Here is a 72,089-nt window from a genome sequence, read left to right as displayed (position 1 = left end):
GAAACAGGAAAATCTAATTAATTAATTACGTAATAAGTTTCTTTAACAGAGTAAAAGTAAGAGGTGCAGTGCAGGGCATTAACCTTGGCGGTTTTCTCCGGAAGGAGAATACCGGCGGTGGTTTTCGTCGGCGGAGTGATCTTCTCGATCAAAACACGGTTGAAAAGTGGGATCAAACGCTTTGCCATTTGCCTTTCTGAAGATCGAGCAAGCAGAATGACAAGTGAAGAGAGCTGGAACTAGGGTTTAGTTTGGTGAGGAACTGCTAGCCAAAGGGTTTAAGAAATGGGAAAACCCTTTTCAATCCGGTATTTCAAATTACTGTATTACCCCCTGTTGTTTTGTTTCACAAGTCATCTTTTTCTCCCCATTTTATTTTATTTATAAATAAATAACTCGCATATTATTCACTATTCAGAAGAAGAAGAAAATTCTTGTTGTTGGAAAATTGTCAAACTATCCCTAATTTCGAGCTCTAGAAAAGTTTTGAGAATATTTACCCTCACCACCAGAAAAAAGAAAAAAAATTATCGAACGAAAAGAATATAAGTTTACTTATTGTATTTTCAATTTTTTTATCCCTCCTTTAAATTGATATTGGAGTTTGAAGCTTCACAAAAAACTCCTGTGAAATCGATTTTATGGTGAAACCGGCTTCACAATGATACTACTTCAACATACAAATGATATTTTATCATTTTAAAGTGTCATTTGTATGTTAAAATAGTATAATTGTGAAGCTGATTTCATCATAAAATCGGTTTCACAGTAGACCACATGTGAAGTTTGTATGTATTTCAGGAGTGAGAATTATTAAAGGTTGAAGAATTTAGTGGATATCAACCATTGTTGAGAATGTGTTATAAAGTTTACATGAACTTCCAAATCGAAATAACTAAACAAAGAATTTAGTGGATATCCTTTTTAAGATTACATGGGTAAAAACGCCATTGTGTGTAATGAACCGGAAATCGAGATGAAAATCCTTGTAGGGCGATTACTTGCTAAATTGAAGCCCGTTTCTATAAGAGAAAGTGTAGCCCGTTTAAAGTGGGCCGAATTGCTACGAGACCAATATTCATCTTGCACATACAACAAGCTCCCTACTCCCAAGCCCAACTTACAAGATATTATTAAATCAAGAAGTCCCGTGCTATATAAGTTTGGGGTAATCTCAAATCTTTCAGATAGGATAATCTCAAATTTTAATCTTATTTAAATAGAAATACTGTTTGATTATTGCATATGAACACGAGTTTATCCAATGTGCTACGAGTACCCATGAACGAAAAAAAGATTGAAATGAGATACACTTAATTAATTTTATTAAAATCGGTGTCGTCTCCCCCTAGATTTTTTTTTTATGGACGGAGTAAGTATTATTTTTTATCGATCTGTGCATTACTTTTGTCACACATGGAGTTTTGCCTAATAAGATAGTTATTTCGAATAGGGGTAGGATTGCAATTCGTTTTGAAACTTTGCAAACTAGGGCTTCCATATAGATTTTATACGCCTGCCCCAACATGTAAGAAATCGAGACAATCTATGATTTATTTTCGTAAACCCTAAGTTTTTAATTTAGAAAATAAAAAGTTTGAATTTGCTTTAGTAGTACACTAGTACTAATGGATTGGAATGGAAACGGCTAAACCACAAAAAGTCGAAGATCATTTCATATCTTTCATTGGAGGAGGAAGAGGTAAAAGAAACAAGAACTTCCTTAAAGCTCTTTGGATTGGGACTGTTTGGCTGATCTGGAAGTATAGGAATGAGAGTAGGTTTGAGAACAAGAATTGGGAGGTGTCCAATCTTGTTAATGAGGTCAAAGGGAGGCTTTGGAGCTGGAACAAAATCTTCCATATTGTCGAGTTCAATGTTTCTTTTACCTTGTGGTGCTCTAACGAGTTCGCACCACTTGTTTGATGTTTTTGGTACTCCTAGTACCACCCCAGTTTTTTAATGAATTTTTTATTGATCAAAAAAAAAAGTACACTAGTACTAATAATGAAGGGTGGCCACCGGCCCACCCAAAGAGTTGAAGACCATATAATGTGAAATTTATACTATTGTATAGTAATAATTAGTTGATGATCCAATGATGCCAAAACCATGAGTTTGACCAAATTGAAAGGAAAATGAAAAAAAAAAGTTGTAGAAAAGAAAAAAAAAAGAATTAAACGATAATTAAAAAGAAAAATAAAGGACAAGGCTGAGTCGCTTGTAGAGCAATATTGATTTTCCTTTACTTTAATGATGCTGTCTGTTTTCCCCTTTTAACTAATAGCTTTAGGGTTCTTGCTGTTTCTGCTAGCTAGTTGCCAGCCATTGTTGTTTGCCTCTCAACAAACATTTTTTTTTTGGATAAATCTATACGGATCAATTTGATCCGGATCAGTAGGGGTATAAAAGTCCCAAAAAAATGACTGAAAATGTGTTTTACCTTAAATGCCCCTTATAAAAGTTTATTATTTTAAAATACTAAATTTAATATATTGTGAATATAAATTGAATGTCTTTTCAATTTTCTAGGCCATAAATTAAGTTCATGAACATATGCACTTAAATCAATACATTGAACATATATAGGATACATAAAATTCGGTGCTATGTAAAATTGAACATTTCATTTAATTTTTTTTTATAAAAAATTAAACATTTAATAATTCGTAGCATTTTTTATTTAAGAAAATAATTAGTTTGGTATATATAAATAACTTGTTTTTTAATATGTTTTTATGTTTTATCTGACTTTTTTGTTTTTGTAACATTTTTTTATTTAAACACCCCCGATCACTATAAAAAGTATTTCAATTTAAAAATTTAAATATTTATATATTATTATTATTATTATTATTATTATTATTATTATTATTATTATGTTGGATAATATATCTAAATTAAATTTCTTTACATAAATCATTAATGAGTATTGTACTAACATTTTTTTTATTATTATTTATCAAGTTTGTCACATTATTTATCAAGATTATAAAAGTTTGTAACATTTTTTATTTAAGGGTAAATATCATATTAAACCTTGAACTATACCCGTTTTATCAAAAATACCCTGAAACTTTTGAAATGCTCTCTAAACCCTCAAAGTATCAGAGTTTTATCAAATATATCCCACATCTCTTTTCCGGCCATCAGAAATGTGACGTGGCTCGCCGGATGCCACAGTGTAATTTAAAATTAATTTTTTTAAATGAGGTCATTTAATAATATGCCACAGTGGAGCCCTAATTCAAAATTTGGCATCTCCCTTTCTCACCTCTTCCACCCAGCCGCCCACCTCCCTCAACCAACTTCACCACCTCCGTTCACCACTCCCGTCACGCTCACCGCCGCCAGCCATCCTCGCCGCCGGACGTTGTCAGCCTCTCTGCCGCTGCACCACACAGAGCGGCCTTAATCCAGCCAGCGAGCGGCCTCCTTTCCTCTAAACCACCCGTCGCGCCACGCACACCACCGCCGTCCTCCGCCTGCTGTGTCGCGTCGCCTTGCGTCGTCAGACGCCGTTCACACCGCCGCCTTCTCCAGAACTCACTGCTGCCGCCGTCCTTTTCCACCTTCAGAGCGCGCTGGTCACGTCCGCCTGAGTCGCGCGGTCATTCTTCTCCAGCAGCGCGCGGCCCTTTCTCCTTCAAGTGCCGCACCACCGCTCACGCCATTTCCGCCGCCCCCAGATCCAGACGCCGAGAACAGTTATTGGGGTGTATTATGAAGTGGTAGCTGTAAATCGCCACTTTTTTACTGTAGCGCGCCGCCAGATCCAGACGCCGAGATCCGTCAGCCGCCCCTGCACCAGTCCGCTTTTAAGCTCTTTCTCAGTCAGCCGCGCTGCCCGGCGTTCACCTTCCTCCGCCGTCAGTTCGCCGAGCCCAGCGCGTCGTCTTCGTTCAAACCTACTCCAAATTCCCTGCTTGAGGCAGTAGCTGCCTCTTCTCTCCGAGCTCAGCCGCACATCGCAAGCCCAATACACTCTTTTTTTGGCAGATTTTGAATTAGGGCTCCACTGTGGCAGATTATTAAATGACGTCATTTAAAAAAAATTAATTTTAAATTACACTGTGGCATCCGGCGAGCCACGTCACATTTCTGATGGCCGGAAAAGAGATGTGGGATATATTTGATAACACTATGATACTTTGAGGGTTTAGAAAGCATTTCGAAAGTTCCAGGGTATTTTTGATAAAATGAGTATAGTTCAAGGTTTAATATGATATTTACCCTTTATTTAAACACCCCCAATTATTATTATTATTATTATTATTATTATTATTATTATTATTATTATTATTATTATTATTTATCAAGTATTGTGTATTTTTCAACATCATCTTGATTTTAGTATTTTCCATGAGATCGTAATTATTCAAAACACAACCAAAAATATAAAAAGTCATAAAATGTAATATAATATATATTCTAATTTAATTTAGGATTGTATATATGTATATGTATATCACATACTTAATAAAATTAGAATATTTTGTACAAGTAATTATTTTTAGTATGAAAAAAAAAAATTGTGTGAGATTGAGCCTATTGTAATCTCCAATGAAATCATGAATAAATTACGAAGAATTTGAGTTTACTAATTTTAATGTGTGTGAGATTGAACCTATCGTAGATCTTGATGATCTAACGGGTGAAAATAGTTTATATTTTATATTCTAAAAAAATTGCACACAATTTTTTTTTCATACAAAAAATAATTACTTGTACAAAATATTCTAATTTATTAAGTATGTGATATACATATACATATAAATACACACACACACACACACACACACACACACATATATATATATAGGAGGGCTATCGTTAGAGCACCTCTTAAAATAAAAAATAACAACGAGAAATAATGTATGAATTTTATGTTGAACACATATCAATTCGCTGTATAAAGGTATGAATTGCGAAAAATAATTTTTGCTACTTTTGGGATTCGAACTCAGGACCATGAATTCATCCAACAGGATGTTGAATCAATCGTAGATCTTGATGATCTAAGGGCTGAAAATGATTCTTATTTTATATTTTAAGAAGTGTACTTATTTTAGCCCGCCCTATACATATATATATATATATATATATATATATATATATATATATATATATATGAAAGCTCAACCAATTACATAAATAGTAACATATTGCCTAAGTTTATAATATTATGAAAAAAATTCATATTGCGTAAATTAAATTATTAGTTAATTTTTTATCTTTTTAAAATTTATATTGGTAATATATATTATTAAAATAGACTTTAAATGAAATAATAATATATTTTTGTATTAAATGATCACACATGTTCAGTAAATGTAAATAAAATATTTAGTAAGTATATGTATTAGAGATTTAACAAATGGTGGTGTTAATGATTGTTATGCATCTATCGATCTCCTTTAGTGTACATTGGCATTGCTTAATGCATCTAAAGTTTCAATAATAGACATCATTTCAAATGGTGGTGTTAATGATTGTTATGCATCTATCGATCTCCTTTAGTGTACATTGGCATTGCTTAATGAATCTAAAGTTTCAATAATAGACATCATTTCAAACATTTACACGTCCTATTCTAACTATCATTTGCGATTGTTTTTATTTTGATATAACGAGTAATAATTGTTCCTACCCGTTTCTTGTATAACATAAAATTTTAACATTCATATAATATTATTTTCATAATTTAAATATAAAAAATACTTTAAAATAATATTTATTGTTAAATATAAAATGCTTCTCAAACAATCTTAAAGTCAGTGGATTGACTCATGTGTGCATATGTTTTTGAAATTTAAAAAAAATGTATATATGCAAGGACGATGTACGAAATTGTAAACCCTCTACCCTTGATAAAATATTGAACTCTTTGTTTATAGTTAATGACTATTAAAAATTATGAATTAATTATATTTAATAAAGTATAGTTTATTTTCGTCAAGTTACCATACTAAAAGCTACAAAACTAATACAATCACTGTAGTTAAGCCGTTTTTTCGTATATATTAAGCAATAATTTTTTAATGCATTAAGATATCCACCGAAAAAGAATGAAAAGTACACAATATATTTTTAAATTATGTTGGCGATCACTAAAGCTAAAGTTGTTATTCATATATATTTGTGAGCAAGAAAAATATATACTTCAATTGTAGCAATTGGACAAGAGGTGACAATTTCAATTACAAGTATTTATTTTTAAAATATAAAATTTTGACTCTTTATTTTTAGTTAATAAATATAAAAATTAATTATATTTCATACAATATATATAATTTATGAATTATGTGTATATTTAAATCACTTTACATGTTATCAATCAAATGCGTACGAAAACTTTAGCTTAAAATGTATCCATTGAATTTAATCTTTACATTTTCATGTTGTACATCGTCGAAATTCATAAGACTATCATCATCGCGTAATCCCAATAACTCGTGCATAACATGTCCAATATTATCCATGTCACCCTTGTTTACACAAGTCACAAAAGAAGTTGTTGTAAATATTTTGAGATTCAAAATGGAAATCAACAAATTAGAGAGATTATTAAGTTAGATTATAGATTCAATGAAATTATACAATTCTTTTCGCAAGAAACTTGAATACTCTCATTAAAACTTTGAAAATATTGACCACTAGCTTCATTTATGTTTTTAGTGACATGAAAGAGTGGTGACATTATTTAATTACCATCATATATAATTTCGGTTTTTGCAAACATATATGGATCAAATATGTAAGTTAAATTTTGGCTTTAAAATAAAATAAACTAAAGCATGTTAATTAACAAAAAAAAAAATAACAGATTCATGCATGTCATGAAAATAATAGATTCATGAACTTAATTTAATTTATACACTCAAAATGAATATTTTATGAAGATTTTAAGTTTTAACTAGGGGAATATAATTCTATCAAAAAAACTAGAGAACAATATTAATAGAGACGTATTTTTTTATTTTTTTTGGACATGGAATAGTACATACGTATTAATACAACTTTAGTATACTTACTTTGATATCTATGTTTTTATGTTTTGTTTCGTATTTTTGTTTTTGTAATATTTTTTATTTAAATAAAGGGTGTGTTTACAAAAAAGAAAAGCATACATAACAAAAATAAAAGTAAAGAAACACTTCAGGAACATAAAAGTAAAACATATTAACAAAAAAAATAAAAAACGTTAGATACATAAAGAATATCAAAGCATGATAACAAATGCATGATTGAGTAATTAAATACATTCATGTTGGTTTACAAAATATATTATAAATTAGTCAAACTTCTATTTGAAAATACAAACGTATTTATTGAAAACAATGTTCTCAATAATATATATACATATTTCATTAATATTAAAATGAAAAATACATAAAGGGTAAATATGTCTTTTTATGTTGAACATTAATTATTTTTTGGATTTGATCCGGATCAAATTGATCCAAATAGCAAGGTCCTTTTTTTTATGATATATTGTCGTATAGTATTATATTTAATCAAGTTGAACAAATATAATTGATTGCATTCATATTAATTCATTATATTCATCCATCTATAATTGATACTGCGGATTTTCCCTTTTGGCTTAATTAAGTGGTTCTTGATGATCTGTCTGATTCATATAATTCTTTTCCCCCTTAAAAAATTCATCTGTCTAAAATTGATAATTACCAAATCAACCAATTATATAAACATATATAGAGACTATAGGTTTTATTCTGATTAGTTCACATACGAAAATTAAGTTGACACCAGCTTGAGATTAACTTTAATTATAGCTTAACAACTGTAATTAGTTCTATTTTTTTGTACCCCAGCTAAATCTTGTTAGATAAAATAAGGATTGTTGGAGCTCGTTTAATTTAATGATTATCGATAAAGTAATAAACGTACTCATGTCTTTTTAATTCTTGGTGAACTTGTGTTGCTACAGAAAAATTCTCCAGCATGTTAAGAATAAATCTATATTATGATTAACTAGAAAAACATTGATTAATATCGATTTATTACTCATAATATCCAGCGTATGGTGATCGCATGTGATATAGCTATATAGACAGTGGTTAAATAGTAGCACTATGTATAATTCGCGTAAAAGTTATGAACTAAATTAAGTAGTATATATAATATGGATTTATTAATCATAAATATATATAAGACTAATTTTATCGTAAATTTGAAGAAATTTAGATGCAAAAAATTTATACTATATCAATATATATAAATATAACCCATATATATATATATATATATATATATATATATATATATATATATATATATAGGGGGCGGTTATTCAATAAACCACCCTTATTTTAAGAATTACGAACCAGCAAAAATGCATGAATTTTATGTATAACACGCATGAATAAACTGTATAAAGGCATGAATTGCGAAAAATAATTTTTTGCTACCTTTGGGATTCGAACTCAGAATCAACCGTAGATCTTGATGATCTAAGGGCTGAAAATGGTTCCTAATTTATATTTTAAGAAGCGTTCTTATTTTAGCCTTCCCCTATATATATATATATATATATATATAGATATAGGAATGGGATCATATAGATCTCAATGCTTATAATAGATCCGTAGATCCAAATCTAGACCACACATTTATGACATGTGGCGCATCAAGATACATAAAGGCATTTCAAGGCAAAATCTGGAGAGGGGTAAAATTGGAATGTAATTTTCGAAATTAAAAAAAAATAGATTTTCTCAAAATAGGTATATTTTAGATGCATAAAGTTTCATACGAGAATGCATGAACTTTCATATAAAAATGCATAAAGTTTCATATAAAAATGGAGTATAAGATTTCACCCCACCCCAACCCCACCCCCCACACCCCTGAACCCCACCCCCACCCACCCCCTACCCCCCCCACCCCCCATCCCCCCCACCAAATTTTTTTTTTCTCAAAAACTGATTTTCTGACCACTGACCCACCCACCCACCCCCCCAACCCATCCCAAAAAAAAAAAAAAATTGAAAAACTGATTTTTACATGCATAAAAAAATTACATGTTTTACATGCATATACTTTCGCACAGAAATGCATATACTTTCACACAAAAATGCATTACATTTTTTGAAAAAATATAATTTTTTTTGGGCTGGAGGGTGGGTGGGGGGTTAGCGGTCAGAAAATCAGTTTTTAAAAAAATAAAAAAAATTTTTTTTTTTGGGGAGGGGGGGTGGGGGGTCAGTGGTCAGAAAATCAGTTTTTTTAAAAAAATAAAAAAAAAATTGGGTGGGGGGTGGGGTGGGGGCTGGGGGTGGGGGGTGCGGCAGGGGTGGGGCAGGGGTGAGGTGGCGAAAATACCAGATTTATTAAAATGAAATGCATTTTTTGTATAATTTAATGCATTTTTATGTAAAATCTTTATGCACTTTTGTTTGATTTTATATGCATGTAAAACATGACTATTTTGGGGGGTGGTAATGGGGAGGGTTGGGGGGTGGTGTGGGGTGGGTTGGGGGGTGGTGCGGGGTGGGGTGGTGAAAATACCAAAACTGTAAAAATCAAATGCATTTTTCTGTTCAAAGTCATGCATTTCATGTGAAAACTTTATGCATCTTTGTGTGAAACTATATGCATCTAAAATATATCTATTTTGAGAAAATCTAAAAAAAATATTTTTTTTTAATTATTAAATCCGAAAATTACATTCCAATTTTACCCCTCTCCAGATTTTGCCTTGAAATGCTTGGAAACTCCTTGCCACGTGTCACCATCTTGATGCGCCACATGTCATAAATGTGTGGTCTAGATTTGGATCTACGGATCTATTATAAACATAGGGATCCACATGAACCCAACCCTATATATATATATATAGGGGGCCGCTCCAATGAGACCCCATAATTTTAATGAGATCTAGGGCACGATCTGGTGCGTTTATTTTATCAATCCTATGGCTGATATTGTATCTGGAGAGTGATTTTTTTTCGCAGAGTTCGAATCCTGGAGGGAGCAGAATATTTTAAATTTTGTTATTCATCAGTATATACTGCATTGTTCATCAGTATATACGACCATGTTCATCAGTATATATGTCTTATTCATTAAGAATTTTTTAAATTTTATTTTTCATCAATATATACATATTGTTCATTAGATATACGTTTTGTTCATTAGTATTATATATCTTATTCATTGTACTCATGTTATACGAAAAATAGGGGGTCTCACTGGAGCGCGCCCCTATATATATATATATAGGGGGCGGTTATTCAATAAACCACCTTTATTTTAAGAATTACGAACCAGCAAAAATGCATGAATTTTATGTATAACATGCATGAATAAATTGTATAAAGGCATGAATTGCGAAAAATATTTTTTTGCTACCTTTGAGATTCGAACTCAGGACCATGAATTTATCCAACAAGGTGATGAATCAACCGTAGATCTTGATGATCTAAGGGCTGAAAATGATTCCTAATTTATATTTTAAGAAGCGTTCTTATTTTAGCCTTCCCCTATATATATATATATAAGACTAATTTTATAGTAAATTTGAAGAAATTTAGATGCAAAAAATTTATACTATATAAATATATATAAATATAACCCATATATATATATATAGGGGAGCACTCCAATGAGACCCCCTATTTTTAGTGAGACCTGAGACACTATCTCGTGCGTTTATTTCATCAATCATATGACTGATATTATATCTAGAGGGAGATTTTTTTTTTCATGGTTTGAATCTTGGAGGGAGCGAAATATTTTAAATTCTGTTATTCATCAGTATATACTGCATTGTTCATTGGTATATACTGCCTTGTTCATTAGTTTATATGTCTTATTCATTACCAATTTTTTTAATTTCATTATTCATCAGTATATACTGATGTGTGACCCTTATTCATCAGTATATATATCTTATTCATTATCTTCAGTGTCTCACGAAAAATAGGGGGTCTCACTAGAGTGCGCCCCTATATATATATATATATATATATATATATATATATATATATATATAGAGAGAGAGAGAGAGAGAGAGAGAGAGAAGGGTTCAACAGAGAAGCTAAATATTGTGGAGAATAGAGAATTCGTAAAATAAAAACGAACAGATCTATAATTTTAATGAACAGATCAATGTACTGCATGAACAGCAATTTGCCCCGGGTTCGAATCTTGCTGGTGGCGAGTTTTTCTATATTTTTATTAAATACGTTTGTTCATTAGTTATGTTAATCTGTTCATAAAATATATAGATTTGTTCATGATGAATAAAAAGATAATTCTCTGTTGAACTCAACCCTATATATATATATTGCTCTTTCAGTCCCACAATACGATGGGGAGACTTCCAAGTATGGCAACAAATATTTTGAAAAGGAGTATCACTTTTTTGCAGCTCTATATATATTATTTCACATTTTGATACAAATGATTCAAACTAGTTGTGAGCAGAAATGTTTTGGCAGAGTTGCGAGTGTGGTATGGGCATTCATATATAGTTGGGTGCAACTTTTTTTTTTTTTTTTTTTTTTTTGTGTGTGGTTGAAAAAACAAACAAATAAATAAAATTGTGTCCACTGTTACTTTCTAGCATGGGAAAGGAAGTAGAGACAGTATCATTTGCACGAAGAAAGCGTTCACCATATTTAATTTTCTGATATTCCTATCCCATCTTTGTGGCCCCTCATTAAGCCCTTATTTGTCTTAGTCTTTTATCAAATGATTATATGGCCATACTTAATTTTGCAAAAGAAAAAAAAAACTTTATTTCACTATTGTAAATTTTCCTTTTGCTCACTTTGCTTCTCTAAGTCAATTACTTCAACCATTAAGACTGCGTTTATTTTGATGTGTAAATTTATTCATGGAAAAAAAAATAAAAATTTATGTCTTTAAATATTTATTTTCTTTTCCAACATTTGACACAAAAATATTTTTTATTCCTTATTTTCACTTCAATGATAGATAATATTATCCACTCAAAAATGAAAGGATAATATTATACATCATTGAAGTAAAAATAAGGAAGGAAAAATTGTGAACTTCTCTTTTGTGTCAAATATTAGAAAAGAAAGGAGATATCTAAAGACATAAATTTTTGTTATCCATCATTTTCCATGGATAAATTTATTCATCAAAGTAAACGCAGCCTAAGAGAAAAAGAAGGAAAATTAGGTATATGATTTTAAGTACCTTCGCATAATTGAGAAATTGCTATGTTGTTATGGAGTCCTATCTTGTCTATACAAATTGCGAATTAATTAAATCATATATACAATCAATTTGATACAACAACTGTTGAAAGTGTTGCATGCATAACAAACCGATATATACGTACATTGATCAATAATTATTTATGAAATATGAATGTGTATTTTGATGGTTAATTTGCATTTGGGGATATGATTAAGTTTAGTTAATGAAAATTGAATTGTGGATTAATGTTGAAGAATGATCAAATTTGATACCTCATAGTGAATTTCCAACAGATTTGATGCAGTGAACAGTGAGCAGGCCCTTATTCACTGAGAAAAATTTCAGGAAAATTGCTATCATCATTATTGCTATCATTAATGTTTAACAAAATTCTATTCATTCTTTTTTGACTAATTGATTGCAGTAGTTGTTAGACGACTACATTTATTGCACAATATTGAAAAAAATCATTTGCCTTTGGGCCTTGGCTATCATTTTTCTGAAATAGATAATTGACATAGTAAGATTTAATTTAAATGGAGTTATCAAAGAAATATAACTATATATGATATGTATATGTGTCATTTCCTTTCCCTTTATCATAATTATTTTACTTAAAACAACATCATAATGTAAGATATCTAAAACAAAATTGGCAAGAGCAATAGCACAAATACATACTTTATATATGATGATTAACACTTAATTAGTTTTATGTGTTCGTGGATGATAGTACTTTTTTTCAGTATGCTACATGTAAGTCTTTTAATTAATTACATATTAACTTTTTCCTTATTTATTGTTATATGAACTGAATATATATATATATATATATATATATATATATATATGCTAATTCACTATACATGTTCTTGCAAGCCCTATGTGCAAGCCTATTTATATATAGTATTTGAAAAAATAATTAATGAGTTTTTTTAATTGTGAAATTGATATATTTTGTACTGTTTGATGGAAAGCAAAAGAATTTCGCAATCGTGAGATTGAATTTAACTAATATTTAAACTAATCCTATCTGTGAACAAGGGAAGGGGCTTCTTGATATGACACCAACTGTTGGATTATTGAAGAAATTCAATGCTTTAAATTAAAAGTATTCTATTATGAGCAAAAGTATTCTATTATCAAATTATTATGTACTTAGGAAATGCAACAGTCCAAATGCATCAAGTTGCACCTTCCAGTTTGAATATAATTAAAGAAAAAAATAGATTTTGTATTTCTAAATCTATGTTTTCCGGATCTTTCTTTCTGATTTTATTTTGTCCTATACTATAATTAAGTCTCGAGGAATCAGAAATTCTCCTGTAATAATAAAAATAGATTTACTTTTTGCTAAAAAAAGTGATTTAATTCTACATGCGCTCATCACTCATGAATAATGCTATCCAAACGTCTCCAAATATAATTTCATGATGCAAAACAAAACATATAAATGGCATATCTATATATATAGATTTTTTTTTTCTTTCTAAAAAAGGCCCCTTGTTTCCAACACAAAATTATCAGAAGTTTTTAAGTAATATTGAAAACAATAGTATTTAAAAAACTTCCATGTATAGAAACTTCTCGCTACTTGATTTACAATTTTAGCATGTGGCACGGTATGCAAACACTTCTACAAATTACATCTCATTTATTAATATCTCAAAAGATCTTCTACAGTTAAAGATATTAAATTCATCACCATTTTAGCCCAAATTTCGAAACAGAAAGGAAAACAACTTTTTTCAGATGTCAAACTAATGAACTGCACCCAAAAATTAAATTATTTTTATATATTTTGCTGCCTTCCCAGAAATATATACACAAAAAAGTGAGTGGCAAAACTTTTTACACAGACATATAAGCCAATTCCACTAGGAAAAAAAAACCCTTTCCCCATCAAAACAAATAGTCTCTCTCCAACAAACCAAGAAAAAAAGCCAAGAAAATGATTGATCTCACATGACCCAATATAAGTAAACTTTGTGCGAAAACAAAACTAATTTTCCTTTCATTAAATTCTTTTTTTTTTTTTGGGATTGAGCTTTTCATTTTCATGTATGTCACCCCAGCGCCCCTTTTCTCACAGTTTTCTGTGTGTGAGTGTGTGTGGATTTGTGCATCAAAATTGGCTCTGAAATCAGCAAGAGTGAAAAGTTGCCTTCATCAGATAGAAATTTCTACTATTAGTAGGCTGCAAATTCCATGCAAATTTGTCCTTCTCTCCCCACCATTTTGACTTAACTCCACCACTTTATCCTTAGTTTCAGCTAAGTAAGAGGAGAGAGAAAACTTCAAGAGAGAAAGAGATGGGAAGTGGAAGAGAAGGATGGCTTCTTCTACTGCTGATGCTTTTACTGTTGGAGAATCCATGTTTTGCAGATGGGAGCAGCAGATTCAACCAAGGTAATAAAAAGGGTTTATCATCAACAACAACAACCACCTTAAATCCTGCAAGAATCCATCAGAATTACTACAAAGGAATGGTTGCAGAAGACAAGGATAATGTTGGAGATGAAGTCTTTGGAGCTGACAAGAGAAGAGTATACACTGGTCCAAATCCTCTACACAACAGATAAGTAGTTGTGGAAATTCCCCAAAAAATAAAAAAATATTTTCAGGTATAAATATTCTTGATTTTCTCATTCAAGAACATATATATTAGCATCTTCTTCTTCTTTAATTTTTTTTTTCCCTTTTCCTATTTGTTTTCTAGTTTGATTAAGGGTTTTGATGCTTTGCCTCAGTATAGAAGGATTAATATTTGTTTGGAAGAGAGAGATCAGCTATCAGCTTTGTATATGAAACTTATGTAATTCTCACATTTTGTTTAATTTTTTGTTTGGTTTAATTAAGAATAAATTAAACTCCACTTTATTTTTGAAGTGTTAAGAATAAATTCCACAAACAATTCATCAGATAATCTATTACCTTATAGTGTGACATCTCCTATAACATTGGTGAATACATAATATATGACAATATTAGAGTTTAGAATTTAGAGTTTTATTTTTTATTTTTTTAATGAAAGAAACTCCACTGTTTTTTTAAGCGTACGTTAACAATAAATTACACAAACCTGATATGTCTCATGCTTTATGTGTTTTTTTTTTTCCTGAATAATCAATGGCATTAATGTTTGGTTGTTGGTGTAATGAAGGAAAATGTCTATGTCTCCATGCCCATAACATTTTTCTATGATATAGTATGAGAAGGAATATTATTTGAAGAAATCCACATTTGTTTGTTCTCGTATATAGTCATTTCATTTTCAAATTATCACTTGAAGAATTACTGATGGAAGTGGAATTCTTGATGTTTTTGTACACACCCACAGATTTAGTGATTGTATAATTATTGACATATATTAAATACTCCATATATTATATGTGACCATATGATGATCAAACATACGAAATTTTTAATAAAATATAAATCACACGAAAATACATGAAAATGAGTACACATCATTTAGCTATTACTCGAGCGTGCGTCAACGTGTTTGAACAAATAATGAAAAGAAGAGAAAAATAAAATAAAAAGACAAGGTCCCTCATGCATACATGAAACCTCACTAACTTTTTTTTTCTTTTAAAAATATACATATAGTGAATATTAGTAGTAGTAATCTTTTATCCAAAATACCTGGGACCCACCACCGCATCAATCTCTTTCGGCCATAAATCAGTAGCTACTGCGGGTGATAAATTCTGTGTGTAAATATTTTTGAAATTTTTAAATGATTGTAACAGTAAAACTGTGAGAATGTAGACTTGAATTTACTAGTAATATCTAATTATTTACAAATATTTTTCGCCCACTGTCCATTTGTTTGTTTGTTTGTTTTCTAACCTCTTCTAAAATTATTATATACACGGCCCTTAAATTGGTAGATCATCTGTCGAAACAACAATCTAATCATACCAACTAAACTACTCTTCTTCAAGATTTTGAATTTAATTTCTTAGGCAAACCTAACTCTCATACGAGTTGAGGTTTGAATATTGATGTTTTATCGCGATTCATGGTATTAAATGGTGATTAATGTTGAAATATAATATAATTATGCAGGCGAAATATCTATAGACTTTTTTTAGAGAAAATCTTGTTGAAAAATTCAAAATATTGAATTAGTGTAGCTCTCCGTCTTTGGAATTATAAGAGTAGTTTGAAACTAATGGTATCTAATTAAAAAAGATGAAATGTACCTCATCAATAGGTCATGCTGCCATCACACGTAATTAACCCTTAAAATTGGGTGTTTATAGCTTCAATTTAGACAGTTTAGTTTGAAAATTAGTGATATGTTGACGTTGACGGTTGTTGCTTATATTTGATTATTTTCAATGTTTAGGTCCACTGTCAACAAATATTTATTTTAAAGAAATTTCTTGCTTTTCTGACCCTGCGCGCGGCCCTTTTAAAATAACACCAGATCATCGCCCCTTTATTATGCATAACTAGTATATGCCCGTTCGTGCGATGCACGACGAACATCGAAATTAAATGATACTCATATTTAAATAAATAAATATAAATAAAATTAAAATATAAATAAATACGAAACATGTTTTAAAAATAAAATAATCCGCATCAATTACTCAATAAAAGCTTGAATTTCAAAATGTAATTTTCAACTTTAAGTGTAATAAAAATAAGCATTACACATTATTATTATTGAGTATTATCATGATTGATGCGTCATAATAAATATTTTCATATATAAACATAAAAAATTATAAAATTTTAATAGAGAGAGAGAAAATAAAAAATTTTAAATTTTTTATAACTTATTCGTTTTGAATTCATTTTTGATATTTTTTATACTATAATAAATTTAAATTGTCTATTGAATATTTTTTCATGAATCAAATTTGACAATGTTTAAAAAAGAATTAAAATATAAAAAATAAAAAGAAAAAAATAGTAGAAAATTGGTAAAAATAAGAGAGAGAAAAAAACAGGGAAAATATGGAGGGAAAAACTCATCTTTTATATATTATATAGATATATTAATTATCACTTTCATTATATTACACAAAACTATTAATACTCTTATGACATGTTTATAATATGTATTACGCGTTAATGACATTTTCATCATTTACATCAACCATTAATTTCCCCTCTCGAAAAAAACATCAAACATTAATATAATACAGAGTTAGAAAAGGACATGTTTGGAACTTAACAGCACCAAAATTTGTATTTTTTGACGTGAGTAAATTTAGAAGTTACCATAAAACTTTCATTGCAAAAAATATGGATGCTGGTATAGTGGTATTTGGTTTTGTAAGGAAGACACATACAACAATATAGGGGCAAAATGTGAAAATGGTTAGAATGATAAAATTCAGAAAATACTAGTATTTTTTTTATATAAAATATATAAATTATATTCATTTTGGACCTTTTATCCTTATATCGAGCATTAGTATATTTTGCATTGATGCTCGATCACTGATGCTCAAATGTTAGATTCACAATGGTCGAGTATGTCGAGCATGTCGAGCAATGGTGTATTTACCACTAATATTCGACCATTGTGAGTCAAGCATTAGTGTATTTATTCAAAATACACTAATGCTTGACATACTCGACTCACAATGGTTGAGCATGTTGAGCATTAATTCTCAACTTGCATTGGTCGAGCAAAGTTCACGATTTTCAGTAAAATTTAAGATTTAAGTAAGGACAATTTTGTCCTTTCAAGCTTAAAACGAGTAATTTTTATAGTGTGTATTTTTTATTTTTTATCTTGAAAAATGGGTAAAAATAATCATTAACTCTAATATATATATATATATATATATATATATATATATATATAGGAGAATGTTCATGGAGAAGTAAATGTTTGCAAAGAAAGGAGAAGCAATCTCAGCCGTTGATCTTATCTAATCTAACGGTCAGAGTTCGTTGGTTTAACTTTCAACGAGAATTGTGTTGAACTTATACAGTGTTCGAACCCCCAAATCCCTAAACGTTCAACAAAATTATCGGTATATTCAACCGCTTTTATATATTGACATGTTCAATGTTTCTCCATTCTCTAATTATATATCATTCTCCATGAAATTTAATTAACCCTATATATATATATATATATATATATATATATATATATATATATAATGTGTTATTAAAAAAATTCTTTCTGCCTCAAATTGGGGTTTGCCTACTTATCAAAGTAGACAACTTGAAACATATCAAGATCTCCCTAATTATTATAGCTTTCATGATTATGTTAAAGCTTGGGATAATTTATTCATCTATGAAAATAAAAATAGAAAACATTCATGGTGGATCAAATTTGATCTTGAGGATGTTACTCAACACATTCCTCAATGGTTTTCCATATTTTTCTTTTCATGGGGGCTATCACCCATCATATTCCCTCGAAGAATTAAACTCATATGGAGAAAATTCCAAGAAGTTAATAAACTTGAAAGTTTTGAATCAACTTTGCAATTTGCAAACTATTATTCCATCCCATGGATTCTTAGATGGGATTACATTCTTCAAACTCAGAAAAGAGAAAAACCTGAGTTACAATTCTCTCCATCAATTTTGGTCCGAAGAATTTTCATTAAATGGTGGCCAAAAGAAGATTTCTTTGGAGAAGGAAGAACCTATGACAGAAGATGAATTCTCTCTATTAAAACATCATCCCAAATAATTGAGAGATTAAATTATCAGAATCCTTCAAAGAATTCTTTGCTTAAAGATCTTTTCCAATCTATGGATAAAGATTCAATTAATTCATTGTGGAAAGAAGTCTTTGGACAAGCAAATCCAGAAATGATCAAAGAAGGAAATTCTTCAATTCCTTCCTCATCAACGGTAGAAAATCTTATTGCCAATGATACAGAAATGCTGGATACTGAAGACTTTCAAGAAGCTCAAGATCCTTATAGTGATCTTAATAAATTCTTACTTGAAGATATTAGTCATGAATAGAATGGCAAAACAAATGCGTAATGACGCATGCCATGATGTAATTAGATTAGTACTATTTACTTTTTGACTTTTGTTGCTTTTGCTTTTTGAAAATTATGGCTTGTTGTCGGAAGCCTTTTGCTATAAATATGTAAGGTCCTCACTTGTTAGAGGCACCAAGTTTTAGAAGCATAAGTGTTTGTAATCATATGCTCCCTCTTCTTGTAAAAAATCCTCTCTTGTTCGTGTGTTCAAAGAAATATTGAAGAAATTCTTCATGTAAGTATTTGTTATGAATTATGAGTTTAAATCCTGTTGCATACAATAATCTTTTTTATGCTCCATATGATTATATTATATTAGATAGCAATCGTGCTAATTATTTCAAAAAATTAAAATAAAAAATAAAATGTATTAACAATTATATTAAATATCTTGAAAGAGTTTTGGAAACTCCAGGACTTAACGATTTTCATAGATTTGAAATCTTTAATTTCAAATTACAAAAAGCTAAACAAAGCTTAAAAGCCTTTGAATCTCAAGGCTCTTATTTATCTGCTGCATAATATTGTTTGCTTAAATTAAGCAAATATTAAGATTATACTCTGATAAAATCAATTCCTAATTAGGAATTTAAGATACCACGCCTAGTGGTATCAAAGCCAAATTGGTGATAATAGAGGGGAAGTAAAATCTTCATTTTTGATAAGAAGAGCAGAAATTATTTTGAGGCAATTCTCCTTGAAACAGGATCTGTTGAAATTCAACACAGTGATAGAGGTAGCGAATATCTTTTTACCAAAAATTGGTAAAATATCTTTATTAAGATGAGTTTGAGCCAATTGAAATGGAGATAGACCTTTTAGATCTTTTTCAATTGGGCAACAATTAATATATTCGGAATTCAGATATGGGTATCTAATTTCTTCTTTAGATCCCTTTTGAAGAAATATAGCATTTTGATATAATTGTATATCGTATGCCATATCGTCATCTTCAAATTCCTTATTAGGATCAAAATTTGTAAGACTAACTTCTTCTTCTTTGGTAGGCTTTTTAGCCAGAAGATTAGACTTTTTAGTCGTTTGATTGGGATTTGGATTCTTCCCCAAATTCGTCATTGGTCGTTTTCCCATAGCACGTTGTTTTACAACGGTTTTCCAGGCTTCTTCCCTGCAAAAATTCTCGGGTTAAAAAGTCTGGTAATGAATTTGATTTTCCAGATATGTGTTCAATATCAAAATCAAAACATGCTAATATGGATTGCCATCTAGCAAAAATTTGTTTTGATGCAATATTTTTGACATCTTTTAAAAGAATATCCTTAGCTGATTTACAATCAACTCTAATTAAGAATTTTTGGTTTAATATGTCACTCTCAAATTTAGCAACACATTTAACGATTGCAAGTAATTCTTTTTTAATGGTAGAATAATTCTTTTGAGAATCATTCCAAATTCCAGATGTAAATCTAATAAGTTCTTCTTTAGAACCATCGGAATTTCTTTGTTTAAGAATTCCTCCGTATCCGATTTCAGATGCATCAGATTCTATTATCTTAAATGCTTCAGGATTAGCAAGAGATAAACATGGGAGTTCTTTAACTCTGAGCTTAATTCTTTTAACAGCTTCTGTATGTTTATCAGACCAAGGTAAAGGATTTTTCTTTAACCTTTGGAATAATAACTTACAATCTTTTGCGAGATCTTGATAAAAATCACCTATATAATTTAGGCAACCAAGAAATCGTTGGAGTTGATTAAGATCTGTAATTTTATCGGGAAATTTATCCGCAAATAAAATTACCCTTTCAATAGGAACAATTATTTTGTTCTCAATATAATGTCCAAGAAATTTTATTTTTGTTTGAAAAAGTCTAACTTTCTTAATATTAATAGCTAAACCAGCCTTTTTGGTGGCTTGTATAAAAATATTAAGATGTTTAAAGTGTTGATCAATGTTTTCAGAAAAAATTAAAACATCATCAATATAGATAATTATAAAATCTATATTAAGATTATACTCTGATAAAATCAATTCCTAATTAGGAATTTAAGATACCACGCCTAGTGGTATCAGAGCCAAATTGGTGATAATAGAGGGGAAGTAAAATCTTCATTTTTGATAAGAAAATTTCTATCTAATTTATAAATTGAAAGTTGTTGATTGCTCTACACGAGCTTTGCTCCAAGTCAGGTACCGTAAAGCCTGTAAAGCCTAAAGGGTAAGGTAGGATAAATCCTTGACAGTATCAATCAAAACTCTTCAATGAATAAATTAGTAAGAAGTCTTTCAAAGAAGAAGTCCTCTTCAAACAATTCAAAGAATTACAAAAATAAAGAAATTGTTTTATCTGAAAATTTTGAGAGAAATTTACAAGATTGGAAATTACCAAAGGTCTCTCAAACAAAAATTTATAAACAAGGAACCTTCGAATTCCGAAGTGATTATATCGTAAAAACGATAGAACAATCAATCCCTCTCATAGGAGGATTTGATTCTTTTAAACTTCTTTCTAAAGATCTAATTGAAGATCATAAATCTCAAAATTATAAATTTCTACATCTAGGAATGGTTCAAATTGGGTTAAAACCATTAACTAGAGAAGGATTAAATGTCAGTGCCTTAATTATGGTCAGAGATCAAAGGCATCTTCAATTCGAAGATTCTTTATTAGGAATCGTTGAATCCTCACTTTGTGATGGTCCAATATATTTTAGTTGTTTCCCAAATTTTCCTGTGTCTTTATCTGATCCAACAATTATGGATACTCTTACTTTAAATATAAAGACTGATGGTTTTAAAATGAATTCCCGTACAGAAAATATTGTTCTTACTTATAGATAGGGGTGGTAAACCGGTCGGTTCGGTTATAACCGAACCGGTTTACCGGTTAACCGGAACCGGTTAAGGACAATCTTCCTAACCGAAAACCGAACCGGTTTTCTGATCGGTTAACCGATTAATCGGTCCGGTTAATCGGTTAACCGGCCAGAACCGATTAATTCATTGTTTCTCAATTTGGTTGAATTAACCGGATTAACCGAATTAACCGGTTAACCGAATTTAACCGATTTTTATTTTAAAAAATTCAACTTTGTAGAATGTGTGCAATAGGATTTGAACTCTTAACATTTGAAAGAAATAATGAAGTCTTATCCATTGCACCAATTCATAACTTGTGATAATTTAGAATTAAAAAAAATTATAGACACATGTAATTTATATTAAAAAAAATAGAAAATGCAAACAATGTTTTTAAAATATACAAATAATATTTTGCTATATTAAATTTGGCTGTAAACAATTGTAAGTCATCCTAAAATTAATCCAAGATTACCTTTGTGTCTTTGAGAAAGTTTCTGCAAACTACAATTGAAAATGTCACATATAGAGAAATACATAAATATATATATATATATATATATATATATATATATATATTACCTCGGGAATTCCAAACATTATGATTTATGGATGGCTAATGACATATTACCTTTTTGGTTATTAAGTATTAACACTCTCTCAGGCATCTATAAGCTAAATAGTGAGAACAGAACAGGAACAGCGGCTGGAACAGTTTGGGAAGTGGGAACAGCGGCTGGAACAGTTTGAATTAACTCTAAGGCTAAATGCCTAAACCCTAAATTAATAAATTAATTAATTTTAAAAAAAAACCGGTTAATCGGTTTAACCGGTTAACCGACCGGTTAAACCGATTAACCGATATACTGTGAGAGTGCTAACCGATAACCGAACCGAACCGGGAAAAACCGGTTATCGGTTAACCGAAAACCGGTTTTTTCGGTTCGGTTACGGTTTTAACCGAAAAACCGGCACCGGTTTACCACCCCTACTTATAGAATTTGCTATAAAGCAATGAACACCACTATTTCTAGATTTAATATTCAAACTGATCAAATAAGATCTAGAAATGGTGAAACGACTCTTTTTATTACTGATACTGCCAAAGGAAATTTAGCAGTACCAAAAACCATAAAATGGAATCAAGTGTCCCTTCCAGAAGTATGGAAACTTGAAAATATTTCACCACCTGTTAAAGAGGAAAAAAGAGAACTTGAAAGCATCGTTCAGTATGTTGACGGTGATGTAGAAATCAAATTCAAATCTAGAAGGTTTCGTCTTAAATTAGATGAAGAACTTTTAAGTACTTCTAGAGCTTCTACTTCTTCTGTTCCTCTATCTGATTTTGAAAGAGTCAGTATATCTGGGATTAATAAAACTCCAGAACAGGTTTCTCAACCTGAATACAAGGTTGAAGTCCCAGAGAGTAGAAATTATAGGAGAAATACTGGATCTCCTACACTCTCCGATATGGAATATAGCAGTAATGTCTTTATGATTAAAAATAATCTTTCCTTCTCTAAAAGAGTAGAGAAAAGTCTTAATAAGACTAAGAATAGTGAAAAGAGAAAATGGTTTCTTTATTCTCTTACTACAGGTCAAAAATCTCTTTATACAAAAAGATATGATGAGTGGAGTGAAACTCATGGATTAAAATTAGATTTTTTCTCTTGGCTTGAAAATCTTTATTTTCCACAGAGAGAAAAAGAATTTCCTGATTTTAATAATAAAAGTTTTTTATCAGTTTTAGAAAAGAAATATAAAATTTATTCTCATGAAACTGATGAAGCTGTTGAGGAAATTCATCCTCCATTTTCTACTCTTGTTCTTAAAACAGGAGAAAAGGAGATTTTTGCTACTCCTATTAAAACCGAATCTGGAAAAGGAGATTTTGATAATATCATTCAGCAAAATAATTTTACTAATCTTGCTTTACATTCTCTTGGTAATCAAACCAATAGAATAGAAGAAATGCTTTGTCCTAAAAAGGAAAAGTATACAGATACGCTTATGATTAAACCTCCTCCTAATCTTAAAAAAGAAAATTTTCTGTTAAGTTCTAAAAAAGATAATGATTTTTTAGATGGTCTAATTACTAGACTGCAAAAAATTAGTGTTACTGAGAAACATGATAAACCTGGAAGCAGTTATAATCATGTTTCGGTTATCACTAAAGAAGAAAATTCTTCTGATGACGATCTACAAGTTAATAAAATTATTAAAGTGGCTAATGTTAAACCTTTTTATACAAAAAATACTCCTATTGATCTTCAAATTGAAGACCATAAGGATTTTGCTCAATTCAGTGGTGAAGCCATTACTGAATGGAATATTGATGGAAAATCTGAATATCAGATTAAAACTATTGTTAAACAAATGCTTATTTATTCATCAGCAGCCAAAATCAAAGGCAATGAAGATTATCAAATTGCTCAAGCAATTATTACCGGTTTTACTGGTCAATTACAAGGCTGGTGGGATTTTTATATCTCAAAAGAAGCTAAGAATAAAATTCTTAGTGCCAGTATTACTAATCCCATCTCTAATAAAGAAGAATCTGATGTTGTTAATACTCTAATTTATACTATCCTGTCTAATTTTGTTGGAACTAATGAGTTACAACTAGACAGATCTCAGAAACAACTGATGAATCTTAGATGTGTCACTCTTTCTGACTTTAGATGGTATAAAGATGTTTTTATGTCTAAAGTTTTAACCCGAAATGATTGTGGTATGAATTTTTGGAAAGAAAAATTTATTTCTGGCCATCCTCCACTTTTTGCTGAAAGAGTTTCAAATAGACTAAAAACAAAATTTTCTAGTGGAAAAATAGAGTGGGAAAAACTCACTTATGGTGATCTATCTGCAGAAATTACTGCAGAAGGAATCGTTCTTTGTAATGATATCAAGCTAAAACGGCAGCTTGAATTACAAAAGAATGAGAATAGAAATATTATTGGAGATTTTTGTGAACAAATTGGATTACAATCTGAACAACAATTTTCTAAAAGAATAAAGAAAAAACATAAATTTAAAAATAAACAAAAATTTTATTCTAAAGAACCTTTAAAATCAAAACCTATTAAAAGAGGTTATCCTAAACGGATGAAAAAGGTTAAACAAAATGAAACCATTAAACCTGTTTGTTGGAAATGTGGAAAAATTGGCCACAAAGCTAATAAGTGTTTTGTTAAGAAAAAGATTAATAATCTCAATATTGATAGAGATTTAAAAGATGCTCTATGCAATATACTTCTTAATGAAGAAGAACAAGAAGATCTTTATGTCAATTTTATCAGAGAAAATTCCTCTGAATCTTCAGAATATGAATCTGAAGAAAATGAACAACAAAATTGCAATGAAGATTGTGATTGTGATGTATGTCTTATTAAATTTATGGGATTAGAAATCAATGTTATTTCTAATGAAGAAAACTTCATTCTTGATCTAATAGATCAAATAAAAGACCCTATAGAAAAAAGAAAAGCGATAGAACATTATCTTGTTCTAGCTTCAAGTTCTAATCAAGAACAAAAAATTACAAAACTTGAGAATCATATTTCTCAAGAAAGAGAATTATATTCTTATCAAAAAATATTAGAAAAGGCTAATCAAGTTGAAAGAGAGCCTACGATTTCTGAATTAAAAGCAGAAATTAATCAGATAAAATCTGAAGTTAAAAATCTTAATGAAAGATTTGATCTTATGAAATCAAATTGGAAAAGTGACTCTTCTTCATCAGACGAAGAAGATAACATTATTTCCAACAAAGAAGAAGATCAAAATATTAATCAAATAATTTTTAAAGATATAATCTGGATCAATAAAATTGATCAAATACGATCTCAAAAATGGTATTCCAAAGTTACTTTGATTATCAATAAAGAATTTACTATTACTATTAACGCTCTCCTTGATACAGGAGCAGATGTTAATTGTATTAGTGAAGGAATAATACCTTCGAAATATTATTCAAAGACTACTCAATTTATTACAGCAGCTAATAAGCAGCCTCTCATTGTAAATTACAAATTATCTGATGTTGCTATTTGTAATTCAGGAGTGTGTCTAAACACATCTTTTATTTTAATCAAAAATATTTCTACTCCTGTTATTTTAGGAACACCTTTTTTCCAAATGCTTTTTCCTATTAATAAAATTAATGAAAAAGGTTTATTTGCTAAAGTTAAAGGAAAAAATTTACATTTTCCTTTCACTTCTGTTCCCATTACAAAATCCATAAATATTATTCAAAAGGTTATTGATAATAAAAATTATTTTATAAATTCCCTTAAAGAAGAGATTAGATTTAAAAATATTAAGGAAAAAATCAATTCTGAAAAAATTCAAAATAAAATAAAACAAATTCTTGAAAAAATAAACAATGAAATTTGTGCTGAAGTTCCAAATGCTTTCTGGAATAGAAAAAAGCATGAAGTTAGTCTTCCATACATAGAAGGTTTTGATGAAGATAATATTTCTACTAAAGCAAGACCAATAGCCATGAATGAAAGACTATTAAAATATTGTAAAGAAGAAATTGATAGTCTTCTTAAAAAAGGGTTTAATAAGGCCCAGTAAAAGTCAATGGAGTTGCCCGGCATTTTATGTTGAAAATGCTGCAGAAATTGAAAGAGGAGCTCCTAGACTTGTTATAAATTATAAACCGCTTAATAAAGCTCTCAAATGGATAAAGCATCCATTACCAAATAAAAGAGATCTGTTAAATAGATTATATACTGGAAATATATTTTCCTCTTTTGACCTTAAGTCAGGATTTTATCAAATTCTTCTTAAAGAAGAAGATAAATATAAAACAGCTTTTACCGTTCCTTTTGGACATTTCGAATGGAATGTTATGCCATTTGGTTTAAAAAATGCTCCAATGGAATTTCAAAATATTATGAATCAAATTTTTAATCCTTATATATATATATAGGGGCGCGCTCCAGTAAGACCCCAAATTTTTCGTGTAACATGAGTACAATGAATAAGACATATAATACTAATGAACAAAACGTATATCTAATGAACAAGATGTATATACTGATGAAAAATAAAATTTAAAAAATTCGTAATGAATAAGACATATATACTGATGAATAGAGCCGTATATACTGATGAACAATGCTTTATATACTGATGAATAACAAAATTTAAAATATTATGCTCCTTCCAGGATTCGAACCCTGCGAAAAAAAATCACCCTCCAGATACAATATCAGCCATAGGATTGATAAAATAAACGCACCAGATCGTGCCCTAGATCTCACTAAAATTAAGGGCTCTCATTGGAACGGTCCCCTATATATATATATATATATGATTGTGATATCTCTGCATTTTAAAATATTTGAAATGCGCAAAGATAAAGGTTTCATGAACAACTCTATAAATTTCATGAACATAATACGGTAACGCAGACTTTTGTCTTCATCGGCGAATCAATCGTTGAAAATGGAGTTTACGCTCCATTTGGCATAGTGAAAGGGTGCATAAATAATAAATCATTTAATACTAATATGTGGATGGATGTGAAGAAATAATAAAACCTTCCATATATAGTTTTTTTTAAGACGAACCTTCCATATATAGTTAGTTATAATAAATCCCTTCCATAATTTTAAAATTACTTAACTAACCTTTTCTATATAAACTAGCGCGTCCTCCCTGTGCGATGCACGGTGAGCATTGAAATTGAACGATGTATTTAAATAAATAAATATAAATATTAAATATAATTAAAATGTAAGCAATTGCAATTTTTTAAAAATAAAATAGCCTACATCAAATACTCGATAAATAGTCCAAATCTAAACACATAAATTTTTTATTTTATATAAGATGTAATGGCAATTATAATTATTAAATAATTTAAATTATTTTATTATATGAATTATTATTATTATAAAATTACTTTCTAATGCTTTATTCGTTCTAAATTTTATTTGGATTATTTCTACACCAAACCAAATTAATGATCAAGTCATAATCTTTAATTTAAGATGTATACATAATATTTTTCATAAACCAAATTTGATGATTTTTAAATAAATAAATTATAAAACAACATATTTTGGGAGATGATCTAATTATATATAAATTTATATTTGCGTATATTTTAAATTAATAGTATAAAATAATTAAAAATAAATTTAAATGAATAATGCGTGATTATTTAATAATATTTAAAAAATTATCTCATCTTTCCCTCTCTCATACCCTTTCTATATTTTCGATTAATTTCCTTACTTATTCTCTCTTCTCTCTCCTCTCTCCTCTCTCTTCTCTCTTCACATTATAAGTGAAAAAAAAATTGAGTTTGAGATTTCTAACTTTTATAATATTTTTATTTGCAATTAAATTTTAATATAATATATATCAAATTAAAGCTCTTTTCGTGCTCTTTAATTTGATATGTATATTGAGTATTCATTTTATTAATCAAACTGCACAAATTTTGGAAATAAAATAAGAAATAAGAAAAGGAAAATAGATAAAAACTGAAGATATAACTTCATCGTTAAAATAGGAACCATTAGCGTGAAAAGGAAATAAACTAAATTTGCGTGAATTGTCATTTGGAAAAAAGAAAACTGAGTTTGCGCTAAAATTGAGCAGATAGTAGGAGTTTTGGTTATGAATAAAAAACTGAAAATTTAAAATATGGCGCTAAAAAGTATCCGTTAAAACTGATGTTTCATATAATATATGATTTGCCTTAATTATACTAAATATGTCTAAATTCATATCGTTGCTTTCAAGAAATAAATGACTATGATTTATTCTCGTACATTACTATACTCGCTCCGTCTGCGAAAAACTTGAACATTTTATCATTTTGGATCGTCTCTTAGAAAATATGCATTTTTTATTTTCTACCTCATCATAATCTCTTTATTATTTATCCTTATTTTCTATATTTATTCACAAAAAATCATTATGGTCCACCGTTACTTTTTATTAAAGTAATATAACACTATAAAAAATGGGGCTCATTCTTCACTCATAATACGTTCATGTAACATTTCTTAAAATCCGTGTTATTCACACCGCCGCATATTTTTCAAAGACGGATGGAGTATATTATAATTATGTGTTCATTGTTAATAATCATATATTGATTTTCAATTTTAATATATGGAAATATTGTGTAAGAAGAGTTCCACAATTTAAACCATGTATCAGTCTTTAGCGGTGATGAGGAGTGATATGTGCAGAATAGGGAAAGGATACAGATCAGAGGAATCGACCCTACCAGCGCGACAAGTATGGCAGAAGAAGTACACTTGTCAGAAGAATCATCCTCATCAGAGGAGTCATGCTAGTCAAAAGAATTATACTCACCAGAGGGATTTCATTTATTGGAGACATCTCACCCACCAGAAGAATGGCTTTTGCCAGAGGAATCATGTTAGCCAGAGAAGTCACCCTCGCCAGAGAAGTCGCCATCACCAAAGAAGTCACCCTCGCCAGAAAAAGTCACCCTCGCCAGAGAAATCATCTTCGTCAGAGGAGCTATCTTCATCAGCGGAATCACCAGAAACGCGGGAGAATCCCCGAGTGAAGATGAAATTCCCGATATGCCCTTCGATCACGTCAAAAGCATGCGCTAGCACCGATTTTACTATTTTACCCTTCCCTGTATTCTATAAATAGGCTTCGCACTCGTGTTTTGTAGTCACGCTATCATTCACTTTTGAATACAACAGTTATATTTTTCTCTCGTGCTCAATTCTCCGATCGTTACTTTGCTCTTTCCGATCATCCACACTAGGTATAGCTTACATTTTTCACTTGGTAGTTTAGGTGTTGGTTCCGTGAAATACCAACTGGCGCCGTCTGTGGGAAGGCTACTGAGTTAGGATGTGAGATCATGGTCGCCGGCGTACGCAGATCTGAAATTCCAATCGGATTTGCGGGCGTTGACACCGACTGAGCCGATAATTCGGACACCCAGCTGTTTTTGATTGGTTAATTGCGTTTTCTAGGTTAATATGTCGTTAATCTTCTACGATTTGTGTTGATCTATGTTTCTGATGCATGGGGAAAGGTGGTGACGGGCATAAGTCATGGATCGGGGAAATTTACGTTTATTTACCGTTGTTCGGGTTAAGTTGTCTACGGATGAAGGGTTTCCTTGTACGAATTGACGTTTTCTTCACTGATCTAATGTTTTGTATGGGGAAATTGTGGTGTGAGGCTCTGTTTTGATTATGTCGGGCGTTTTTTCCTTACGAATCTAGTGTTTTGCATCGATGAACGGCGGATTGACATTTTATCTCCGATATCCTGGGTTTATGCTCTTAGTGTACGGGTGTTTTACGTGTAAATGTGATAGTTGTGGATGATCTTCATGTTTTCTCCGATAATCTTAGAATTATGCTAGTGGACTGTTGAGTATTACTCTATTTTTGGGAGGATGTGGGGTTTTGCTGTTAATTTAGGGGCTTCGCACTGATGAAAGGTTGTTTAGCACTTTGTCTCTTTCTTCATGGACCTTTTTGCTGTTAATCCATGGGTTTTGCACCAATTAATATGTCGATTAATACTTTGTTGTTGTTGTGATGGGGTTTGTGTTGCTGATGGGTGGATAATTTCCACTTAAAAGGAATAATTACTGGTGTCCTTCATGCTTTCTTAGACTAACTTTCGTCCTATGCGCTGAATACTGCATTATGCCGCTAATCTTGCTGATTGCCATGATAATTCTGTCGTTTATAAGCTTTGTGGTTATTATAGTGTATGATCGTGTTAATTTAGGGTTATGATGTTCGTTTCCTTACATATCTCTTGTTTATCCATCACTTCTAATAAATTGCGCTGACAAGCCTTTTGATGGTTGTTTTGGTTTTCTTGGTGCTCTGTTTCTTCTGCCGGATCTTAGTATGAATTCACAAGGGAAATTTCTGTTATTCGGGCTCTGTTATTTCAATCTATGCCCTGGGTTTATTTCCCAGTGTATAGAGTTACCTCGAGGGGAATTTTTTAACGGCCTCTGTGCCGGTGTTCGGGATCTCTTATTGGATTTCTTATGTCGGGATTTCAATCAGTAACGGAGGATTTACTCATTCGTCGTTTAGACTTTTTCTCACTCTGTTTATGTGCAGGTACCATGGGATCTTCTGATGCTCACCGCACCTTGGAAAAGGAGTTCGACTCCGCTGCTCTCACTACTGAGGTGCCTACCTCACTGTTCAACAGCCTGCAGGGCAACACCACCTTCACTGCGCCACCAGGGTTTCCGGCTATCCCAGCCACTCCGCTGACAGGGTTGAATGGTAACTTCCAGAGATCTGCTCTGGTGACACCAGGTTCAGAGATGCCAAGCTTGGCCCCTACGTCTGGTGGGGGAACGCTCAACTTCGGGCTGGCAGGGCAGATGATGGCCCTGCTCCAATATTCTGCTATGTGTCAGACGCTGGGGACTCCCATGTTGTCTACCGTTCCCGCTGCAGCTCCATTGATAGGAGTGACCAATCCCCAGGGCACTGAGGCTCCACCTCCCGCTGCTCGGGAGGCCCACAATCCGATAATCAACAAACAGGCTGTGATGCTTGGGGAAGGGAAAATGCCGAAGGTCCCTGTTGACAGAGAATTGCAGAGAAGGCCAGAGGGGAGCCGAGTTCGGCTCAACAGCATTGTCAGAAATGAGGGAGTTGATGAGTCTGATAGTCAATCCATCTCCCCCGTGTTCGGGGAGGAGAGGCCGAGGGAAAAAGCGCGGCTGAAAGACCAAGTGTCGCAACTGAAACACCAGCTCAAGGATTTGGAAGATTCACTGCGGGAGAAATCCCAGAGGGACGACAGAGGGCAGAGGCCAGAGCAATCAAACAGGGCAGAGAGGTCATATCGGACAGAGAGATCCCGCCGCTCAGAGAAATCACATTACATAGAGAAGTCAGAGGGACGGGAGCCGGAGTATTCCTCTGGCAGGCCAGGGCACAAGGGGCACAAGCGCCACCATGACGCGCCGAAGGAAAGAAGGGAGCATGGGAGATATAAGGAAGATAAGAGGGCCAAGACATCAAGGTTCCACCCCATCAACAACCGCAGCCCGTTCTCCGACGATATTCTGGCAGATACTCTGCCGAGAAGCTATAAACCCATCTCCTTGGACTACGATGGTACCACTGACCCAGAGGTACACCTAAGCCGGTTTGAGGGTTTGGTTACTTTGCACATGTACACTGAGGGCATCAAGTGCCGGATTTTCTCCACCACGTTGACCGGCCCCGCTCAGCTGTGGTTTGGGAAGCTGGCCCCAAATTCCATCCGTTCATTTGAAGAGTTACAAGTGCGTTTTCTAAGACAGTTCGCGAGCTCGCGAAGGGTAGGGAAGTCAGCTCTTTCCTTAATGGACATCAAGCAGGACCAGAACGAAACATTACGGGAGTATACTGCCAGGTTCAATCTGGCTGCGCTGGATGTGCCAGAGGCGGAATCCCAGATCAAGAATTGTGCCTAGGTCAGAGGGCTTAAGCCGGGGCTCTTCTTCGATGAGCTACAAATCAGACCGGCCAGGGACTTCGACGACATCATGTCTAGACTACCGGGATACTTACAGCTGGAGGATGCCAGGATGGCAAGGAAAGCTGAAAACGACAAACACAAGACTAAAAAAGCCGAGGAAGCACCAGAGAGGCAGCAACACCAGGATAGGGCCCCTTTCAGAGGCTTACCCCCGAGGACACCTCCCACCCAGACAGAAGGACCACACCGCCAACAGCGCACTGTGAATGAAGTTACTCGTTTCGACGAGTACACCCCTTTGAACAAGACATCGGAGGAGATCTTCCATCTGATCAAGAATCAACCGTTTTTCAGGGCGCCTGGAATTACCGAGATGGGCAGCCCCAACTGGGACCTAACGACAAACTATGCGAGTATCACAATGCCTATGGGCATTTTACCAAACATTGCGGGCATCTGAAGCATCAGTTGGAGTTTTTGGTGCGGGCAGGTCACTTGGATCAATTTATAGTCCGAAGGAACGAAACCCAGGCACAGAGGCCAGAACAGAGGATTGTTACTTAGATGACACGATATTTTGTAGACCGAATACTCTTTTTCCCCGCAGGGGTTTTAACGAGGTTCGGGGCCATGATATCAATGAAATCGGATACGTGGTTCTAGGGAATTATCTGGTTTCGACTCTTTTACTTTATGCTATTTCTTTCCAAATACGTACTTCACTCCTTTACTTTATGCTATTTCTTTACAAATACGTACTTCACTCCTTCACTTTATGCTATATCAATAACATGTTCATGTAGAGCATTGCACATGTCACCAGAGGGGGGAGTAGGGTGTATACCCATAATCCACAATTTACAAATTCAAAATTGCTGCTCAGCAAGTAAAGGGGAAACAAATTAAAAATTGCTTCTTAGCAAGTCAAGGGAAAAATAAACAACTAGGGACAACGCTCGAACAAAAGGAAGAGCAGAGGGATCATACTGCCACCAGAGCAGAGGAATCATGCTCCCACCAGAGTAGAGGGATTATACTGCCACCAGAGCAGAGGAATCATGCTCCCACCAGAGTAGAGGGATCATGCTGCCACCAGAGCAGAGGGTTACACTTAACCATAAGCTACGAAAGTTGGTTGCACCCCCCGGGTCTTCCATGCTCCGTGCAGGGTATTATTATTGCTGTTCAACCGTAAGCCACGAAAGTTGGTTGCACCCTCCGGGTCTTCCATGCTCCGTGCAGGGTACTATTATTGCTGTTCAACCGTAAGCCACGAAAGTTGGTTGCACCCCCGGGTCTTCCATGCTCCGTGCAGGGTATTATTATTGCTGTTCAACCGTAAGCCACGAAAGTTGGTTGCACCCCCGGGTCTTCCATGCTCCGTGCAGGGTATTATTATTGCTGTTCAACCGTAAGCCACGAAAGTTGGTTGCACCTCCGGGTCTTCCATGCTCCGTGCAGGGTACTATTATTGCTGTTCAACCGTAAGCCACGAAAGTTGGTTGCACCCCCGGGTCTTCCATGCTCCGTGCAGGGTATTATTATTGTTGTTCAACCGTAAGCCACGAAAGTTGGTTGCACCCCCCGGGTCTTCCATGCTCCGTGCAGGGTACTATTATTGCTGTTCAACCGTAAGCCACGAAAGTTGGTTGCACCCCCGGGTCTTCCATGCTCCGTGCAGGGTACTATTATTGCTGTTCAACTGTAAGCCACGAAAGTTGGTTGCACCCCAGGATCTTCCATGCTCCGTGCAGGGTATTATTACTGTTGTTCAACCGTAAGCCGCGAAAGTTGGTTGCACCCCCCGGGTCTTCCATGCTCCGTGCAGGGTATTATTTCTGTTTAATCGTAAGCCGCGAAAGTTGGTTGCGCCATCCGGGCCCTCCATGCTCCGCGCAGAGTGTTCAAGCTTGGATGGGAAGCAGCAAAGGAATGCTTGGATGGGAAGCAAGCAGCAAAATCCTCGCCAGAGGAGTCAACAAAATCCTCGCCAGAGGAGTCACCAAAATCCTCGCCAGAGGAGTCAGCAAAATCCTCGCCAGAGGATTCGGCGAAATCCTCGGCAGAGAAGTCAGCGAAATCCTCGACAGAGGAGTCAGAGAAAACTCAGAGAGGAAGATCAGAGAAACGTTTGGAACAAGCACAGCGGGCCAGACCAAGGACGTTCCCAGCAGAGGAATCACAAAGACTTCAACAAAAACAGAGATCATACCCTACTCTACAAAAACATACATCGTAGTTGGAGATCCGGGAATGCAAGCTCAACATCAACAAGCAACAAAATAACATAAAGCGCGAAGGAAGGCAGGACCAGCACAGAGATCTAAAAGCGAGACAAGCGGTGAAGAAATTTCATTTATAAATGCCAAAGAGGCAGACCATACATCAAAAGCCAAAAATAGGTACTAAGTTTTTACAAATTAAAAGGTTACAAAAATATTCATCGAGTCAAATAGGGAGACTAGGGCCATCAGGGAGGAGGAACGGAGGAGTCTGGAACAGTATCAGAGAGCTTGGAGGCAGCAGCAGCAGAGGGATCCGGGACAAGGGCAGGAATAGCAGAAGACTTGGGAGCAGAGGAAGCTCCACCAGAGGAAACACCTACCTCAAGCACCGGCAATATCTCGGAGAATTGCACCGGGGGCAGACGTTGCTCCATGTTCAACAACTTTATTGCCTCAGAAATGTACGCATCCTTGTTTTGATATAAGGCATAAAGTTGTCTCACGGCGTCTGCAGCAGAGGCAGTGTTCTCGAAGGCAGAGGTATTCAAGCCAGAAGGCAATGGGGGCTCCATGTTGAATTGGGAGAGCTTGTAGGGGCCAACACCAGACCCACCCCTCAGTTTTTCCACAAATTTGGCCAAAGTCGTGCAGAAGGAGGGCTGGTACTTCGGGGAGGGGAACGCCGGACCAGGATAAACCCCAAAGGCGAACTGGGGAATGGCTTTATTCAAAATCGGGTACCACCACTCGAGCTTCGCCGGGGCCTCAGCATCAATCCCCAATATCCTGTTGAGGTCTTCGTCTTTGATATGATCCATCAAGGCCCTCATGTCCAGAGTCGCGATCTGCTCCTCTAACGCTCCTACCATCTCCGCCACTTTTGTGGATATCTCTCGTATAATGTGGGCAAAAATGGGTGCAAACCCTTCCAGGTAGTCGGGATGCTTCTGGAAAGCTGCAAGAGTGCCCTCCAGCATGAAATCCAGGAATCGCTGGCCCTGGGGAGAGACAAAGAATTCCAGGCGTTGGTCCCGGACCCCCAATGCATAACACCACGCCTGGACACCTTCACACGCTTTCTTCCACTGGCGGCAGGCGTCCTGATGCTCCTGCTGGTACGTCTCCCGGAATCGGGTAAGGTTATCATAACCTTCCTTTTTAGCTCTGGCCAGCTCAGAGACCAGGGATGCCTTCTCCACTTCTAGCTCAGCGTTGCGAGCTTGCAGAGTCGCAACTTCCGCCTCAGCCTTACTAAGACGCTCCACCACGCCGGCAACATCGTCATCCGCTTGGCCACTTCCGCCTGCTCCTTTTCTCTTTCTTTCTCTAATGCATCATAATCTTGGATGCACTCGATGGCCCCCCAAAGTCGGGCCTCCACCTGCAAAGAATAAAGCGAGCAATGTCAGACCAGCAAAATGGTTCTCTGCCAGAAAAATCAAGAGGGTAGTAATTTAATCGTTAACTAAAAATACAAAATGCAGGGTACCTGAAGAGCCAACTGGCCAAGATGGCTGGTCAGAGTCTCTCGTTTCAATTGCCTCACCACCTCCTTGTCCTTCGAGTGGACACGGGCAGACAGGGCTTCAACATACTCCTGCCCCGACAAGCTCGAAATCGGCCCAGGAATAGTATCCTCAGACTCATCAACAGGGGGGACCACAGCCTTGCCCTTGCCCTTTTCCACTGCAGACTTCTTCGCTGGTTCTTGAGACTTGCCGGCCTTCTTCAGGCCCTCCTGCTTCTCCTTCTCACCCACAGAGATCAGAGAACCCCTTTTCCTTTTCTTCGAAAGATCACTAAGGATGACACCGGGGACTGAGTCGGGTGAAGGAATTTCATCAGTAATATCCACAATCTGGATATCCTTTTCACAGGTGCCGGATGCATCACCAGTACTGGGACGTCTGCTCCTATGAACAAGGGCGCCCGCATCAACCTCCTCTGCATCAAATGTGCGTAAGGCTTCCACATTTCCCTCTGGGATCTCTACCACAGGGGGAATGATGACTAGCTCGGTCCCGGTTGGTTGTTCTGAGGGGGACGTCTTGGAAGCAGAGCCCCCCGTGCCATGCTCTCCACTGGGAGCAGGAGAAGTAATGTCAGGCAATTTGTCCCCGCACTTTATTCTCCAAGACATGTCTGCAAATCAAAATGCTATACCATTAGCATCAGGGTAACAAAAGTTAATGTATTTTTCTAAGTTATATTTTTTACCTATTGATTTCTTTGGATATAGGGGAAATAGACCATTGTAGGCCAGAGCCGAATTGTTCTCAGCAAGGTATTTACAGTCTAAGATCTGGACTTTATTAATAGTGTTAAGGTGGGCTATAATCCCCAAATCAAAGGTGGAGGGGACACCGGGAGAGGCTGGTTTATAGGTAGTGCGAGGGTTATGCCATTCCAGCTCCGAAACGAGATACTAGCGCCAGGAACCCGAAAGAGTACGCACATAACAATACTGGAACAAGAAATCTTTGTCATGAGAGTTTAGGGAGGAAAGAAAGGTGGTGGGATATTTCTTAAGGCTAGCAAAACTATACAAAGGGCTGTTCTGCATACGGAGCGACTGAGTCTGGAAGAATAACTTGGCAGTATCTGCAACACCATGGGCTCGGCATAGAATGTGGAAAGCATACAATCGCCGGAAAACGCAGAAAAAGTAGTTCGGAAAAATTGGAGAAGATGAATAGTGAAAAATGGAAGTTCGAATCGATTAAGTAAAAATGTACGCGGGCAACTACGAGCATGCGGGATGAATGACGCGTGGCATATGAGAAAAAATCGACGGATGAGAATTTCTGCGGAGAGACGAAAGGACGCAAAGGTTAAAAAGTAACCTAGGGGTACGGGAAAAGCACTGTAGATCGGGCAGGCATTTAATGCAGGTGACGTCACCCATGCGGGCGAATCCTCTGACTAGTTGCACTATTCCAGAAGTGAACTAGCCAGACCAGGGGGTGGGAGTAACCAAAAACACCAGAGAACAATTTACAGGGTTTACCTTTATCTTCTTGTAAAATTAGAATTTTCATGTCTTCATGATTTGCAGGGACCAGGGAAAACAGCACAGCGCGGGCTTTAACAACACTTCGCTGGTTGAACACGAAGAATACCCAGTTCAACCAGACTAGAGGGGGGAGTGGTTGATGAGGAGTGATATGTGCAGAATAGGGAAAGGATACAGATCAGAGGAATCGACCCTACCAGCGCGACAAGTATGGCAGAAGAAGTACACTTGTCAGAAGAATCATCCTCATCAGAGGAGTCATGCTAGTCAAAAGAATTATACTCACCAGAGGGATTTCATTTATTGGAGACATCTCACCCACCAGAAGAATGGCTTTTGCCAGAGGAATCATGTTAGCCAGAGAAGTCACCCTCGCCAGAGAAGTCGCCCTCGCCAGAGAAGTCGCCATCACCAAAGAAGTCACCCTCGCTAGAAAAGTCACCCTCGCCAGAGAAATCATCTTCGTCAGAGGAGCTATCTTCATCAGCGGAATCACTAGAAACGCGGGAGAATCCCCGAGTGAAGATGAAATTCCCGATATGCCCTTCGATCACGTCAAAAGCATGCGCTAGCACCGATTTTACTATTTTACCCTTCCCTGTATTCTATAAATAGGCTTCGCACTCGTGTTTTGTAGTCACGCTATCATTCACTTTTGAATACAACAGTTATATTTTTCTCTCGTGCTCAATTCTCCGATCGTTACTTTGCTCTTTCCGATCATCCACACTAGGTATAGCTTACATTTTTCACTTGGTAGTTTAGGTGTTGGTTCCGTGAAATACCAAGAGGCTAGGGTGCAAGCAATAATTGAGTAAGAAAATACAATTGCTTTTATGTTTTATAGTTTTTGCTTCTCTACAGACAAAAATAAAATATGGCGAAAACTAAATATTTTTAGTACGTCTTTTTTTTTTGTTCTAGTCGATTTTTAACTACTTGTACATTGCTTAATAAAGAGTGATAAAATAATGTAAAAGACTCTGAGGCCTTGGGTTTGAGTCTACTGTGGTGTGATCTTCATTTTTTTTATGTAATTTATAAAAAAAGAAAGAATAAAGAGTGATAAAATAATGTAAAAGACTCTGATGTTAATAAAGAGGTTTAGGGTTCAATATTCGTGACATCCCCCAACTCAAAAAAATATTACCAATTTTAAGAAAAACATGACTTCTCAAATTGATTTTGAGCTTTACTAGTCAAAGAAGAGCGAAATTTAAGACACTTGCTAAAAAAAACAGAAAATGCAGAGTCAAATTGAACATAAAAAGGGAAACTGAAATCACATGAAAACTAAAAAAATGTTTCCCTTATTTGTAAGGCGTCGAAGCATGCTTCAAAGAAGTGAAACATTGACCACAAATCCACCATCTTTCATCTTACAAATTGCCTCTGCAACCCTTTTTTGTTTTTTCGCTTTCTTTGAAAAATCTGTTTGTGCCAAACCATGAATAAATATTGTCCCACGCAAATACATTATTATACAGTTATCCTAAATTATAACCATGTGAATAATATAATTGTAATCAATTTTATCCTCTGGAAATAAATAAGTAAAAGCCTTAGTGAAAATGATTTTAATAAGTTCCATCATTTCACTCCCAACCCCCTTACCCCATTGAACATGATTGACTAAAACCCTTTAAAGTTATCTTTCGTATAGTCAATTCAGACAAGGTACATTTTTGCAATTCCGTTTTCTCTATGGTTATGCCATGTCACACATTACATAAAGGGATCGCCAATTCTTCATCCCTTTAATGTTTGAGAATTCAATAACACTTCTCTCTCTCTCTCTCTCCCCCCATTAGTGCGAACATGTTTCATCTCCTACTCACAGGGGTGAATGCAGAAAATAAATCCGATAATTTGACGATTTTATATGTAAAAAAAAATGGTGGGAGGGGCTGAAGCCCCCCTCCCTTGCCCTCACATGTATACATAATGGTATAAAGAAATGTGTGCAAAAGGACGAGCGAGTAAAATGCTTCATAAATGCTTGTTTGTGACATAACAGTGAAGGGCAGCAGCAGTAGCATATACGTATATTAGAAACGACACCACAATACTTGAATGACTTGTGCAGTGCCAGGGACCCTTCCCCACACATCAAATTCAAATCATTAATCAAAAATCAGCAACCATAGTCTTTTACGAGACACGGAGCTGAGACTGATAAGAGAGGTGATCAAACTTAGCTCCACCACGGGATGCTCATGCCCACACACTGCAATAATTATAAACAATACTCAGACCCACAAAACCATCATTTTTCTACTATGTTAAACCCTCTCACATAAATGTGCATCAGAATCCCTTGCTTTCTCTCAAGGACAATCATGCCAATAGACCATCATGCAATTGTATCAGCCCAATTTCTCAGACCCACAGTCGCAAACTCCGAGAACTGGAGATGCAGACTACAGTCAACTCAAGTTTCAAACAACATCTAAGGTCTTTATCATCAAGAGAGAGAGAGGAAGCATATTGGTAGGAGACGAGACGATACAAACCTCCTACGTCATGCAGCACGGAAACTTTAAAGCTTAGAAGCACTAGTCAAGGTTTTGCTCAAGGCGATTGCAGCTTTAGAACTTGAAGGTCGACCCAAATGTTTAGAAATATAATCTCCAGCCAAAATGAGTTTTCCGAGATCCACGTTTGTTTTCACTCCGAGACCGTTGAGCATATAGACAACATCTTCAGTAGCAACATTTCCGGAAGCACCTTTGGCATAAGGGCAACCACCAAGCCCTGATATAGAGGAGTCCACTGTGCTGATACCCATCTGTAAGATTAAACCACTGATCTAAATGACGATATATCAAAACTAACGCCATGCAATTACAAAATTCTAGAAATTTCACAAAGGGGCGCAGCAGAAAGAGAAACCGAGAACTAGCCGGGGAAGATAGCTCACTTGAAGTGATAACAGAATGTTTGAAAGGGCTTGCCCGTAGGTGTCGTGAAAGTGTACTGCAAGCTTCTCTATAGGTACAACATCTAAGCACAGCTTCAAGCATTGGAATGACAGTACCTAAACGATGGACAAGAAACAAGACAAACACTCATACACAAACATATTGTAGTTAAGCTGGCAAGTTCATACTTCTCATAGATTCGTCTACGACCAATCTTAACAGCCCTAAAGGAGATCAAATTCTTTTAAGTAGTATGGTAAGTTCGTGAATTAGTGCCGGAGTGCTACAACTGCAAGAGAAATTCCATAGTCTACAAGAAGCAGCTCAGCAGTTTGAACTTCTATGATCGAAAGGAACTTTAAAATTATACCAGGAGTGCCGACACCAATCGTGTCACCAAGGGATATTTCAGCACAACCCATATTTATAAGTTCTTCAGCAACATACGCTACTTTTGATGGAGGTACTGCTCCTTCCACAGGACAACCCACAACACATGATATATATCTGACAAAATTAAGCATAGTGTCTTAAAACAAAGGAAATCGGTTCTATTAGTTCAAAGAGGTAGATCAACCGCAAATCAAATGAAGATCTGTTGATGAATAATAGTGGGTTCTGTGATTCCCAATTTTAAATTATCAGCATTTAGAACCATTTGTGAAGAAATTTCTAGTGATCATATAACATTACTGGGGGCTTCTTAATGTAATCGGTGATCCAACTACTTTCTAACAAAATGAAAATAGATACACCATACACGCAGAACTTTTATGTCTTAAATACATGTCTTAAATACAGAATTTCAAGATTCTTTCAAACTTAGAAATAGCAATAGAGACAAGTCAACCACTGCATGCCAGTTTTTGCACGATAATAACGAGCAAACATGAAATCTACTAATATAGCACAATGCCCCATGTCAAACTACAAGTTTTGTAGTGAAAATCTTTTTATAAATCAGAAGATACCGGAAGTAGAAAGAGCAAGGCATCATGACATACCCACGAACAGGAACTTTGTGGTTTTTAGCCGCAAGGGCAACATCACGGTACCGAGCAAGACTATCTTCAATGCTGCAATTTAAATTTGACTGGGAAAATGACTCCGATGCAGCAGCAAACACTGCCACTTCTTTTGCCCCAGTTGCCATAGCAGCCTCAAAACCCTGGAATTAAAAGGAAATTTGTACCAGTTTTGATGAAGGATGATGGTATCATTATGAAAAGCATCTTACTTTGAGATTTGGAGTCAAAACAGGAAATCTACAATCCCCAAAGCCTTGAATGGCTAACATTACATCCTTTGCATCGGCAAGCTGTAGTTACATGTGACCATATTAACAAACTGAAAATAGAACTTCAAAAATGGAAAACCATAATAATCTAGCATTGAAACAACTTTTGAAGATTTTATTTATGTGCAAGACAAGCTTTTTCACATGTCACAGGGAGATATGATAATCAGTCAAGAAGTGCCTAACAAAGCAAAATTAGTCTGCAACAAAAGCATGAACTTATGAGCTTTAGGAAACAAAAGAAATAGGGGTCCTCAAGGAATGTTCAGAAAAACGGACTACAAGCTTGATTTCTAGAAGACCAATACAACCATTTTTACCTGAGGTACCCATTTTGGTGAGACAAAACTAGTGGCCTCAACAACAGGTAACCCTGAAGAGACTAGCTTCTTTATTAGTTCCACCTTCACAGATGTTGGAACAATCTCCTTCTCATTTTGCAGTCCATCTCTAGGACCAACTTCCACTATTTTCACAAACTTCGGCATAAAACCCAACAACTGCAAGGTAAAAACTAAAAATTAATCATGTTGCCAACACTATCAATACCTCTCAGAAATTTAAAAAATATATATTCCATGAAATAGGAGGGCTGGTTAAAACAATAACACTTTGTTATTTATATAAGAGCAATACCAGAAATCCTCTCCGGAATAGAGAACGGAAACATACACCATAGCTTTAACATTTTTTGATTAAAGTCCAGGGATGTAAGTATATCAAGTTTCCACGCCCAATCCTTCACTATTCAAGAAACTCTTTTTCGTGCTTTGAAATATTTCCCATTGATTGCCAAATGATCAAAATCTGTCATAAACAGCAGCAAACCTTGTGTTTAATATCTTCAGAATGGTTCTGGGAGCTGTAATGACGATTCAGTGTCCGATGGGCACCAAGTTCAAGAAATGCAGGATCTCGATTGAACAAACAATTGAAGGGGGACCTCATTGATTCATAGTTCGATAAAGATGTTTTTTTTTCATTTCTACATAGAAACATTACCCATTAGATCGATCGAAGAAAAAAGTGCAGTCTGACTACAAAATCAGCCAAATCAAGAAACAATAACTCAAGAAGAAGTTCAACATGTTAGGACAAGAAACAGTGAAAGCAGAAACATGTAGCTGCTGCTGCACCATGTAAAATGCCCAAATTTCACAGAATGAAAATAACAACATCAAATTAACATCTCCACCAAATCTTCCCCTCCAAGTACAACCAATTAACTAAACACAAAAGTCAAATTTTCCAAATCACCAACCCACACAACCTTTCCCCCTTACTGCACTGTTTGCATAATCAGAATCCGCTGCATATATTTCAAAGCATGGCAACAAATAAATAAACAGAATTCTAAGTCTTCAAGTTAAACAAAAACTAAAAGAACACACAATCTAACACATCATCAAACTTCACATACCTAAAATCAGCATGATTCTGAAAACAGCGATCCCCGCCGCCGATAATAGCATCCATTTCATTACGAATAGAAAGATACTTTCTGAATTGGACTGACCTAAACCTCGACAACTTGCTCACGGACTCGGGTAACAACATCGAATCAGCTGCCAAAACAATAGAAATTCCCCCAAAACCGAATACAGAAATTGCTCCAAAATCCGAATTTAAACAATAGACAGAAATCGATCAATCTCAGGCCAAAAAAAAAATTTGGACCATTTCTCGATTTATGCGTGTCATCCTTGCGCAGGGGCCATGCTAATCTTCTCTGTATCGTTCCAATTTTATCGGATGTCCCCGAAGGGACAATAGTCTTAGTGAGGTGGTACAATATAAACACAATACAAAGATTTTGTTTATCCGATGGTGGGAAGTACAGAACTGAGAAAATCGCGTTTTGGATATGTTGGACATTGGGCTGGGCTTTGTTAGTCTGGTTTTTAAGTACAGATTTGAGACTCATAGCGTGTCTTATTAGTAATTAAATCATGTGTTTTAATACATTTCCAAAGGATTTGCCTTGATCGCCTCAAAAAAAAAAAAAGATTTGCCTTGACTTGAAATCTTTAATGAATGAAATGTACGTGCTATGGAGATAAAAGTTCAGAAGGTTCAATATACAAAGTTTTAAAGTTACTATTATAAAATTTAAGAGGGACAAAACTTAATAGTAGTATATTTTCCATCATGAAACTAATGTTATAGTTTCTCTATGAATGTTTGTATAATAAGGTTACTAAAACTTATGAGGAGTTTCCATTGCTATATATTATCAAAATGGTATTGCTTATTGACTAATTGTATTCATGAAATGATTTTAGCGTGTATTTAAAAGTTGAGTATCTGTAAATATATGTACATAATTAGCTTGTAGATGTGGTTGGAGTAACAAATAAAGTATATGAGGTATTTTTCCATTATATTATTACTATTGTCACTTGGGCCAGGCCTAAATATAATCAATTAAATAAGTCTAAGTGTGTCTTTACCGAAGCTTCAATGACATTTTTTTTAGAATAGCTTCAATGACATTTTCATTCAACTTGATCTATGTGATAAAAAAATGATGTTTGTAAAAATTTATTAACGAACCAATTCGAGGACTAAACCGTAAAGTTAACCAAACTTGTGGATAAGCTAAGGAGACAATCTTTATGTACGCGTGTTGGTCTAATGGTATAAGAGTAATTAATACTTGAAATCAAAAGTTTCAAATTTTGAGTTCATTTTATGTTTATTCGATAAATAAAGAAAAATATAATTTTCTAAATTATACATATGTATGCGGGTGCAAATGTAACAAAGTATGTATCTGAAAGCACAATTTCAATTGAATTGATAGTAATAAAGATCCAAGATGTATAACTGTAAGCAGCCAGGCCGAAACAATAACGAGAATTAGGAGAGATATTGAAATAAAATGATACTTGTCTTGATATGTATACTTGTGTTTATCTAGAGAGAGGAGAAAATGGGAAAACCGGGCAAGGTGACTCCGGCCTCGACTATAAAACTATTTCCCGTAACATATTGAGAAGAGTCGTGGATTAAGTATCGCAGCAACGATGTCAATGCCGGATCTGATTCGCCATACGTTCTCAAAGGTACCGTTTTCATAGCTACTTTATTAAGCCAATCTTTTTGCATCAGACCTTGGGTTATTTCAGACTTAAATAGCCCAGGAGATATACAATTCACTCGTATATTGTACTCTCCTAATTCCAAGGCCATAGCCTGCATCGTCAAACATTAAGCTAACAAATTAGTCAAGCAACAATAAATTAGTTGATTAAGTGTGTTTAATTAATTAATTACCTTGGTCATGGCATTAATGGCGGATTTTGAAGCAACATAAGCAAGACCTCCGGGTAGGTGGCCGCGTTCGAGGCCTGCTATGGAGGAGATGTTGATGACGGAACCACCTCGTCCGCCGTCGCGCATTCGCCGGCAAACATACTTGGACACCAGCCATGTTCCCGTTAGATTCGTCCTCATTTGCTCATTCCATTCATCTTCACTCAAATCCAGTGGAGTGTGTATAACCCCTGTCACAAAGTATCACATTTTTTTGTTACTCCATATTCACAAAGGATCCTATTTTATTTTTAGATGACAATTAATTCTTCTCAACTTTGTCTTCAAAATAATTATTGGAAAGGTTCAATTTCAATTTAGATGCCTTCTTTTGGTGGATTCTCCGATAGCATTCAAAACTCTAGACACCTAATTCCACCTGTAATTAATGTGTGAGCAAAACAAAATTACATTTGGTTCACTCTTATCTCTATCCAGAATACCAGCCACAACAGGTCAACAGTGTGAAATAATTGCGGATGGGATCCCTCTCCCACAATTTTTGTTGTCACGCCACTAATTTCACTAATTTATATAAATTTATTATAAACATAAAAGGTACTACTATATTATCCAATAATAAATCATAGTTAATGTTTATCATAAAAAATTATAATCCCAACTACAGAATAATTAACCTTAGTTTAACTAAGAATTGCAAAATATATAATATAATAATTATAAATCATTCAAATCCTATTTGAATTAGTGAACTCTAGTAAATAATCTTAAATTGAGAAATTAAAATTGAAAAAAAAATCCTAATAAAAATTGAAAGTGGTCAGAGGTAGCTACAAGGGTACACCGATATATTTGTTAATATATTTATTGTTATTTTATTTAAAAGAGAGGATACATCATACATATAGAATTATTACTCCCTCCATTACAATTCAATATGCCACAAATGTTGGGCACAAATATTAAGAAATAAATAGTTTATTTAGAATATATTTATCTAAAAATAGAAGAGAGAAATAAAGAAAATATAATTATATTTGAAATAAATAATGATATATGAAGATATTTATTATATGTTCTATTTTAAGAAATGATTATTGAAATGAGATATCTAAATAAGAAAATATGATCTACTCCTTCCGTCCCCAAAAAGTTTGCCCTAATTTCCTTTTTGAGATGTCAACCAAAAGTTTGACCCAATCTCCTTACTTTTTATTTGTGTACATGGTTTCACCATCAATTTTACCATTACAACCCTTTAAACATTATTTTTGTACATAATCTCACCATCAAATAACTTTTTATCAGCGTTTATTAAAATTCATGTCGCTCCCCTTGGGGCAAACTTTTGAGGGACAGAGGAAGGATTAAATTGGGACAAAGAGAGTAATAGATTTGCTAAGAATTGGTACGATTGGACAGAAGCCCGACAGTCAAATTGGGTCATGTTTGACCGTAGGGGTGAGCATTCGGTTAGTTTGGTCACCGAACCAAACCGAATAACAAAAACCAAATTAAAATCGAATTATATAATTAATATCCAAATCCGAACCAAACATGTTTAAAACCAAACAAAATTGAAACTGAAATATTTCGGTTCGATTTCGGTAAACCAAATAACCGAAATAAATACACAATATATTTTTTAAAGTTTAAATAATTAATTAATATTCCATAGACAAGATTCGAAATCCGTAAAAAATAATAATTCAAAATTTCAAAACATCTTAAGTTCTTAACCAAAGATTAAGAGTATAAATTAAGAAAAATTATTGAAAAATTACTTTAATTTTTTTAAATTGACCGAGATTAAGAGTATAAATTAAGAGTAATTATTGACTATTTTATAGAATAGTAATAATAATAATTTTAATTTTTAAATAATATATATAAATTATTAAATTATTAAATTAATTATTATTTCGATTCGATTTTTGGTTATCAAATATTTTTTCTTAAAAGCCATAACTGAATCGAAAAACTAAAAATTTCAAAATTCAAAATCAAAATCGAACCGAAAATCAAATTAACCGAACCAAATTAATTCAAAATCAAAATCGAATCGAAAATCAAATTAACCGAATCAAATTAGTATTTCGGTTAAGTTCGGTTCGAAATTTCGAATTTAACTAAATTTTGCTCACTCCTATTTGGCCGACACGCATTACTACCGAATTTCCTAATCCACCACTTTTTATGTAATTACGACTAATTTTACTTAGATTAGCAAAGGGCCCTTTTGCTTACTAGATAGTGATTACACTGATTGGACATGTAACTTAACTTAGGGCCTGTTTGATATGGGTTTATAGGTAGGATAAATTAAATTAATACAGATCAGTGTGATGCTTGATATCATGTGCAGTTAATATGGTCAACTCCTACTTAATCCTACTTCTCCATGCTATTTTGTGGGATTAACCCATACTAATAATCCGCCCACTCCCCTCGGATAAATTTAATACTGAGAAGTTGGATAAAAATTCTGCTACCCTTCCTCACGCATATCGATGCAAATGCCCAAGTAATGGTGGACACACATGATATTTTTAAAATTATGTGATGATAGTTTTGGTATTAGATAATATAATCCAACATAATCTTATGGATATCAAACATAATATAGGATTAAGTAGCCATGATATCAAACACCCATGAAAGAGTATTAATAAAGAAATCGATTTCGCATTGCACAAACTCCGATGATTTGATCCATACCGGGAAAGAGCACGAAAAATCTTCTGAAATTTATAAACAAGTAGTTCTCCTCCAAATAAAATAAATAAAATCATAGAGTAAATGTTTTCACCAAAAAAGAACGGCGATACGATCTTCAGACATTAATTCAATACCATTTTGCAGAAAGAAAAAAAAAAGTAAATTCGGAATAAATTTAATTACCTCTTACACCGGCATTGTTAATGAGAGCATCAATTCTTCCAAAAGCATCCCAAGCCTTGTTCACGGCGGCTTCAATGGCGGCTCCGCTCCCGCTGACGTCGATCTCCACGGCCACGGCTCGAATCGGCTCGCCGGCTCCACCGTTAATCCCGTCGCAGAGTGATTGCAAGCGGTCGATTCGCCTCGCTGCGGCTACGATTCTGCAGCCAGCTTTAGCCAGATCCAAGCAGTAGTCACGGCCGAGCCCCGACGACGCGCCGGTCACCAGCACTACCTTGTCTCTCAGCTCCACCCACGGCTCCAAGCTGCGAGGGGATGCTTCGCCTCTTCTCTCGTTCATCTCTCTCTCTCTCTCTCTCTCTCTCTCTCTCTCTCTAGAGCGTCCAAGCCAATGGAAATGGTTACAGGGGTATGAAATCTCGAAATATATAATGAGGTGCCAAGATTTACTATTATATCAACTTTGGTTGGTATGGTATGGTATGAACTCCTCTTTTCTATTTAATTTCCTTTATTTATAAATGGCAATCCGCCATTATTGTTTCGGTGTGTGCTCTGTGAATTTATTGATTTAGCGGTATATTCATTAATATTTGAAATTATAGATTTTAACAAATAAAAAAATCTTGTCAAATTTTTATGAATTATTGTACAATAAGCTTATCATCAAATCAAATTGAAAATTATCTAATTCGAAATTTCAAACTCAAAATATTGAAAATATAGCACATGTATATGAAGAATTTTAAATAATTAAGTGTATGAGACAGGGTCAAATATTCAATGTACATAATTAGTAGTAATTGATGCTGGTAATTTCTAAATTACTGAAACGCGCGGTATTGTACGGCACTAAACCACTAACGACAGTCAAAGGAGTATTATATGTAAGTCGTGACGATTTCCTTGGCAGCCCATTTTCATGTCAATTTGAATACAAGCACTAGTTTTTTTGGTGGATGCTAGAATTGCTAGCCCCACCTTGTGAGATATGCATATGCAGACGTGGTTGTAGACTGGCCAAACATAATAATTTGCAGTTGAATTCATTACTTAATTTTGCTTTTTGTTGCAAAAGAAAAATGAATTGGATTGTGCAGAGTGTTGGTCAAGCGGTAAAGGGTTAATGTATAAGATCAAAGATTTTGGGTTCGAGTTTCCTGTAGCACGGCCTTTTAATTTTTTATTTAATATTATAATTTTTTAAAAAAGAATCGTAAATGCGACAAAAAAAAGAATCGTAATTTAATAATTTATACTCCCTTCATCCACAAAAGGATGTCCTAATCTATTTGTAGTAATAATTTTTAGGTCTTTTTCTACACTCATTAACTTGTGGGCCACTTTCTCAATTCACTAACTTAATTAATTTTTTCCACTTTTATTAATTTGTGACCACTTTCACCACTCACTAAATAAATAACACAAGTTTTCTTCAAACTTCTGTCACTCTCTCTTAGAACTCTTTCATAAAAATTTAAAAAACCTAAAACATTATTAAAATCACATAATTAAAAGCCTAGGATAGACCACGACGCCTGAGCACGTCGGCGACCATGGACGCGTGCAATGCACGTTGTGCGTCCGTCATGTTCGTCGTATCCGTGTTCAAGAGCTGCATATCGAGCTCCCTCTCCCGGATATCGTTCCTCCGCTGGTACTGGGCGGTGAATGCCCTCACCTCCGCTGGTACTGGGCGGTGATTCCTCCCATATCGGGATGATAATCGGAGGAGAGATCAGGGCACCAATTTGGATCGTAGAAAGGGTTGTGTGGATCCATGACGGAGAAAATTGTAGGAGAAGAAGAGGTGTGAAGAGAAGAAGGAAGAAGAAAGAAGGAGAAGATGTGTGGAGAAGAAGGAAGAAGATGGGTTGTTTTAAAGAAGAGAAGAAGGAGAAAAAAAAAATTCAAACAGTCGGTCAAAGGTGCGGAGACCGAGGAGCTGCAGTCAAAAGAATATATATAAATTCGAATTTTCGAATTTTTCATAATTTTTTTTTAAATTGGGCGCGTGCATTGCACGCGCCATCTCCATCGGCCATTAAAGGATACTCGATAACTCGAGGAGTCCTCGAGGAGCTCCTCGCCACATCGCCCTCCTCGACGCAGATGGTCTCCTCGAGGACCTCCTCGAGTACCCGCGATGCGGGTGCTCTTAGGACATCTTTTCATGGACATATGGAGTACTTAATTTGTAAATGTTACATAAATAGCATTCTCATTATATATGAAGAAAATCAAATGAGAATAAACAAATATGGTGAGAAGTGATAATGGATGTGTAACGTTTGATTTTTTTTTTTTTTTTAAAAAAAGAGAAGAAAAAATTACCAGTTCAAAAAATATATTTATATGCAAGATCACTACTGGACCCACTATTTATTAAAAAAATTGAGACCTCCTCATTATTCACCAAATTAAATACACAAGTTACTTTTTTTAAAACTCGAATCCACTCTTCTCAAGAAGATATTTTTTAACCGAGGCAACCATTTTGATATTTTTGTCATTTGTACGTCAACTATCAAAGATTGTTTTCATTTGTTGTGCTTTGTATTTCATCCGTCTCATTAAAAGTGGTATGTATTTTATTTTGAATTATTTCATTATAAATGATATATTTTCATAAATAAAAAATTTAAATTGTTGTTAAACAGCCACATTGTGGCCACTCACAAATTACTTAAATGAAAAAATTATTTAACTTATTTTTTTAAATAAAAATAAAATTTAGTTGTTTTATTGTATTCTCTATATTGTAGTTATCTTTCTTTTTTTTAATTATAATTTTTTTATTTTTATTAAAAGATAAAATAAAAAAAATTAAAGTACAATGTAGAGAATATAATAAAATAATTAAATCCTATTTTTATTTAAAAGAAATTAAATAAATCAAAATTTTCTCTATTGAATTAAATTGTGAGTGATCAAAATATGGCTGTATAGATTTATTTGAAAATTTTAATCTTTATAAAATTGTAGGCCCTATAATTTTTATCTAATTTACAGATTTTAAAAAAAAAATTGCGTAAGTGGAAGAAATATTGGGTGGAATGAAGAATTCAATTAATAGGCTGCTCTTGGCAGTGTGGTACCCAACCTATTTTAATCCTAAATCTAGGGCTACCACCAATTAATTGGATGCGGACAGGTTCTATATATGCTTATAAATCACATTTACATTTGGATATTACATATACTTAATTTTATGGAAGAATTTGTACGAAAATGAACCAATTAATGCATCGTTGACTAAATGAATTAAAATAAAAATAGTAGGAGAGGTGGGGATGGCAGTGGATCTTGGACTCGGTCCAGATCCGTGGATCCAGATCCGTTTTTACGGATATGGATCTCAATTTTTTGGACCCGACGGATCTGAATCTGGACCTAGATCTGGATCTCAGTTTTGAAAACGGATCTGGATCTGGATCTGGATCTTGTAATTTTAGATCCGGATCCGGCCCAGATCCGACCCATGGATCCGTTTTATTTTATATATATTTTTTATATTTTATATTTAGTTTACTAATAATATTAACTAAATTAAAAATAATAAATAAATTATATTCAAAAGAATAAAACTAAAAGTAATTAGATAAAAGTATTTTGTGTTATATTTTTCATGATAGCAATTAGATGTTGTTGATTTTGTGAATTTTTTTTAATTTAATTTAAAAATAGTAGATCCATGGATCTGGACCCGTGGACCCGCGGATCTGACGGATCTGGATCTGGATCTGGATCTGGTATATGAAAACGGATCTGGATCTGGTATTGGCCAGACCCGGTCCAAATCCGGCCCGTTGCCATCCCTGAGGAGAGGCGTACATTACGTGAGACGATGTACATAATAGACAAATATTCTTTAAGAAAAAATGAAATTAGTTATAAACCCCAAACATATGAGAACGAATGTCTCCTACAACACAAAAAGAAATTATTTACTGTAACCTAAGGCGAATCCTACTTTGAAAATGAATCAAAATTATAAAATAAAAATAAATAAATAAAGTAAAGTAAAAATTAAAAGGGTCGGAAGTGCATACCTCACAAATCACAATAGTGAGTCTCGCCATTCCATTTTCAAAAACATCTTGTAATAGTAATTTTGAGCCCTACACCTAAAATTACACACCATTCGGCTATCTTCCTTGATCATTAAATACACATATAGATCATGTGTTCCACGTCACCTTTTTAATTAATTGTTAATGTCACTTATTTAAGTTTATTTTATTTCAGATGTCTCAATCTTTTATTTTATTTTCTTTATTTGTAGTCTACTCTACCATTTTTTATGGCCAAGTCGGACACCCAAGATAACACGTTGTATTTTAATAGGTGAAATAAAATGGTTTGGGTCATATAATTTGACCAAAGAAACCGAGACTGACTTCTACAGATTGATGATGGAGTTTAACATGAGTTTTAAACTCATGACCAATTAACATTAATTCACACCAAGCGAACACATATATTAAAAGGTGCAATTTTCGTCATAGAGTAGTTTCCTTATAAATTTCTGAGTGATGATCGGAAACTTCTAATGAATCAAAGAGGAAAATGTGTAGTTATTTTGAAGAAGCTTCATGCTAGTCAAAGTCAAGTCAAGTCAAGTGCATGTTCATTTAATTGAGGAAGTTAAGATTATTTTTTATTGAAATAGCGTTGATAAATTCCAACTTATAAATGGCAAACCTCAACAAACTTGCCGCCTAGAATTAAGAGCTATTGTCAAATTCTAGCCGTGGGCTATTGTTTTTTTTTTCTTCGGGGAAGATAGCGGTATTATTTCATATCAAGATCAACAATATATGTAAGTTAATTGAAAAAATCGACTTCCAAATTACTACATTCGATCAAGTAGCAAATTTGTTATAAAGTGAGCCACCCAATTGACATCCCTATAAACATGATAAAAATACAACTTCATGTGCGCAAACATCTCAAATAACTCATCGCAAAGAGAGTTGATTTCTTTGTAAGCATTGTGCAACACAGACAACAAACAATAAATTTGAATACATCACAACTAGTCCAAGATCTTTTTTAGACAAAAGTTGATGTCCAACAACATGGCATGGAGCTCGCCCATCACTGTCGTCTCATTGTAAAATATATACATATAATGTTGTTCCACCTGTTAAGACTCATAAAGCATAGGTCATATCATAATTCAAATTCAAATTCAAATATAGTGACATGTTAATAATTTTATTGATTTTTTTATTATATTCAAATCAAAATACATACAACATTTTACGAATCTAGATCTAGGGGACCATATAATGAAATACTTACCCTTTCATGTTTTCATAGGAAAAATGAAAATATATAAAGACATTTTTAGATGAAATTTTAAGGGGTTATTGCCATAAAATACATCAAGTTTGTTAATTTTCTAGTTTATATAATGAGCTTTTTTTTTGTCAAAAAATACATGAATTTATGGTTTGTTGGTAAAAATCCCACGGCGAGTATCTCCGGCGAAATCGAAACTTATGTGTCATTTACGTGGCTTATGTGGCAATGACGTGGCATTTAATTTATTTGAGAATGATGATGTGTTGCCAGTTGCCACTCCCCCCACCCACCCACCCCAGCACACCGTCCCATTTCTCCCCTTCCCCCCGCCCCCGACCCCGACCCCAATCCCCCTCACGCAGCAGCTGCCCCTCACTCTCCACCTTCTCTCTCCCTCGGTCCTCCTCCTACCGCCGTCATCAGACGACAGCGTCGTCGGCGGAGCCGGCGGCCCTGTCTCCTCTCTCTTTCCCCTTCGACCTATCTCTCTTCCCTCATTTCTCACCACCCTCTGTCACGCTCCTCACCGCGCCCAACCGCTACCGCGTCGGCGATCTTGGCCGCCCGTCACCATCTTCTCCTGCCCAGCGTCGCCGTCCAAACGCCATTTATCCTTCAATTCACGGCGAGACAACATCCACAGATTCCAAGCTTAGCAGTGAGAAGAACAAGACTGGATTCGCCCACCCCCGTCGGTGAGCGGAGCCTTCCCCTTTCCCCAACCCCGCTGCCACCACTTCCCCTCTCGATCTCTGCCGCCTTCACCCAAAGTTTTCCAATTTGCAGATCTATAATTGAGCATGGTGAAATTGGTGGTTTTGGTTGAGTTTTTGAAGAAATTGCTGGTTGGGGAGATGGTGAGAGAGAGAGAGAGAGATGGTGAGAGGACGGCGGCGGAGCTACCATCGCCGGAGAAGGAAGAAGGGGGAGGGGCTGCGCGCGTGTGTGTGTGTGGCGCAGTGGGTGTGTGCGTGTGTTTGTGTATGTGTCTGTGTCTGTGTGTGTGTGTGAGAGAGAGAGAGACGGTGAAAGAGAGAGAGAGATGGGGGATGGTTAAGGGATGAGAGGGCGGCGGCGACGGCGACGCTACCGTCGTCGGAGAAGGAAGAAGGGGGAGGGGCTGCGTGTATGTGTGTGTGGCGCAGTGGGTGTGTGCGTGTGTTTGTGTGTGTGTGTGTGAGAGAGAGAGAGAGAGAGAGAGAGGAGAGAGAGAGAGAAGTGTGTGTATGTATGATTTGGCAATTCCGGCAGTCACGTTGGCAATTCCGGCTGCCACCTCAGATGAGTTTGGACGAAATTACAACTTATGGGATATTTAAGAATCAATCATAAATTCATGTATTTTTTGGCAAAAAAAAAAAACTTCATGATATAAACCAGAAAATTGACAAACTTGATGTATTTTATGGCAATAACCCCAAATTTTAAAGTGGTCACGAGAATCACAACTCACAAGATATCAAGACAATTGGCCCAATATGACAATTCCATTTTCGGCCCATCTTTCATAATACAATAAGTTAGGCCCATAAATGGTGGACCTTTTTATTTAACCTCCTTCTATATCAACTTTTCAAATGTATATATTTACATACTCACAAATCACAATCAATAAATGAGTGTGACAAATGGTCGAAATTTTACTTGGTATCAATCTTTAAGAAAAAATATAAGCCCAATAACACTACCTTGCATGGTTTGGGACTTTAGACCTTTTCCAATAAGATAAATGTTTTGGGCTTCTCATATGTCCAAATGTTTTGGATACGGGCTGTGGTGCCGATTAGGCCCGAAGTTCAATGCATGGAATTGGTTTTTTCCGGGCTGATAGAATAGTAGCCAAAAATATCACCTAACCCGTTTCACAGCTCTAATGAAAAATGTACTTTAATATTATATCGAAAAAAATAAAAGATGATGTAAAAGTGATAAATATAAAGCTTGTAAAAAGTAAAATGCTTCAAAATAACAAATTTTCGTTTTCCTTTCTTTCGTTCTCATTTGAATAGGATGCAATAGTTTTCTAAGTATACTTTGGATTCAAGAGAAAAGCTAAACATACGTGAAATTTCAATTACCTATATATGATGCATCATTGTGATCAATAATGCAATATATATATATATATATATATATATATATATGGGAGGGCTAAAATAAATACACATTTCTTAAGATATAAAATAAGAATAATTTTCAGCCCTTAGATTATCAAGATCAACGGTTGATCCATAATCCTATTGGATGGATTTATGTTCCTGAGTTCAAATCTCAAAGGTAAAATAAAAAATTATTTTTCACAATTCCTACATTGATACAGCGAATTCATACGTGTTCTATATAAAATTCATACATTGAAAATTATTCTTATTTCTTATTTTAAAATGTGTTCTTACGGTAGTCCATGCATATATATATATATATATATATATATATATATATATATATATATAGGGGCGCGCTCCAGTGAGACCCCCTATTTTTCGTGTAACATGAGTACAATGAATAAGACATATAATACTAATGAACAAAACATATAACTAATGAACAAGATGTATATACTGATGAAAAATAAAATTTAAAAAATTCGTAATGAATAAGACATATATACTGATGAACAGGGCCGTATATACTGATGAACAATGCAGTATATACTGATGAATAACAAAATTAAAAATATTCTGCTCCCTTCAGGATTCGAACCCTGCAAAAACAAAATCACCCTCCAGATACAATATCAGCCATAGAATTGATAAAATAAACGCATCAGATCGTGTCCTAGATCTCACTAAAATTAGGGAGTCTCATTGGAGCGGCCCCCTATATATATATATATATATCTATATATATATATATATATAGGAGTAGTAGTAGTAATTTTTTTTTTGTGGGCAACGAGTGTAAGTACCATATGCATTAAAAAGGGTACATTGTTGCATGCCGTTCAATGATTACCCAGGCTTGTGACACGTGCTTGCTTTTCTCCTCACCGCAGATGTATGTTTGATTTAGATTCCCTGCCCCCCTTTGCCCTAATTATTCCAGCATTTTGGGATTTTATTCCTTTTCCTCTGTTTTCTTTCATTTTTTTCCCAACTTGCCCTGTCACTCTCACTCTATACTTTTTTTTTTCATCTTTGTTTTGCTTCCTTTGATTTTTAAGCACATTTTCCAGTCCCTTTATCGACCACATTTTCAGAAAAAATTGTCCTTTTCCCAATCAAAATATGTTCCATTGATCAGAAGATATTTGAGTTCATGTCCAAGATTCCTACAAGGACCACAAAATAGAATATTGTTACCATATTGTTTCGTTTGTCAATTTCTCCATGGCTTGGCTTGGTTTTGCCACGCCCATTTTATTGGGCATTATTCTTATTATCTTTTCTAACCATCACTCTTTTGGTGTTGGTATCGAAAAAGATGGTGATATAGTCTAATGATCGATAGTATTGGAAATATTCTTATTTGGAAGATTGGTATTGTGGTGTTGAATTGAATCTTCTTCTTGTTTGTTTGCGTTGGATGGAGGATAAAATTCATGGTTCACTATAGTTTTTATTTATTTATTAAAGCAGGGGAACTAATAAGAACCAAATTAGGGCTTGGAATGATTGTCTCAAAGTTATTGGAGTATGTATATAGTATTAAATTATATGTGGCCAAACACAAAACATTCTCTAGGTGTATTTTTTGGTAAACAAAAAAAATGTCCATGTGTATTTCCTGTTATTGAGTAGACAGATGTTGCTTTCATACAAAAATGTTAGATATTCCATATTTAATTTTGTTCTTTTATTTATAGTATAAAATACTTACCCTTTTGGTGAAGGGAAAATCGACCATTTATTTCAAGCTAAAATGCAGAGAGTAAAGTGAAGTTTTTTTTTTTTTCATCCTCCATTAGTATATAGTTAACATTCGTCATGAATTGTGAAAAACTTGCGCCGCCCGTGATAGTGAGAATTGAAGCGTCTAATTGGTGCATAAAATATTATAGTAATTATTTCGTATTTACTTTTAAGATTTAGAGAACTTTTGTTTCAAAAAAAAAAAGATTTAGAGAACTTTTAATTAAGGTGCAAAATATAGGAAAATGGTTGATTACACCCTTTGATTAACTCCCATGTCCCATGAAGTAAGACCAAGTTTCATTTTTGATATGTCCCACGAAGCAAGACCAGTTTCTAAAAATAGCAAAAAATATACTCTTTATTCACATTTTCACTTTTTCACCTACCACACTTAATACACAAAATACCAATTTCTTAATTTTCGTGCCGAAAAGAACTAGGTCATACTTCATGGGATAGAGGGAGTTATTGAAATATATACCTCGTCACAAAGTCTCTTGGCATATCTTGTGCTCCATAAATACAACTCAATAAAGGACGTTTACTTTACATAATTGATAAGATATATAATTAAATATTTTATTTTAAAGAGTATGATTATTCCAATAACTCATTTTTAATAAGATATAAATCAAACAAAATCAGCTTAAATGATATAAACGTTAAGGAACCTTTGAAAATTCTAAAGTTTCAATCCATTTACGTAAACAAGTGATTAGTCTTACTATTTTATATATCAAAGCAAAATAAACGCTCCCTAGGAACTCGTTTGACACATAATATGGAATGAGGTGTGATATACTTGATTGGATGTCTTTTATAATATACTCTCTCCATCCATAAAAGAACTTCCTAGGAGGGAGTGGCACGGGTTTTAAGAAAAAATGTTGTTGAATATATTGAGAGTGGATGAAATGTAGTTGAGTGTATTGAGAGTGGTGAAAAAGTGTTATAATTAATATTGAGAGTTGTGAAAAGTGAAAAGTCAGAGTAATTATAAGTGGTGGGGTATAGTTCAAAAATAGGTAGGAAGTTTTTTTTGTGGACGTCCCAAAAAGAAAAGATAGGAAGTTCATTCGTGGACGGATGGAGTATGATATTAATACTTATGTTTGGTTGAATGTGAAAAAGTTTGTACGTTTTATAACCCGTTATTTAATTAAAAATATTAATATTCTCTAAAAAAAATTAATTTCTAAAATATCCTTATAAACTTTTGTGCCACAGAAATGTGTACTGCAGCGAACCAATGAAAAATACACAATAACGTGTTTTTATCAAATGATGCACGATAGAAACATCGAACTAATTAATAAGTCTGCAAACTCACTTTTTCCATTCTAGTTTAAAGATCACATTTAAACTTTAAACACGAATAGATAAAAATATTTTCATAATAACATAAGTCTATATAATACTTGTGATCAAGAATTAATAACTATAACAAAAATAAACATGAATAACATAGTTCTTTTCTATCAAAAATCAAATGTATAAATTCGCACGTCAATTAATTAATGTGCTAATCAAGCTGCATAATAAAAATAAACAAATTAAATATCATAATTCTTTTCTAATAAAAAAGTTAAATTAAAAAATTCATTCATGTAAGTTATGTAACGATGTGCTAATCAAGCTGCAAGCCTCCAATTGTGAGATGAACAACGTGAATGAATAGCGGAAATGCGAGAAGATTATATTAGCGTGAGCGATGTAGATTAGGATTATGTATCAAGCTTTTGAGGTGTGATACAAATTCACTCATAGGTGAGTTATAGATTACGGAGTTTTATTTTATCAAAGACTTTTAGTTTTGAAGCAAACAAAACATTAATGTATGATATCTATCCCACTCCAATTTTACGTAACAAATGAGCCCTAAATGTATCAGTCGCTTGTCATGATAATTGAAACTTAAGAGTCCGTTTATTTTGATTTTAAAAAATGACAAAATACATATATTTTCATATTTTTTTTCCCACCATTTTCACATGTTTGCTGTGATAGATTTTTTTTTTCTGGACAAAGTGAAATATTTTCTATCCACTGTTAAATAATATTATCTTTAGGTACTGGTGTGAAAATATTATTGACATGATAAAAAGTGAGAAAAATAAATATTTTCTCATTTTTCCTATTCATCCTTTTTCAATGAAAATTTTACGACCAAAGTAAACGCACCCTGAAAAATATACTAATTTTAAAAATAAATCTAATAATAATAATTTAACTAACAAGTTTGAGTACGTAAGTAAAGTCGCTTGTTATGATAATCGTCTTTTAATTTAATTTTGTATTAATTAAGATTCATTATTTTCATTTAGAGTTTATATTTACTTTTTAACATTTAATTTAAATGAAAATAGCAATTATGATTTAATAATTTTAAATAGTGGGATATAGGTGGGCACAAAGAATTATTAGACGGATTATATCCGAACCAAATCTAAACAGATAACACATTCCCACATGTACTAACAAAATTACAATCCAAACATTTAATTTATAGGCCAAATGTCTTATATTCTAGTTAAAATTTTAAAATATTTATTTCTTATATCAATAAATACTCCCCCGTCCCTGAAATAAGTCCATCTTTTTCCTTTTTGGGACGTCCCCAAATAAGTTCATCTTTCTTTCTTTCCATTTTTGGACAACTACCCCACCACTAATAATACTTTATTTATTCTTAATTTTCACTTTTTCACAACTCTCAATACTAATTATAACACTTTTTTCTCTACTATCAATACACTTTACCAATTTTTCTTAAAACACGTGTCGTCCTTAAAGAGAAACTTATTTCAGAGACGGAGGGAGCATATATATATATATATATATGGAGAGGTTCAAATAAGAACCACTAATAAAATAAGAACGGAGAACCATTTTAAGCCATTCGATCATCAAGATCTACGGTGGATGCATCATCTTGGTGGATGGATGCAGGTGCTGGGTTCGAATCCTGAAGGGAGCAAAAAAAATATTTTTTTCGGATGCATTAAATTTAATAGCGGATGCATTAATTTGTATAGTAGATGCAGTAATTTTATTGGTTCTTATGTTCTCACGATAATTGTGGTTCTCACTATAACCGCACTATATATATATATATATATATATATATATATATATATATAGGCGCGCTCCAATGAGACCCCCTATTTTTCGTGTAACATGAGTACAATGAATAAGACATATAATAATAATAATAAACAAGATGCATATCTAACGAACAAGATGTATATACTGATGAAAAACAAAATTTAAAAAATTGGTAATGAATAAGACATATATACTGATGAACAAGGTAATATATACTGATGAATAACAAAATTTAAAATATTCTGCTCCCTCCAAGATTCCAACCCTACGAAAAAAATCACCCTCCAGATACAATATCAGCCATAAGATTGATGAAATAAACGCATCAGATCGTGTCTTAGATCTCACTAAAATTAGGGGGTCTCATTGGAGCGGCCCCCTATATATATATATATATATATATAGGATATAGGGGCGCGCTCCAGTGAGACCCCCTATTTTTCGTGTAACATGAGTACAATGAATAAGACATATAATACTAATGAACAAAACGTATATCTAATGAACAAGATGTATATACTGATGAAAAATAAAATTTAAAAAATTCGTAATGAATAAGACATATATATTGATGAACAGGGCCGCATATACTGATGAACAATGCAGTATATACTGATGAATAACAAAATTTAAAATATTCTACTCCCTCCAGGATTCGAACCCTGCGAAAAAAAATCACCCTTCAGATACAATATCAGCCATAGGATTGATAAAATAAACGCACCAGATCGTGCCCTAGATCTCACTAAAATTAGGGGGTCTCATTGGAGCGGCCCCTATATATATATATATATATATATATATATATATATATATATATTTGCATAAATTAATATTACTAATTATGATTCGTATGATACGTGGTATTGGATAAGATATGATATATTTAATTGAGATATCTTTTACAATATATTATATATCATATTGATAGAATACATAAATTTTCAATACATTAAAATATCTGCAAAATATATGATATACGAAGAACCAGGGGGCTTAGCCCACTGGCCACCGGGTCCTCACTTAAGTGAAGTGGCCCGGGTTCGATCCCTCTTGGGAGCGAATTGGATATTGAAGATATAAGGTGGATTTTGGTGAATGGAGAGATAATGTGGTTCTTGGAGTGGATGAGGAACTAACATCTACATGACTTTGCCCGATAAAAAAAATAAAATAAAATAAAATAAAAAAAATATGATATACGAAGAATATATAAATATAATTATGATGGTGATATGTTCAGCTGAAATGTATTAAGAAGGTGTATATGCAATCACTCAAATCTATATACTAATATTTTTAAAATTTTAATTTATAAAAAACTCGTATATTTTGTATCAAATTAAATATTGCAATATTATAAATATATTATGCACCTTAATTAATTAGTCATGTCCGACTAACCTTATTTTAATACTACTAATCAATTTGTGTTGTTCGTCCCACATAGGGATCTCGTGACATGATTGAAAGCAATATTCTCATATTTCCTATTTGAAAATAAGAAGAAAAAGGGAAAAAGAAAAACAAGAAATGCTGTAAAATAAATGGAAACCAATCCCCACAACCTCATCTCATGCCCTCCAGGAACCTTTTGCAGCTGACAATAGAAAAGGAAAGGCAACTTTGTGCCCAAATATCACTCTCTCACATGAATTAAGGAAAGAGAAAGTGACAAACTATTGATGTGGGTCCTTTAATAAAATCTTTTGTTATAAACAAAATAAAATACACATTTGTAATGTTGATGACTCACAAAGACAACCTAAAATGATGATAAAAATTTTAAAAATTATTTAAATTTACACAAAGTGGAGAAGAATCTTTGTAATGGCTCCCTCTCAAGCCCACTCTGAACACTTCTCTGTTTGATGTTTTTTTCTTTTTTTCCTTTCTTTGCTTTTTTGTTAGGCTCCTTTCCTTTTCTCCCTGATGCTGTTTGCTCTATCCCTTTCATGGAGAATGAAAGCTGATGCTGTTTATGTGTTGTCTCCCCAATTCATCTCTTTTTTTATTTTACGGTTAATTGCACACATCAATTTCTAGTTTCAAATACAATTTATAATTTGTACGATTTATAATATTGGTTTACTTCAGATTAAATTAAAGTGCCGTTACTATTAAAAAGTATACGTGGACTAACCAATCGATCATCTTAATGACGTCACTGTAACTTTTATGACTTTTCCACACACTCAATTTTTAGTGTAAAATGTGATTTTCAAATCGAGACATAAAAAACATGATTTTTACAATTTGTATAGTTAAATTGAAGATGACATGTCTATTAGATAGTAAGGTCAGTTTAATTTGGAGGATGTTGTAAATCATGCTCTTTATTATTCTAAGATTTAAAAATCGCCTATATAAGTGATGTTATTATATGCAATTAGTTTCAGCTCATATTTGGTTGGGATTTGTTCGAGCTTCAAAAATAATTTAATTAATTAAATCTATTACATATTGTTTAGTTTGAATAACAAGTTAATCATTACCCTTATTTGAGGGTAATTTAATCAATTAATTTGTTACCGTCTCAAAATAGAGGAGAAAGAAAAAAAAAGAGTCTCTTATTAGTGATTCATTTTCATTGTTGAACTAAACACTCATTAATATTAATAATTATTGTTTTCATTCATACCCTTTATTTGATTCAATTTCTCTACTTGAACTAAACAAGCACTTAGTATTTTATGAATATAATTTCAAAGTTTCTATTGTGTTAATTGTAAGTTATTGTTTAGTGTTTACTGTATAAGAAAGTCTGGAATATGTACAAGATTATAATTAAGAGCTTCTTAAACGACTTAAGGGCATCCGCATTGGGCTTACTTGATAGCCTACTTGATAGCTTACTTGATAGTAGGGGACCACATTGAGTAGAGCAGGCCACATTGGGGTTACTTGATAGCCTACTTGATTTTTTTTATTTTTAATTTGTATGCTTTCATTTAAATTTAATTGCTTAAATTTAAATGTTTAAATTTAAATAACACAATTTAATTCAAATTTAAATTGCATTAATTTTAAAAAAAATTAAAATCGGTCAAATACCGATTTCCAAGATTGCCAAACGGTCACAATTTTCAATTTTCTAAATCTAATATTTTAATTTTTCAATTTTTTTTTTATTCGGCGCGTGCATAGCACACGCCCGCAATACCGCCGCTCGTGGGCTACCCGAGCTATCGTGGACTCCTCGAGTAGAAAGGGGCTGCATCGCATTACTCGATGCCTCCTCTACTCGAGTAAGAGGCATCGAGTAATGCGATGCGGATGCTCTAAGTAGTAAGCAAAAACTGACGAAATTACCCATTTCAAAACTTTTGTTAATATTTTGTGTGTGTGTGTTGGTCTAACAGTAGGTGATTCGAGTCCATAGTAGTGTAATTTTTACTTTTTTTTTTGTTTAATTGTTAATTTATATATAAAAAAATACTATGCACGAAATTTGATCGGTAAAAAGCCAAGTGATAAGCTTATATATTCTCCTCACTTGTATATATAATATGTAACAGTATTATTTGAATATATGTATGTGTGGTCACTTTACAAATATTCACCATCTTTTGTACGTGATTCCCACCTATTTATAAAACCTCATTATGCATTTGGCGTGATCCTGATTGGTGGGCTTCCTATGTTTTTCAGGAAAAGAAATGCTAGTGCTAGCTAATTTATATGCATTTATTTATTTTTCTCAAATCAAAATATGAATTGAAATATTTAGTTTCCGTAACGGTATATATTATATGTATGAAAATTTATCATGAGGCTGTACAGTCACATTAAGCTTTCCTTGGTGCCGCATGTTAACCATCATATGCTAAATAGTTCCATCTCTTCATTTTCTTAAGGGCCAGATTGCCCCTATCTCTCACACTAACTTCCTTTTTCTTTCATTCAAGACGAGATTTGGACTGTGTTTGACTAAGTTTATAAGTTTTTGAGAATTGTTTGTTAAAGTAAATTTATTAATTCTTATTTTCAATTTCAACAATTATTTCACAAAAGTAATTTTAATATAATTGATTACTTCTATCATAATTTTATAATTTTGTAGTATTTAAAAAGAGAAGTCTCTCCCTAACTCGTAAATCTCTCTCTAATTTCTAAAATTGAAATATTTTATTAAATTATACTTCTTTAAAATATTGCATTATAAAAGCTCTTAAAACATCTTATAAGATCTCTAAAGAATCAAATATAGTATAACGAAGCTTGTGAGTTGATAAGTGTATATAAGCATTCGTAGTGGAGAATCCATGCGAGTTCTTAAAAGTGGTCATCATCATTTAAGAGCTCATGTCCCATAGTTGGAAAGCCTCTAACCGGGCTCTTAAATTTTGCATATTTATTTTTAATGTTATTTTCAATTAAATTAAATATTCAATTTAATAACATAAATTTCATTAAAATTAAAACTTAACACTACATTGATTGAAAATTAAAATGACAGTAACATTAAATAATAAAATAAAATACTACAAGATTGTTGTTCAACATTTCTCTTCAACTTTAAAAAAAAAAATCTGCCCAAACACAACTCAAGTAACCAACAATGATTCTGCACCGGACGCGAAAGACTGAGCCAGGCATGGGCTCGGGGCGCGGTATTAATGGGGGGCTTGGTCGAGCCCAATGCATGTACACCGACTCCTAAGACAATCACATCACATTGTAAGTTGATAAGTGAGTTGATAAGTGTATAAGAATCAAATATAATAGTATAACGAAGTTTGTCCACGATAAAGAGTTTCATTTCACTTGTTGGACCATCACACCATACGTTTTCTTCTATATTTAATTATAAATTATACTCCCTCCGTCCCAGATGAAATGTCATGTTTTCCTTTTTGGGCTGTCCCAAACGAAATGTCATGTTTCCTTTTTTGGCAATACACTCTCTCTCTATACTTAATATTTAAATAATTTCCACCAACCAACTTTATCTACTTTATACACATTTCTTAATCTCTGTGCCGAAAAGAAATAGGACATTTCGTTTGGGACGGAGGGAGTATTTTTTTTTCTTAACAAATAATGTACCTTTATTTTACATTATATGTTAAAAAAAATATGTATTCTTGACTGATAGCTGTCAAATCGTTGACTTTTATGATTGATAGCTGTCAAATCGATCAAATATATAAGACTTTCACAGAAAATCAAATAAACTCATTAAATCAAAGAGTATTTAAAAAATAGGGTATAAAATACTTATATTTATAAAATACTAGTAATATTTTTACTATAGAACTTAAGGAAGAGGATTTTAAGTTTTCACCCTTGAATCGAATCGAGTGTATGGGCTTATTTTCTGATAAATGAAAAAAAAAAAAAAAAAAGGAAAACATAGAGTAGTCGTAGAAAAGAATGCATGCATAAATGTGTCTGGCGCAGAGGCGGTCCTTTTCTTCTCTTTCCCATCAAAAGACTATAAAAAAGCTTCTTAAAAGCCCTCAGCTTTTATTTCTTTGTCTGCCATTTATTTCCCTTAAATTATTTCACTTCTCCTCCCCCTATATCTCCTCACTGCGCAGTACCTCCCCAAAATCAGGCCCCAAATCCACCCTCCATCATTACTCCTGCACTACCTTCCTACCGCCATTGAAACTCGAATGCCCTAATTTTCCACAGCTCATTCCTCCTCCCACACCTTCCCCAACGCGTGGCGGGAAAATTGAAAAAACCAACTTCCATTTTTTGCCCTGAAATAGAAGCCATGATCAAGGCCTCCGATCTCTACCACGTGCTCACCGCCGTGGTGCCGCTCTACGTGGCCATGATCCTGGCCTACGGCTCCGTGAAATGGTGGAAGATCTTCACCCCGGACCAGTGCTCCGGCATCAACCGGTTTGTGGCCCTCTTCGCCGTCCCGCTGCTCTCCTTCCACTTCATCTCCACCAACGACCCCTACGCCATGAACTACCGCTTCATCGCCGCCGACACGCTTCAGAAGGTGATCGTCCTCGCCGTGCTGGCCGTCTGGTCCAGGATCAGCGCCAGAGGCTCCCTGGAGTGGTCCATCACGCTCTTCTCCCTCTCCACGCTCCCCAACACGCTCGTCATGGGCATCCCCTTGCTCAAGGGGATGTACGGCAGCGACTCCGGTAGCTTAATGGTGCAGATCGTTGTGCTCCAGTGCATCATCTGGTACACCCTCATGCTCTTCCTCTTCGAGTACAGAGGCGCCAGAATGCTCATCGCCGAGCAGTTCCCCGACACCGCGGGCTCCATCATCTCCTTCCGCGTCGACACCGATATCATCTCCTTGGACGGGAAGGAGCCGCTGCAGACCGAAGCTGAAGTCGGCGAGGACGGGAAGCTCCACGTCACCGTAAGGAAATCCACGAGCTCCAGATCGGAGATCTTCTCCAGAAGGTCTCACGGCCCCAACTCCGGCCTCTCTCTTACCCCGCGCCCCTCCAATCTCACCAATGCGGAGATTTATTCGCTGCAATCGTCCAGGAATCCGACGCCGAGAGGCTCCAGTTTTAATCACACTGATTTTTACTCCATGGTGAATGGGAAGAATGTGAGCCCAAGGCATTCGAATTTTGGGAGTTTAGGATTTGATGAAGAGAGCGGTTACGGAAATCAAGTTAATCAGCCCCGTGCTAATGCGGGGTACCCTGCGCCGGCGAGCGCCGGAATATTCTCTCCGGTATCGGGGCCGGCGGCGAAGAAGAAAGCGAATGGAGCTGATGCCGGCGGCGGAGGAGGAAAGGATCTTCACATGTTTGTGTGGAGCTCTAGCGCGTCGCCGGTATCGGAGGGAGGGATTCATGTGTTCAGAGGCGGTGAGTATGGTGGTGGAACGGAGCTCAGCATCGGAGCTCATCCCAAAGGTACAACTCGGTTTTGTTGTACGTTGTTTTGTTTTCGGTCAAAACGCGACACGTGTAGCGTTGTTGGTTCTTGATGTGTTTGACTCTTGTTTTGAGGAGATTAATGATTGCCTGTTTTTTCTTTGGGAGTTTTTTTGATGTAACTGCATTTGTCATTTAGGGGGGAGGTGTGTTTTGTTGGACTTTAGCTTCCCTTTTTATTTGAGCTTGTAGTTGAAGTGGGTTTTCAGTTCTTGTCTTTTTGTTGAGTTTCCTGCGTTAAGGGGAATTCTGTTCTTGGCCTGTTATCGACCTTGCAGCATCCCTTAATTCTTGGTCTGTTTTGTCTTGTTTTGTCACATGCTTCATATTTAATTATTTATATATGCTGAATTATGTATCAAAAAATGCAGATTACGACGATTTTGGTCGGGATGGGTTCAGCTTCGGCAATAAACCAGGCCCGAATGGGGCCGAGCGGGACGGACCGGTCCTCTCAAAGCTCGGGTCGAGCTCGACCGCAGAGCTCAACCCGAAGGCTCCGGTTGACACCAAGCCCACGGCCATGCCCCCTACTAGTGTGATGACTAGGCTTATTCTGATCATGGTGTGGCGGAAACTGATCCGAAATCCCAACACCTACTCGAGTTTGATTGGTCTAACGTGGTCCTTGGTCTCATTCAAGTAAATGACATCACTCAAATTAAGTTATAGTATTACCAATTAATTGTTTAAGGATTCAAGATATTGATCATTTTGTGTTGTGTTTTGTTGTAGATGGCATGTTGAGATGCCTGCAATCGTTGCAAAGTCAATTGCTATACTGTCTGATGCTGGTCTTGGAATGGCAATGTTCAGTCTTGGTGAGCAAAGATTGACAAAATTTTGGTGCAAGATTTTCGATATTTTAGAATGTTGCATCTAATCTTTTTATAATGTGGTTGGTTTGCAGGTTTGTTCATGGCTCTGCAGCCTAAGATCATCGCGTGTGGGAAATCTGTCGCAGCCTTCTCCATGGCCGTCCGGTTTATCACCGGCCCTGCAGTCATGGCTGCTGCCTCGATTGCTGTCGGGCTTCGAGGCGTTCTCTTGCATATTGCAATTGTTCAGGTAGCATATTGTTGTTGTCATTCCTTGGAAGATGAATATTTGTCTCATTAGCTCGTGAATTTTGATGTAATTTTGGAATTTTTTTAGGCTTCTCTGCCGCAGGGAATTGTTCCCTTCGTCTTCGCTAAGGAGTATAATGTCCAGCCTGATATACTCAGCACTGGGTTAGTTACCAATTTTCTCTTACAGTCATAATATTTTGATAGTTTTGTTATTTATTTATTTTAATAATATTTGATTTGTTGTTGCAGTGTGATATTTGGGATGTTAATAGCTCTTCCAATCACTCTTGCCTACTACATTTTGCTGGGGCTCTTCAGATGAAGCAAAAGCTAAAAAAACTGCACACAACTAACGCATTTTGCCGTGGAATTTTTTGGGCTTCTAACCGAAGAGAGAGAATTAGAAGAATTATTGAAAAAAATTGCAGAAAAGGCACCCCAAATATCAAGAATTCCCACAAAAAAGAAACATCATTAGACAAGTAGTATGTAGTGGTAGTGATAGTTGTAGGGTTAGAAGTTAATATATTTTGTTTTTTGTCTCTTCTTTTTCTGAACTCTGGCGCCCCTCTCTTATTACTTTTTGTTCTTTTCAATGAAGAAAGTTGAGCTTGTTTCTAGCGTTGTGATCCCACTACTTTTGTGTGTGTGTTTTTTACTTTTATTTGATTTGAATGGAGTCCAAAAGGATTTTACCTAACAAGAATATCTCTAGGTAACAAATTTTGACAAATAAATTTCACATTAATTTTTTTTTGATGAAAAAAATACTATATTAATTAAAAAAAAGAATAAAAAGTACATTACATACTGAAGTGAGCCATAATAATTTTCTGGTGAAAGTAATGTTTGCTGTTCAAGGCTGTATTATTTTGGTCTCAGAATTAGCTTCTTGCTTGTGGTTTTAGTGTTTCTTGCATTGAATGATGCGTACAATCACAGAGTTGAGTGTGTTGTGAGATTTGGCAGACGAAAATATTTTGGTGGGTGCCAGAGCGACAGAATTAATAGAGGGGTGGCGGAGGTAGCTAGGTTTTAGGCCGTGTCGGCTCATTTATTGCCGTGCTGGTCTCCCATAAGGCAGCGTTTGGTGGCCCAGCTGTTTTTGCATTTTCTCTGCTTTCTATTTTCAGGGTATGCCACCTCGACAAAATTAGCTCTAATATGCTAATTTTAAGTTACCACGTTGTGTTACGTGATGCGTTGATGCTCCCTTCCTCCATAAAATGTTTGTCACATTTTAAATGAGATGAGTTTTAACAAAATACTTCATTCATCCCATAAAAATATTCATAATATGGGACGTCAAATATTTTAAAAATTCCCGTAAATCATATTTTTATGGGACGGAGGAAGTATATAGGAAGTTGTTAGTGGAATGAGGATCCCACTACTATTATAAATGAAATTAAGTGACAAATTTTTTGTGAACATGCCAAGAAAAAAATTGTGGCAAATCTATTATGGACGAATGAAGTACATGTTTTTCTTTTGAAATGTTTTAAATGTAGGGCGGATGTAAACCGTGTCAGATAAAACTAATAAAACTAAGAGAGTGTTTGACTAAGCTTATTTTAAAGAGCTTATAAGTTCTTGGGGCTTATAAGATGTAGTTTCTTAAGAGATTATAAGTTGTCAAAATGTTTGGATAATTGAGCTTATAAGCTAGAGAGATAATTTTTAGTTAGAGAAATAAAATCTTTGTTAGAGAGAGAAAGTAAAAAAAATAGTATGAAATTAGAATGCTACATAATGAAAATAAAAAATCATAGTTGAGTTATTTTTGAAAAATGAGTGTTGTTTATAAGATCATGAGAAAAAATAAGTTGGGATAGAGAAACTTATTTTTTGGGGAGTTTATAAGCATTTAATTAGAGCTTATTTTTACAACTTATAAGCTTTTTCTGAGCTTATTTTGTAAAACACTTTGAAGAAGCTTATAAGTTATTTTAAAGAGCTTATAAGCTCAACCAAACACCCTCTAAGCTGGAGTTTGAAAAATCAAGTCGACCAATTCAATCTAATTTCATGGTTTTCTAATTGCGATTCGTATTAATTGAAAAAAATATACAATATGTTCGATTTGATTTGGCCTGAAATTGAAATAATAGAATGGATACTAAGTAGTACAATTTATTTAGTTAGATGTTTTTCTTTAATTAATAAATTATTGATAATTCTTTATACTCCCTCCGTCTTAGTTATAATGAGACTCTTTTTTTGGTACGAGAATTAAAAAAATGTGTGTTTTGTGTGTAGATAAAAAAGTGAAAATGTGTGTTTTGTGTTTTGTTATTCACTCCACGATTGGTTGTTGGATCCTTCTAGTTGTTGTCCGTCCAAGTGGTCGTAAGCTCTTTTTGTTATTTGTCTCGCCTGTTGTGGCCCTTGTACGAGTTTGAGTAGCCTTTGTACTCATTCATCTTTAATTTTATTTATTTTACCTTTCAAAAAAAATGAAAAGATAAATAAAGGGTAAAACTTTTGTCAAATAAGAAAAAATCTCCAGATAAGTGGGACGCCTAAAACGAAAAGAGTTCACGCACTAATGAAAATGAAATAATCTAACTATCTTTAAAAAAATCAAGTGCGAAGACTATTGGTTTTAGTCGAAAATCAAATATTTCAATTCAAAAAAAGAAAATCAAATATTTGGTATTTGTGAAAAAAAAAATTGAAAGAAGTTTTTTTAAGGTTCATTTCATGATAATTCGCAGCTGATATTTTTAATATGTATTAAATTAATTTATTATTTTACGCAATAGCTAGCATAGAAATCACGTAAAATTGATAATTAAAAAAAATTATATGTAACATACTCAAAACTATAGAGGTGTTAGTTATATTAAAACCTTGAGCATGTTTGTATTTGTAACCATTGTGCAGTAGAAAAAGTATATTAAATTCCAATGTATGGATCGCATAATTAATTATCTTTTAGTTCCTTTATTTCTTTCTTCTCTTTTCCCTTTTCCCGTACTACAATCGAGTCATCCTTTACTGAAGGCACGAATTTAAATATCAATTAAAAATAATAAAAAATCTATAAAAAGTAGAAATATGTGAAAAAGTTGGACTATTGAGAGTGGCGATTGTACCTATTTTGCCCGTTAGAAAAAATTAAAATAAGGTCAGATTTCCATAATCGTGTGCGATTAATTAATTAGGTTAATGGAGACAGATCAAACAATTCTTTTTTTCCATCTTTTCAGCTTTGCTAAAAGCCAAAACCCGTTTTCAGGTAAAGTTTAATCTGCGCGACTAATTCGTGCAGCTTAATTAAAGCTAAAAAGTGCTTTTCAGTGGGAATTAATCGACACCCATCTCAATCAAAGCAGACAAAAATTAAAGCTAATCTTTCGACTTTTAAATCCTAATTGCTTAGTAATCCAAACTTGGTAGGTTCCGCCTTTCCTTGATTGCATGTTTTTCATGAATTCAACGTAGTACAACTTAGGAGAAAAATTTTAAATCATATTTGATGTGATGTGTTGGCTAATTATTGTGATTAATGCGGCGTGCTGATTATATCACTCCTTTAAATTAAGTTTTACATAACGAGCTTCGCAAGTTTTGGAATTATGTGAATCACAAATTGTCAACTATTTTGGTAAGGTACAATTTTAAATATAAATTGGAACGACGGGCATTTATTTATTTTATTTTTATAGAACATAGTTGAAATTAGATCGTGTTATGAAGCACATTATAAGCAAATCAACGTGTTAGAGCATCTCCAAGGGCTATGCTTAAATGGAGTCAGCCGC

General features: G+C 34.1%; 3 protein-coding genes, 1 long non-coding RNA gene, 1 other non-coding gene and 1 pseudogene across 5 annotated transcripts in view; 2 read left to right on the top strand and 4 right to left on the bottom strand.

The window, feature by feature from the left end:
• The window catches only part of LOC131003089 (10 kDa chaperonin, mitochondrial-like), a 1,991-nt gene extending 1,641 nt beyond the window's left edge, over positions 1-350 (bottom strand). Inside the window, exon 1 of the mRNA XM_057929569.1 lies at positions 84-350. Within this exon, the coding sequence (XP_057785552.1) occupies positions 84-188 (105 nt within the window). The 5' untranslated portion in view covers positions 189-350. The remainder of the gene's footprint in view (positions 1-83) is intronic.
• An 18,705-nt stretch (positions 351-19,055) lies between these two features.
• LOC131003076 (uncharacterized) lies at positions 19,056-29,740 on the top strand. The gene is made up of 2 exons (XR_009094530.1): positions 19,056-19,419; positions 29,226-29,740. It is a non-coding gene; the product is annotated as an uncharacterized LOC131003076 (long non-coding RNA).
• A 9,950-nt stretch (positions 29,741-39,690) lies between these two features.
• On the bottom strand, positions 39,691-43,778 carry LOC131003058 (hydroxymethylglutaryl-CoA lyase, mitochondrial-like; annotated as a pseudogene).
• LOC131007465 (U6 spliceosomal RNA) lies at positions 43,600-43,702 on the bottom strand. Its single transcript, XR_009096164.1, has one exon. It is a non-coding gene; the product is annotated as a U6 spliceosomal RNA (small nuclear RNA).
• A 926-nt stretch (positions 43,779-44,704) lies between the features above and the next one.
• Positions 44,705-48,730, bottom strand: LOC131003068 (uncharacterized). Its single transcript, XM_057929545.1, has 3 exons — positions 48,112-48,730; positions 45,211-45,440; positions 44,705-45,129 (listed from the first exon to the last, which is right to left on the bottom strand). The coding sequence occupies exons 1-3, from the start codon at positions 48,449-48,451 to the stop codon at positions 44,851-44,853; spliced, it is 849 nt and encodes a 282-aa protein (XP_057785528.1). The 5' UTR covers positions 48,452-48,730; the 3' UTR covers positions 44,705-44,850.
• A 17,063-nt stretch (positions 48,731-65,793) lies between these two features.
• On the top strand, positions 65,794-68,942 carry LOC131003054 (probable auxin efflux carrier component 1b). The gene is made up of 6 exons (XM_057929524.1): positions 65,794-67,231; positions 67,624-67,894; positions 67,988-68,073; positions 68,163-68,320; positions 68,408-68,484; positions 68,572-68,942. Exons 1-6 carry the CDS (start codon positions 66,106-66,108, stop codon positions 68,642-68,644), a joined length of 1,791 nt encoding a protein of 596 aa, XP_057785507.1. The 5' UTR covers positions 65,794-66,105; the 3' UTR covers positions 68,645-68,942.
• Positions 68,943-72,089: the final 3,147 nt, after the last annotated feature.

This window comes from Salvia miltiorrhiza, chromosome 1 (assembly GCF_028751815.1).
Source record: "Salvia miltiorrhiza cultivar Shanhuang (shh) chromosome 1, IMPLAD_Smil_shh, whole genome shotgun sequence".
Lineage (NCBI taxonomy): Eukaryota > Viridiplantae > Streptophyta > Magnoliopsida > Lamiales > Lamiaceae > Salvia > Salvia miltiorrhiza.
Note: the sequence above shows the minus strand (reverse complement) of the source record. Positions and strands in the feature narration are given on the sequence as shown.

What these genes read in the sequence shown, in the direction of transcription:
- LOC131003068 (XM_057929545.1), bottom strand. Translation starts at nt 48,451, where the DNA reads ATGAACGAGAGAAGAGGCGAAGCATCCCCTCGCAGCTTGGAGCCGTGG. An exon ending in TAACAATGCCGGTGTAAGAG is followed by an intron (nt 45,441 to 48,111) that starts GTAATTAAATTT and finishes ACTTTGTGACAG; the next exon opens with GGGTTATACACACTCCACTG. An exon ending in CCATTAATGCCATGACCAAG is followed by an intron (nt 45,130 to 45,210) that starts GTAATTAATTAA and finishes TTGACGATGCAG; the next exon opens with GCTATGGCCTTGGAATTAGG.
- LOC131003054 (XM_057929524.1), top strand. Translation starts at nt 66,106, where the DNA reads ATGATCAAGGCCTCCGATCTCTACCACGTGCTCACCGCCGTGGTGCCG. An exon ending in CATCGGAGCTCATCCCAAAG is followed by an intron (nt 67,232 to 67,623) that starts GTACAACTCGGT and finishes CAAAAAATGCAG; the next exon opens with ATTACGACGATTTTGGTCGG. An exon ending in AATGGCAATGTTCAGTCTTG is followed by an intron (nt 68,074 to 68,162) that starts GTGAGCAAAGAT and finishes GTTGGTTTGCAG; the next exon opens with GTTTGTTCATGGCTCTGCAG.